The 72,089-nt window shown below is 38.0% G+C and overlaps 1 protein-coding gene across 1 annotated transcript; it reads right to left on the bottom strand.

Annotated features, from left to right (window-relative positions):
- Positions 1-44,633: 44,633 nt before the first annotated feature.
- LOC108958157 (disease resistance protein RUN1-like) lies at positions 44,634-50,474 on the bottom strand. Its single transcript, XM_018870123.2, has 4 exons — positions 50,380-50,474; positions 47,407-47,492; positions 46,170-46,812; positions 44,634-45,099 (listed from the first exon to the last, which is right to left on the bottom strand). Exons 1-4 carry the CDS (start codon positions 50,472-50,474, stop codon positions 44,634-44,636), a joined length of 1,290 nt encoding a protein of 429 aa, XP_018725668.2.
- Between the last annotated feature and the right edge of the window lie 21,615 nt (positions 50,475-72,089).

Below are 72,089 nucleotides of genomic sequence, written 5' to 3'. Positions count from 1 at the left end.
ACACTTAAACTAGACTCAAATTTAAAGTGTTCGCAAAAATACTCACAACACAAATCCACGGTGTGTATAGCCCTGTTCACGGCCAAGCAACAAGCGCCCCACTCTCTGATTCTTCCTTTCGTTCTTCGTGCGGCGGTCCCCAGGAAATCACGGTGCGGCCATTGTACTCTCTTTCTTCTTGTGCGGCTACACTTTGCTGAAGGAATCCACTCCACGCTTTTCAAAGAAAGAAGCCACTGGCAGCCATTCACACAACGAGGAACCCCTTTTGTCTTGTAGTGGTGGGGGACTTCTTTCCTGTCATTCGTCCAACCTTCGGCAAAGGTGAGTCCAACTCTTCAATTTTGTTGTGCTATCAAACTTGGATATTTATTCAATCTGATTGGATTCCATAAATGACTGAGACTCGAGACATAATTTAACGATACCACTTGAATGTCTGCAGGAAAAAAAAAAGTAAGACATGAGGTCCATGTAATCATATTGTCTCCTGTTGCAGGATATGACACCTAACACTTATGACAATCTGTATAATGCAAATAAGAAATTCCCTTTCTAGCATGATTGCCCATTGTTCAGCATTTTTATGCTTTTTGTTTACATTGATATTATCCAGGGCATATGAGAACAGTATGTCAGGTTATGAAAGGCACATCCGTGGGTAAAAGATTGAAGAATCACATTCATCATATTAACCGAACTGTGGAATACTTATCCAAACTCAATCCACATGGTGACTTTCATTTATGATACAAAGGAAGTCTGATGCAATTAACTAGAGAATTAACTTCTAGAGAATATCAATGGCAACATTCTGCACATATTCATCACATAAAAATGGAAAACTGCATGTCGCAATATAAGCGCACACATTTCAAAGTTATCATAAGGTCAGAATGCAATCTCATATGAAGATAACTCATGACGCTAGTGCCCAAAATCTGCAGGCAGCTGAAGCAATGTCTCCATTCGGTTGATGATTTTTCTCTAATGTATGGCGAGTAAAACTTTAATTGCAATCTATCAACTAAGCTTGCTCTAAAGGATCTCCTAGATATATATCTAATGCCTTCTTCATGTCATGACAAAGGAAATTATTAAGCATTCTTAAGTCTACGAAAGGCAGAAGGGATCACCTTCACATCATTACCACAATGATGGCAATTAATGATCTTGCTGCAACAGGGGGCTGTAATGCAGCACCTTCAGCGGTAATGAGGACATCTGCAGCAGCAGCAACTTTGATATCAACTGAAAGTCAACAGGAATTAACCTGGAACCGATATTGCTCAAGAATGAGCCAAGACATCACCTGTACTGCAAGTACCCTCTATCTAGCACCCTGGTAGCATTAGCATCTTCTTCAGCTTTTTCAACAGGCATCTGTTCCACATCCATATGCTAAAGGACTGCCAGCTCATTGTCTGTCGGACTTCTTCATATAAGACATGCTGAAGGTTCCCACATCAAACTGATGAAACCTTGGATGTTCAATAGCTAGTTCATCCATTTTAGTTTGACTCTACTGAGACTACCAGCTACCTAGGCTAGCGATGAGAAGTACCTGCAGAGATGAGCAAACTTATCAACATTCCATAGCCTCCTAAGAATTTTACTTGGCCAGTCAAGCAAGGAGACTCTGCAACATTGATTTCTTCCACTAGGCTCAAGACCATTGACATTGGCAATAAGACCGTCCAATTAATGTGGAACAGCTCCAATCAGCAGAGCTCCAATCGAAGGAATCATCAAAACAAGTAGATCTAAAAGATTCCCATATAATAACATAAGTGAAGGATTGAGGAACACCAGGGCATCCCGCCATGGATAATAAGGAATTTTGATCACTTAATTCCTTGAAGTCTGGAACAAACTATACCTGACACGACCGTGAATGAGCCAATCTCCAGTGAAAGCCAACAAAATCACACAAATCAATTGCTCTAAAACAAGTAAGACAACAGAATATGGCGAAAGATTGCGAAAGCAAACCTTGTCCATCAAGGATATACTACCTCCTTCCGCAATTCTGCTTGAAGCTTCCTTCGAAAACTACTAATAACTCAAGCCTCAGACATTCCATTGTGTTGACTCACGAGACTTTTCCTATCAGAAGGCTCTTCCAACAAAACAAATACCTCCAAGTTGACTAATTGACTCCATAATGTACATCTGCTGAGGACAGACATACGTGTCCTTAAGTAAGAACCTTCATGAAGAAGGTATTTATCCAGGTTAATTGACCAACTTTTTCATTTATTCCACATGTTATGCAAGAGTCAACACAAATCAAATCGTCTTTATCACTCTAGTCCAACATTTCCTATTTCATGCTGTATGAGCATATGCTTCTTCCATGTGCAGGAATCAAGCTTGTGGGTTAGTTGGAGGGAGGCATGGAGAGAATGAGAGAAAGAATGTTTCTTTTTAAGCCTAGAATTATAGTCGAAGCCCCACTAAACAGAATCATAGCTCACATCCAAAAAAATTTGCCTACACTAGGAAGCAACCACTTTATTTGTGTCACAAAACAAGTGAATTCCGCCTTCCATTGCCATGGTGGACTGTTGCTTTAAAACAATGCAATGATCTATCTCCAATCATTGCAAATGCTACTTCAGTAATCATCTTCCGACAGCAATCATCGGCAATGGGAATTTTGTTCCATTTCATGTACACTAGCCTATATAAACCAGCCTTTTTTCTGTGCCATGGTCTACCATCTTGATTAAATCTCCTTTCATTGCACATTTAAAAAAAAAAAAAGAAGGCAAAAAAAGGCAGAGCACGAGCATAGAGATTCCAGAATTCTACTGTGAAACCCAAACTACAGTATCCACATTATGCATTTATCTTAAAAATGTCTAAAAGCCAACCATTCTAGTAGATATTTCTCTAAGTTCTCAATTTGCTACATTGCATGAGAACTAGGATCTAGGGTAAAGGTGAGAAAGCTTGTCACTCGAATGAGCAGAAAACTTCAAACCTATACATCTGTATGTTACATAGAGTATGCATTAGTGCACGTGTCAATCTGTAAACTACTCTCCAAATGAATTCAACATATCATTTGATACGTTTATTGTTTAGTCTCATGACACTTGGATTCTACATTGTCCTGCAAATTTCCAACAAGGAAAATGGGCAAAAACTGCTCCAATCATTAGGAGATCTCTGAAAAGAGGAAAACATGAAAAGCAATTGTACCCACTCCACCTTCCCCTGAAAACAAAATTTGCAAGACTCCTGAAGGGAGAAAATCTACATCCTATAAAAGATGGAAAGGCTGACTATCATCTAAACCATTAACATTCTTCACTTGAGAATCGAATCATCAGGCAAAGGTCAGAAAGCATGTCACTTGGATGACCACAAAGTTAGAACCTAAACCTCCTATGTCTTGCAGAGTATGCATTAGTGCATATGACAATCTGTAGACTACTCTCCAACTGAATACAGCAGATCATTTGATATAATTATCATTCAGCCTCATGATGCTTGGATTCTACATTGTTCAGCAACATTTCCAGCACAAGGAAAGTGGGGAAAAAACTGCTCCAACCAGTAGGACATACCCTTGAGCCAAGACCTCAGTCATACGTAGAAAAGAGGAAAACAAGAAAAGCAATTGTCTCCACTTTATCTTCTCCTAAATACTAAATTCCCAAGGACTCCTGAAGTGAGAAAATCTACACCCTATAAAAGATGGAAAGGCTAGCTTTCATCTTAGACATCATTAACATTCTTCATTTGAGAATTGACTCATCAGACAAGGCCAGCCATGTATAATATATAATATTAGGTGTAAAAGAGCAGCCAGTCAATTCTCTTCTTCATCTTCTTACAAGGAACTTAGGTGAATCTGCATCAGCATTCACCTTGTCTCCTGTTTCTCACTTAACAAAAGCCACCTAGCATAGTATGCTATCAAGCCGCTTGGGGTGAAATCCAAATACAGTACATAGCATTTGGTTACCAACAACCGAATTGCAAGCTAAAATTCTAACAACACTATAGCACGCTACGCTGTACACAAAAAGTTCCAGAAAATATTGACTTTCCAGAGTTATCAAATCCCAGCATATCTAACCATTAATGTGTGTGCCAAATAAATCACATGACTCATTATCCAATGATTCGGGAAATGATTGCAATGCCACATCCTTAATCACATGAGATAGCAGCAAAAGAAAAGAAAGCAGCAGGGAGTCCATCACTTCGACAAAGGAAAAACAAGACCATGCTAGTCCTCCAGTTATCGACAAGAATCAATTCATGATGTGATAAAAACTGCCAAATGAATGACAGTTCAAAAGGCCGTAGGATCATACTAACATCAACAACAATACCATCAAAATGATCACAAACTCTTTCTCCCCAAGAAAACCTCTTCCAATGCAAAGGACTCTATTCAAATGAAATCATCATCGAGCCAGCATTCCCATTCCATTAATGTCGGAATGTTCAAGAGATCCCATATCATTCAGCTACATCAAAACCAAAACAAGACAACAAAAATATCTCCGGACAATCTTCATTAGCTGTCTCAACACGACAATGACAAGCCCAAAACCGATTCCGATTCAGACTCATCCTTTCTCTTTCAGAACATCAAAATTTGAATTTTTGTAGCTTGTAGCAGAGCACCGATTAAATCAGATTGATGCATGTCGACTCTTAGAGGATTCGTGCTCATTTGTTTATTTATTTTTATCAAATTTTGTACTCGTGTGGAGTGTGTTATTGAAAGATATAATTTATCTTTCGTTAATTATGCTCTAAAAATTATGCACAAATTCTTGTCAATTCATGTTATTTTCGAATTCTCTCAATAATCACGTGAAAACATATCCATTCGTATCAAAGTTTGGGCTAAGACGTCATCCCAAATCTCTAAAGCAATCCGCTTTTTAAGTTGATATATAATTACGAGAAACTAAGCCATGAAAATTATGCAGGTGATGGGTGCAAGAAGTTAGAGAATATAGTCGTTTGGAAACAGAAAAATGTAAGAATGATATGTAAATATATTTTCTTAGTACTTTACGTAGATGACATTTTACTTGCTAGCAGTGATGTTGATCTCTTGAATGACACAAAAAATTTTCTATCTACAAAGTTTGATATGAAAGATCTTGGGGAAGCCTCTTTTGTTCTAGGCATTGAGATTCATTGTGACAGATCTAAGAAGGTTCTGGGGTTATCTCAGAAAAGTTATATAGATCGTGTTTTGAAAAGATTCAATATGCAGACCTGTAAGTCAGGTGAAGCTCTTGTTGTGAAAGGAGATAAATTGAGCATAGATCAATGCCCCAAGAATGATGTTGAAAAAGAAATCATGAAGAATATTCCTTATGCTAGTGCAATTGGCAGTCTTATGTATGCACAAGTATGTACCATACCTAATATTGCTTTTGCTGTGAATATTCTTGAAAGATATCTGTCGAATCCAGGTCAAGAACATTGGGTTGCAGCTAAAAATGTGATGAGATATCTACAACGAACAAAAGACTTTATGCTCGTGTATAGCAGAGTAGAGGACCTAAAGGTGATTGGATATTCAGATGCTGATTTTGCTAGTTGTTCAAATGATAGAAAATCAACTTTTGGATATATTTTTATGATGGCTGGAGGTGCTATTTCTTGGAAGAGCACAAAGCAAACCTTGATTATGAACTCTACAATGTATGCTGAGTTTGTAGCGTGCTACGGTACGTCGATTCAAGCAATTTGGCTTAGAAATTTGATCTCAGAATTGCGAGTCGTGGACTCTATTGCTAAACCTATGGTGATCTACTGTGACAACACTGCAGCTGTGTTTTATTCCAAGCATGACAAGATTAGTAATGCGTCCAAACACATGGAGATCAAATATTATACTGTTAAGGACTTGGTCAAAAATGGAGACATTGTAATTGAAAATATCAAAGCCGACTCCCAACCGTGTGTGGGACCATAGCAAGAATGTTGTTCTGACTCCCGATCTTGTGTTGAGCCACAACGAGGACGCTGTTCTGTTAAGAGGTGGAGAGTGTGACAGCCCGAGTGACGGTCCTCGGACGTGCGCAAGGAAGGAGTCCCTCTCTTCTCTTGTCTCACATCGCCTAGGGAGGGAGGTTTTGGTCAGCTTATAAGACTTGGGTCCCTCTAATCTATGTAACGCGTTTCACATACACTTCCGCTGCGTTGAAAACAAAACCGTGAGGGAGGACGGGCCGGTGGGCCGTGCCTCCAAAGCGGACAATATTATGGCTTGGGAGAGGGAATGCCCGAGGGGCCCTTTGCGCCTACATAACGCGTTTTAAAGCCGTGAGGGAACAGACCGTGGCTGGGATGGCGGTTCATCCGCGCCAAGGCAGGTGACCCAATGCAAACAATATTACACAATGGGATCTGGGATGTTACAAATGGTATCAGAGTCGATCATATATGATTGTAGAACCTAAAAAAATTTTTATGGACAAATTCGAAATCCTTCTCTTTGAGCCGAATATGGGCATTATTTTTTAGTGTAAACTTTTTGCTTGATTGATCCTGAAACCATAGGGCTTTTTTTCTACATGTCAAGATCTTTTCAACCATATATAATTTGCATAATTTCGTTGAGAATTGAGAGAGAATTTTAGATTTGAAATTCTAGGGTTTATACGTGAAAAAGTTCTAGATTTTGCAAATTAGTTGCAATTGATTGATGTTTGTTGTAAACCGTTGTATGGGTATTGTTATATATTTGTTTTAGTATCCTTTTGTTGTATTAAATTGAGTTTTTAGGGTTTAAATTTAAGAAAACCGAATTTTCGGCCATGGGAGTTTTAGATCCGAAACTTTGAAGCTTGGTTTTTCTTCGTTTAATTAAATGTAGTTAATTAAATTGATGTTATAAGCAAAAAGCATGAGGAAATTTCATCAAAAACCATGTTAATTTGTGCCTTCGGAGCTTCGGGTTGAAACCGGGTCATACGACCCGGTTTGTTGCAAATTCGTGACCCGGCTGGAGGTTGAAGAAGACCTCCAGCCAGCTCAGGCCTAAATATGGGCTTTTGCCCATATATTTTTTTTAATTTCGTAGGCTAATTTCGTAGCCCATTTCATGGGCCAATTTTAAATTAAAGGGGAGATGGGCTTCTCCATTACATGGGCCATTTACAATTTAAAAGGAGTGGGCAGCGTGAGGGTTTAGGACTCGCGGGTCTAGCCCACGATCTGATTAGGGCTGCTCGCGGGTCCTGGGCCCGTGGGAGTCCGAAATATTTAAATGATATTATAATAATATAATAATAATTTTTTAAAAAATTTAAAAAAAAATTGTGGCAAAAATTGTTGTTTGAAAAAGTGCAATATGATCATTGGAAGCACATGTTGTAAAGTGTTTCATATTGTTTGATGAATTTTGGGCATAAATTTTGGAGTTCCCTATTGATAAAAGATTAATATATACAATTGCTCGCCCAAAGGGAGTTATTGTGTATATTAATTTGGAAAATAGCATGAAGTTTAATTCCCATATTTAAAAGATGGGGATGTATAATTGAAAAATATTTATATGCCCAAAGGGGATAAGTGTTTTGAAAATTATATGTAATTCCCCTCTATGTTGATATTATGGAGATGTATGATTTAAAGGATTTGTCTGCCCAAAGGGGATGGATCCTTGACAATTATATACAATTCTCCTTATTGTTGCTTTATAAATTTCATGCTGGGAAAAATAATGGTGCATTATACACTCTACCCAAAGGGGAGTTTACGATGTACTTATTATTTTTGTTGAATTGCTTATTGCCCATAATTGATCTTATTGCATTATGTGTGTCAAACAGTTACATTTGCTGTAAATAACAACAATGCCACGGTTGAAATGTTAACTGGATCAAACTTCAAGAGATGGAAGCAAAATATAGAGTTTGCTCTGGGCATCATTGATATGGACTTAGTTCTACGTGAGGATGAACTTGCCAGGCCCAATGATCAAAGTACTGCAAATCAAAAGGCCCATTATGCTAGATGGGAAAAATCTAACCAACTGAGCCTCATTGCTATGAAAATGTCTATTGCTGAGCATCTGATTAGTGGTTTGCTGGAAGATACGAATGACAGACAGTTCCTTGAAGCAGTGGGAGAAAGATATAGTCTCAGATAAGGTTGAAGCTGGGAACTTGCTGAGTGAGTTAACGAACATGAGGTATGATGCTGCTATGGGTGTTAGAGAATTTATACTGAAAATGGTCCACATTCAGTCCAAACTTAAGGCTCATGAAATTGTCCTTTCTGAAAATTATATTGTGCATCACGCCTTAAATGTTTTGCCAGCTGAATTTAGCCAGATTAAGACTGCTTATAGTGCTCAAAATGAGACATGGAGCGTTAATGCCTTGATTACTAAGTGTGTGACTGAGAAAGAGAAGTTAAAGAAGGAAAAGTATGAGTCTGCCCACTTAACTACCAATGCCAAGTTGAGTTCGTCTAGAGGCAAATGGAAGCCTAAAGGGTCAAATGCTCATGGTTCAAAGAAAGGACAAGACTTTAAGAGAAATGGGAACTATGGGAGAAATGGAGATAAGGATTTTAAATGTTTTCACTGTAAGGAGCAGGGTCACAAGAGAGCCAATTGCTACAAATTCCAAGCTTGGTTAAAAACAAGAAAAGAAAGTCACCAAGGTGAGTTGTTGGTTTGCTTTGAATCAAATTTGGTTGATGTTCCTATGGATTCTTGGTGGCTTGATTCTGGTGCTACTGTTCATGTGACTACTGTCTTACAGGGTCTCACAAATCTAAGGAGTTCAAGTCTGAGGGAGTCAAAACTTAAAGTTGGAAATAATACTGGAGTTGATGTGGAGCACATAGGGACAATTGTTTTGAATTTAGATTTTGATTTTCAACTTATCTTGAATGATGTCTTTTATGTTCCTAATTTTAGGAGAAACTTAGTATCTCTTTCTTCGCTTGACAAAGCTGGATATTGTCTTCATTTTGCAAATAAAAGAGTGGATTTGAGTTATGATTCCAGAATTATTGGGAATTGTGTTTTGTCTGATGGATTATATCAATTATCCTTATCTCCCGATAGACCATATTGCTCTTTCAATGTCGAGAATGAGGTTGCTAAGAGATCTTTAATCAAAGATAGATCTTCATTGTTATGGCATAAGCAATTATGGCATATCTCCAAAGAAAGGGTAAAGTGACTTATCAAGACTGATATTCTTCCTCCTCTTGACTCAGATGATACTGAGACTTGTATTGATTGTGTAAGGGGAAAATTAACTAAAACCAAGAAGAAAGGCGCTACTCGCAGTCAAAATCTATTGGAGATAATTCATACTGACATTAATGGGTCATACTCTACCACCTTGTGTGGAAATAAGTACTTCATCACGTTCATTAATGATTTCTCCCGTTTTTGTTATGTTTATCTAATTAAGAAGAAGACTGATGCACTTGAAATGTTCAAAGTGTTTCGTACTGAAGTTGAGAAACAATTGGGAAAAATTATCAAGATTGTTAGGTCTGATCGCGGTGGTGAGTATTATGGGCGATATACTGAGGCTAGACAGCAAAATGGACCGTTTGCAAAATATTTGTAGGACTGTGGTATTGTCGCTCATTATACAATGCCTGAGAGTCCTGAACAAAATGGTGTAGCTGAATGGCGAAATCGTACACTCATGGAGATGAAACGAAGTATGATGGGCAGTTCTAATTTGCCTGAATACTTATGGGGATATGCGATTAAAACAACAACTTATATTTTGAATCGTGTACCTAGTAAATCGATGCCAAAAATACCTTTTGAATTGTGGACAGGGAGGAAACCAAGCTTGAATCATTTACGAGTTTGGGGTTGTCCTGCAGAGGTGAAAATTTATGATCCTTCTTAGAAGAAGACGGAATCCAGGACTACTAGATGTTACTTTATTGGATATCCTGATCATTCTAAAGGGTATAGATTCTATTGTCCTACTCGAGAAACTAGAATCGTTGAATCTTAAACTGCCAAATTCCTGAAATTAGATGTTGCTAAAAAGAGTTCCTCTCAATCTTTTGAAAGGGAAGAACCAAACAAAATAGTCTCTATTCCATTGCCCATCTTACATGATGATTCTATGCGAGATCCCAGCAGAGTGGAAATTCAACAAGAAGCAAATACCGAAAATATGACAGTAGATCCTCCCATTACAAATGAAATTCCCCAGATGAATGATGTAGGTCCAGAAATGCCTGTGCGAAGATCACAGCGACAAAGAAGACCAACACCTCTAAATGATTATCATGTCTATCTTGGAGAAGCTGATTTTGACATTGGAAGTATAGTTGATCCGACGACCTTCAAAGAAGCTCTTAATAGTGATTATGCAGATAAATGGTTAGGAGCGATGAATGATGAGATGATGTCCATGTCAACTAATCAAGTGTGGAAACTAGTTGATTTACCTGATGAGCATAAACCAATCGGTTGCAAATGTGTATTCAAAACCAAGAAAGACAATAAGGGCAACATCGAGAGATTCAAGGCAAGGTTAGTCGCAAAAGGGTACACACAGAAAGAAGGTATTGATTATACTAAAGCCTTTTCCCCCAGTGTCCACTAAAGACTCTTTTTCGGATAATCATGGCATTGGTGGCTCATTTCGACTTAAAGCTTCACCAAATGGATGTCAAGACAGCTTTTCTAAATGGAGATTTGGATGAAGAAGTATATATGCAGTAACCTGAAGGGTTTAAAGAAGCCATAAAGGAGCATATGGTGTGCAAACTTCAAAGGTCCATCTATGGTCTCAAACAAGCATCACATCAGTGGTACTTAAAATTTCACAAAGTTGTGAGATCGTTTGGCTTTGAAGAAAACAAGTTTGACCAATGCATCTACATGAAAGTAAGTGGGAGTAAATATATTTTCTTAGTACTTTACGTAGATGACATTTTACTTGCTAGTAGTGATGTTGATCTCTTGAATGACACGAAAATTTTTCTATCTACAAAGTTTGATATGAAAGATCTTGGGGAAGCCTCTTTTGTTCTAGGCATTGAGATTCATCGTGACAGATCTAAGAAGATTCTGGGGTTATCTCAGAAAATTTATATAGATCGTGTTTTGAAAAGATTCAATATGCAGACTTGTAAGTCAGGTGAAGCTCCTGTTGTGAAAGGAGATAAATTGAGCATAGATCAATGCCCCAAGAATGATGTTGAAAAAGAAATCATGAAGAATGTTTCTTATGCTAGTGCAGTTGGCAGTCTTATGTATGCACAAGTATGCACCAGACCTAATATTGCTTTTACTGTGAATACTCTTGGAAGATATATGTCGAATCCAGGTCAAGAACATTGGGTTGCAGCTAAAAAGGTGATGAGATATCCACAACGAACAAAAGACTTTATGCTCGTGTATAGCAGAGTAGAGGACCTAAAGGTGATTGGATATTCAAATGCTGAGTTTGTAGTGTGCTACGGTGCATCGATTCAAGCAGTTTGGCTCAGAAATTTGATCTCAGAATTGCAAGTCGTGGACTCTATTGCTAAACCTATGGTGATCTACTATGACAACACTGCAGCTGTGTTTTATTCCAAGCATGACAAGATTAGTAATGTGTCCAAACACATGGAGATCAAATATTATACTATTAAGGACTTGGTCAAAAATGGAGACATTGTAATTGAAAATATCAGAATTGAGTCCATATAGGCTGATCCTCTAACAAAAGGCTTACGACCCATTTTGTTTAAAGAACATGTAAAGAGTATGGATATTTTAGATTCTTTTGATTTCTTTTGTTAGTGGGAGTTATACAAATTGTATTTCTGGATATTATGGTTATATGCAGACTAATATTGCTTTTATGATGTTTATTAAAGCATTTATTTTGATAATTGTTGTTGTTGATTCTATTGTTATCCTTTCTCCTGTTGACTAAGAAATGGAAGTAGAAAACAATATCTTTAAACAAATTTTGTTTAAAGATGACTGGATGTCACTGATTATGAGATCTCATGTTGGATTGTGACATAGTCGTGCAATTTCATGTTGTTTAGAAATTGCGTTAATGCAGTTTCATGTCGTTGAGAAATTGCATTAAGGACTGATAAGAAGTAGTGCATATTTTGATTACAAGTTGGCACTATTTCTTACTACACTACTAGGCCCATGATCCATGAAAATATAATACTTATTATATGTGATTATGGAAGGTCTTGTGTTGTGGCATTTTCTTAAGACATTGATCTCCATAGTCCTATACTGAGGTTATATAGGATTGGATTGGTATTGAGATGCCATTATTGGAATATTATTTTTAAAAAGTTGTGGCCACATAAAACAAAATTTTCAGTTATTAACCCGATAGTGTCTTTTTCAAATATAAAATCCTTTTCAAAATAAAATAAGTTAATTAATGTAGCCCAAGTGGGAGAATGTTGAAATTTTCCTATAATATGGGCTTACATTAATTAATTAATTTTTTATTTTAAATAATCGGGTTAATGGATATTCCAATATTTGTTGAACCCTAAAGTGATCTGATTGAATTGTGTATTGACATCTATTGATAACGGGCCTAGTTGAGCAGCAAAGTGTAAGCAATTGTGTTTAACTGAAGCCCGTAATGGGAAGGGCCCAGTTGACACTCCGTTGATTAGGGTTTGCTAGGTCCCATCTTTAGCCTATAAAATGATAGGTTATACCTATCAGTTGCTTTAATCCCATTGAAAGCTGCTATATCGAAATAGGTCATAGAGATGAATATATGTCATTCCGATAGATCTCTAATTATTATAGTGATCTATTTTTCTGCAAGTGAAGCAATGGCTCAAACAGGTACGCTTTAATTCCGTTGTATTTATTGATCGGTGTTTTAGAATCATATATGGATCCGTTATTTCCTTGATTGATTAGTTGTATATGTGAATAAATATATTACATGGTACTGGAGAAAAAAAAAGGTTATATAGTAAAATCTCATGGCCTCTTCACAATAGCTCAGTTATTGAATTCCTCAAGTTCACCTTTACCGAAATGATTTTTTCAATTAATTTATGTATTCCAAGATTGCTCATTATTCAATCATTCCATTATTCTTTTAAATCTGAAGTATGCATTAAATATCACCAGAATTGGTATAAATTTGACCCCAAAGAATGTTTCTCTGAGACGGGAGCTAGTCCTTGAGGGCACAAATGATAATCATCTTGTTCCTAAGAACAATTTCTAATTAGAAATAGATTTTGGAAGGTATTTTATGAGGGAAAAACTGTAAAGGAAGAAGAGGTAGAGGCTGTTTCTGAAACTCCAGTGAATCAAGGTGCTTTAGTGCCCTATGAGCAAGCTCAAATTGATGCAACCCAGGCAGATACAAAGGGACGGGAGGAGGAGATAGTAGAAATGAATGCTGAATATAATTTGAATAGAAAATAGGGAGTGACAGGGATCTGGAAAACGAGTCCTTATGATCCAAGGTATTGAAGAAAACAAGAAGAAGAAAGGTGAAGAACAGAAAACTCATACCAGCAAGAAGCAACACAAGTTTTTTCCATTTAATTCAATGAACCCAACCTCTTCTTGGTTGGATGAAACCAAAATCCTAGACACTCCCATTCTTATGACAGAAGAAGTAGCTGAATGGGCTTGGGTGGCTAGCTGTAATAAGCCACCAGGTGACAAATGATGAGCATAAGTTGGAATGGTCAGGGGCTGGACACCACCCAACCCTCGCGTGTGCATGCGTGGATGATTTTTGAGCTACGAGCTATGGTTGCTTGTGAAAGGCCCAAGTTGCTATTTCTCATGGAGACAGAATAGAGAGAGTGGTGCAGCGACATATGAGACATCTCGATTTCTAGGAATGTTATATTGTGAATCCAGTTGGTACAACAGGGGGATAAGTGGTTATGTGGAAAGACTTGGTCTCGGTGGTCGTAGATTCATTATCGGAATACTCTATTAATCTGACTTCCATAGATCGAGGGTACCAGAGAATTATGTGTATTACTTTTGTTCATGCTTCAAACGCATTCTAGGATAGGTTAAGGCTGTGGGAGGAAATCAAAAGAATAAAAAACAGTATTCATCTCTCATGGGTTTGTATGGGCAACTTTAATTAAATTCGTTATCACTAGGAGAAGGAAGGGAGGAGAATGGCTGAGAACTATAGAATGACAGTATTTCGGGAATTCATAAATGACTGTTCTCCAATGGAAGGGGATTGCAAGGGGTGCACATTCACGTGGACTAATAACAAAGAGGGAGATGAGATCGAGATGGAAAAATTAGATAGTCCTATGCAGTGTCGATTGGAGAGTAATGTTCCTTAATGCAGAAGGTTATGCCTCACCGGCCCTTGGCTTGGATCATAGCCTTATCTTATTGATTCTATCACCAGAACCAGCAAAACAAGGCAAAGTTTTTAAATATGAGGCTTTTTGGAATGAGGATGATGAATGCAAAGAAGTTGTGAAAATGGCATGGCAATGAAGAAGAATGGACGGAGGAATGTCTGAATAAGCTGAAGAGAGTATAAGTGGTCCTAGCTGATTGGAGTAGGAACAAAATTTCAAATGCCAAATGCTCCTGTACTGAAAACAGTGGAGAAAGAGCCCAGCAGATTAAAGATTGAATGGAACTATTATGGTGGCAGCAAGAGGAAATGTATGGGGGAATGAGGTCCCCCATTAACCGGATGAAATTGGGGGGGGATAGAAACACCTGGTTAATCCATGCAACTAAAATCGAGCCAAGGCAAAGAAACAAGATTTCAGCCTGAAAAATGAAATGGGGGTCTGAAGCCGAGAAACATGAAAGTTAAAAGAGTTGATGCAAGTTCTTCCTGTCCCTGTACAGAACGGAGGAAGCCTAAAACTTCCAGCCTCTTCTTGAACAATGTTCTCGAATAGTATCAGAGGAAATGAATCAATCCCTAACTCAGGCTGTCACTATGAAAGAGGTTAGAGACGTGGGGTTCTAATCATGAGCCTCCAAGGCCCTAAACCCGATGACTGAACAAACTTTTTATCAACATCACTGGGAGGAGATTCATCAGGATGTACTTTATATGGTCTTAGACTTCTTTCCATCAGGTATATAAAACATATATAGCCCTTGTTCCCAACATATTAAACCCATAAAGTCTAGATCATTTTCATCCCATTAACTTGTGCAATTTCAGCTATAAAATAATCTCGAAGGTCTTGGCTAATCACCTCAAGCCTCCCACTTTAATATGACCTGATAGCAAAACAAAGTGCGTTTGTATATGGAAGATAGATCTGAGATAACATCATGATAGTATAGGAGGTGTTGCACCAGTTGAGAATTAGAAAGAGAATGAAGAAATTCCAAGCAATTTCGAAACTTGATATGAGGAAAGCATATGATAGGGTGAAATGTGATTTTTTTTTTCAAAAGATGTCTACTAAAAATGGGCTTTGACACTAAATGGATATCTTGGACAAATGCACTGTGTTGAATTGTGTCTTTGAGTATTAAGTTCAACGGGGGCCTCTACTGTTTTTCTATTTGTCTAGAGGGCTTCGACGGGGTGACCCTCCCTCACCATATCTTTTTATTATAGTGTCAAATGTGCTATCTACCTTGCTAAATAAGGCTGTAAAGGAAGGGAGAATCTCAGGAATTAAGCTCAATAGACATTGCCCTTCATTGTCTCACCTTTTATTTGCCGGCAATTCCATCTTTCTTCTAGATGGAAAGATATGAGAGTGCTAGAGTATTACTGAAATTTTGCACCAATATAGCTATGCTTCAAGGCAGGCTATTAATTAAATCAAGAATTTTCTTTAGTAGTAAATGTCCCCAAAATTTACATCGAAATATGGCAAAGGAGCTGTGAATTTCGGAAAGAGAAAAAACTGGAAAATATCTTGGAATTCCATTGGATTGGGGGAAAACCAAAAAACAAATGTTCACATGGATCTTGGCAAGATTTAACATGAAGTTTCAAGGTTGAAAAAGAAAAGCTTATCTCCAAAGCAGGGAAAGAGATTCCCATTAAAGCTGCGGTACAAGCTATCTCTCAATATGCTATGTTGATCTTCAAAGTTCCACTATCCATTTGTCGTGCGATAAAGTAGAATGCTGCCTCATTTTGGTGGAAAAATAGTGAATCAAAATCAGGACTTCATTGGAAGAGATGGGATGTAATGAAGAGAAGAAAATATAGTAGTGGAATGGGGTTCAGAGATCTAATTAATTTCAACATGGTGATGTTGGGCAAGAATGCATGATGAATTACTCAAGCTCCACAGAGTCTGTGGGTTAAGGTTATCAAAAGGCCTTTATTTCTCAAATAGCAACTTCTAGAGTGCTACAAAGGGCTCTTGTTCGTCTTGGGGATGGCAAAGTATCTTGACAGGAAAGGATCACATTTCAAATGCAATGAGCTGGTCGGTAGGAGATGGGACTGAAATCAGAATAAGGAAAGATAATCGGCTAAGATCTGGACTCATTGGTGGTGAGGCAACCTAGGGTAAACCCCAACTAGTGGCAGACTTATTCGACAAAAAGGAATTCAAGTGGAAAGAACATATAATTAAAGGGATATTTGACGAAAGAACTGCAAACAAAATCCTAGCTATTCCTATTAGCTCAACCATGGAGAAAGACAAGATGGTTTGGACATGCACAACCTCAGGCTCTAATTGAATGAAAAGTGCCTACCATCACATAATGTCAACAGAAACAAAGCAACAAGCAAAGCAGCAAGCAGAACAACCAACATCCTCATATCAAACACCCAGATAGCAATGAAAATTGATTTGGAAGATGAATATTAACACGAAAATGAGGCTCTATAATGGAACGTGTGCCAAAATGCTAGCCCATCTTTAGAGAACTCGTTCAAACGGAAAGTCTTACCTGATCCCATCTGCCCCCTTTGCCAAAAGACCCAAGAAACAGTTGAGCATATTTTTCTATGATGCAACTGGACTCGTGAGGTCTGGAATCACCCAAAATTAGATATCAGAATCACAGGCAAGGAGCTCAGTCGCATGGAGGAGAGGATTCTACAATGAGATAACTCAAATGCAAACTCACCTTCACTAGAATTGGTAGTAGGGGTTCTCTGGAACATTTGGAAGGCTTGGAACCATTTCATCTTGCGCCACCAAAAACCAGGTTAGAGTAGCATAGCGGAAGCGACCATGATTGCACAAAAGAGCTTTGAGAGATGGAACTATAGAAGGAAAAAACGAACACAACAGCAGGAACTCTTACCCAAGATGTGAAACCCATCAAGAAGGGGTATGCGGAGACAAAGCTGGGAGAGTGGTGGTTGGTTTCGGGAAGGAATTCCAAGCAAATTGAAAACCGTGCTAGTCTACAAGCCCTTCATTCTCTCTCTCACTTTGGAGTTAGACTATCGGAAAGTAACAAGCGTACTTACGTATCACAATATGAGTGGGAGGTGGCCCCACTTATCACCGAATGCAAGAGATTGATGACCGTTTTAAGTAATTTCAAATAGTCCAAGGTGGAAGAGAAGAAATCAAGTGGCGGAATAGATCGCCAAGGTTTTCCTTTTTGTTGGACTACCAATCCTCCTACAGTTCTTTGGGACTTTATTTGTTTGAGGATATCTTCTACCGGAGGTTTCACTTGAGTAATGAAAGAAGACTTTTTTTTTTTAACGAAAAAAGAAAAAATACAGCTACTTCCGATCAAATTTCCCTTGTCTTGCAGATCTTGTTGATTCAACACTAACAATGCCGTTCAAATGGTCCACTGTTTTTTCCCGCTTCTCTTGCTTCTTTGTCATGATGTCTTCCTTTGGCTGTTGGATGAAAGAATCACATAAAATCACATAAAATCAAATTACAAATCTTCACACGACAAGACATTTACAACCATAAAGCGGTACCTTTAATCTCACTGCGGTGACAAATTCGTGAGAAGTGCTATCTACCTTCTTAGCATTAACCACAACATTGTTGGCACTTCCACGTTATTAAAAACAAGAAAGTAGTCAAGCTAAATTGACACTTACAATCATTCAAGTACATAATCAGTTACTTGAAAGTAAAAGTGCCTTTTGATTGGTGGCATTGTTATGATGCATCTTTGTGACAAGTTTGTTGGCTTTTCTTTATTTGACTATCCTTTCATCCTGTTCACTTAAGAAAATAAAGTCAGAAAATAATGGCACAAATAGAGACTAGAAACACAGAATGAATGAACCTTACCTTTTTCTTTTGTTCTAAGGGACAATTTTTTGAGATGTGACCTTGCTTAAGCACAAATGGCATGTAGTTTATGTGCCTTGTCTTGATGGTTTGAATCCATTTTTAGATTCTCCTCCCTTTGATATCCTTCTCTCTTGAGGCCTACTAGGCATAATATGAGGCATTGGTGCCACCAAAGGTTCTTGATCATTGGAAGGCCAAATGAGTGAACGATGCACATCACTAGCCAATGCCAAATGAGTGAATTGATTTTTAGACCTCCTCCTTTTAGTACACTTAGTGTCCAATTTGACATAATGCAAGCTATATAGAATTTCAACAGATAACACTTCAAGGAGAAAAAAAGAAGAAAAGAAAACATGGGCAATTCGTCAAATCAAGATTGATCAAGAAAAGCCTAAGAACAGGAAGTGCAGCAAGCTAAACTAATTAGAGTCAACTAGGAAAGAACAGGAAGTGTAGCAAGCTAAACTAATTAGAGTCAACTAGGCTGATAGGCGATCTAAGCACATGGGGACTACCATAATTACCCTCTCAGGATGCGCATAATAACTATTCTGTCTGTTTTTCTATTATTTTGATCCTGGGAACATGTTTAGAATAAAAATCCATTTGAATAATATAATTTCATTTTTCTATTTCTGAAATAAATTTTTAGTCCAAAAATAGGTTTAGAATAGAAATGAGAAGTAAAAATTTACTTTTCTATTCTACAACAAAAATGAGAAATAAAAACTATTTTTATCGCTCACCCTCACTACTAGCTGTCCACTCACCCGCCGATGTTCTGTCTGCTCTCCTATCGTCATTAAATGTGTATTTTTACTTAGAAACTCGCCTAGAAAATAGAAATAGAAAAATCTATTTCTGACTAGAAATTGATTTTTGAAACAAAATGACTACCATTTACACCCTAAGTGTTTCACATCCACATTATTTGAGGTCCAAATAAGGACCTAGATAAAACCTTCAAAGGACTTGCTTAGATCCAATTTGAGTACATGAGGACTAATACAATTACTAACAAGAATCATGGCTAAATATTGTGCATGCGTTTTTGAGAAATAAATGGTCAATTGGATTCCGAAATTGCATGTTCATGATACCTGAACCTTTGTTACAATTGAGCTTCAAAATCCCAAATAAAGCACAATCTCAAATGCAGATCAGTGGACTCTGGCTACGTTGTTCTTCACACTGGGAACATTTTCAAGTTTAGTATCAACAGCAACCTCTATCATTTTGACAGCAAAATCAACTGTAATAAGATCTAAACCTCGCAAAATTTTGATTCCAAGACTTCCACCTATATTGGAAAAAACCATTCCAAGCCAACCATGACAGCAGCTTCACAAAGTAAGAATAGATTCCACTTTAGCATGAAGATCCAACCTTGAGTCACAAACAATTCTCTTAGCATAAAGACTCCAAAAGATCTCCATGCAGGTGCTAATTATAATACCAAACTGAAATACAATCACCCAAACGTATAGTGCAGTTGATTATTTCAAGTGACGTCCTCCTTCACGTCTGCCATCTTGATGATTGCTTGACTCAAAAGTTCAGGTAAATGACATAATGCATTATTAACTGTACAAACATTAAGTATCCTTTGGGCTAATATGTTATTTGTCTTGGACTTTTAGGTTTATCCCGAATTTAATACAATTGAACATGGATTCATAGTCAACAAAATTCAAGTTGCGATTTTCTCCATTTACTATTTCTCGACCCATACGATTACCTCGATCATCTAATGCAGACAATTCTCTGAGATAAAATGTGCAAAACACAATGTTCGGACAAATCTTGTCCCAACTTAGTATTGTATGCATACAGAGAGATGCCCTCTCAAAATGTTTGTACAGTAAATTTATTCTTAAGCTTAACTTATAACATGCAATCGTGAACTGCATAATCAACATAGAGCAAACTAAAACCTCAAATCAAAAGGACCTCTGCTTAGGGTCATTTATTTGGAATTTCTCAATCTATACAATTACCTTTGGCATGTTATCAGGTGCCCTTATACATTAGGTTTTATTAAGTAATTCCAGCATTACAGAATCAGTCAGACGTGGAGAATCTTTATTTTATTTTATTTTATTTTTTTTTTTGCATCGGATGAAGAATCTTACCCGAAGACTAATGACAATGATTCACTTAGAAGACTTTTTGATTTATTTCCAATACTAGCATGATGTGCAAAAATATTTTGCCAAAGCACACATTAACTTCTAGGAACATCTCCTCTGGATTCCTTGAAATCAAATAAGAAAATAAGAAGACTGTCAATCTCGATATACTAATGAAAAGGTAACAAATCTTAAAAGAAAATGCAAACAAGAAACACAAATGAAAATTGGGCGGTAAATCTCAAAAGGGAGAGAGGGAGCTTCCCTACTTTATGTACCTTTGTTTAGAAATGTGGATCATCTCAATTATTCCGACTCATCCCATCCTGGTTATCTTGTCCAAATATCTTCAGACCTTTGGATATTTGGATGGTTGAGCCTTTCAAATTTACTGTAGTCAAACATTCCAACCTGTCGAGACCTAGAATTTTGAGTAAGTTGTTGCAATTTTGAGCAATTAACATCTTTAGACCCTTGGATTTTGAAAGATCCAGCTTTTTAATTGAAGTGCACAAGATATTCAGCTTTTCCAATGACTTCACCCATTGGAGACCTCGAATTTCAACTAGGTTTTTGCAGTTTTTAGCATCTAGTACCTTCAAATCCTCAGATTTTGGAAGGTCTAGCCTTTTAATTGAAGAACACTCAAAGAAAAGTAACTCTTTCACGGACCCTAAAATATTGAGATGTTCAATTTCTATTAAGTTTTTGCAATATGGAACATGTAATATCTTCAAACTCCCAGATTTTGAAAGGTCCAACCTTTCAATTGAAGTGCACCCGACAATAGATAACTTCTCTAACAACTCTAGCTCATCAAGGCCTTGAATTTCAACTAAGTTTTGGCAAAATTGAGCACTTAATTTCTTCATGCACTTAGATTTTGGAAGGTCCAACCTTTCAATTAAAGCACACTTGACGAAACAGAGCTCTTCTAGGAATTCCAGCCAATTGAGGCCTTGAATTTCAACTAAGTTTCGGCAATTTTGAACAATCAATATTTTCAGACCCTTGGGTTTTGAAAGGTCCAACCTTTCAAGTGAAGTGCACTCAATGATAGATATCTTTGCCAAGAAGTCCAACTTATCAAGGCCTTGAATTTCCACTGAGTGTTTGCAGTTTTCTACATTTAATGTCTTTAGACCCCCAAACTTCGGAAGGTCTAACCTTTCAATTGAAGCACACCCAACGACACATAATTCTTCCAAGAGCTGCAGCTTATCGAGGTCATGAATTTCAACTAAACTTTCACAATATTGAACACGTAATTTTTTCATGTCCTTGGATTTTGGAAGGTCCAACCTTTCAATTAAAGTGCACTTAGAGATGCACAGCTCTTCCAAGTACTCTAACCTATCGAGGCCTTGAATTTCAATTAAGCTGTTGCAATTCTCAATTTCTAGTTTTCTCATGCCTTTGGATTTTGGAAACCTTTCAATTGACCCTTTGATGGTCATGCTTTCCAAATATTTCAATTTGTCAAGACGGTGAAATTCACGTATATTACAACAACCTTGGGCAGATAATGTCTTTAGATGGTTTAATTCTTAAACATCCAGTGTGTCCATTGATTCGCAAAACAAGACTTCCGAAAAATCTAACTTGAAGGGAGTGTTTAGAGATCTTTGTAATTTTGATTATTCGACATTTCTAAGTTGGGAACATTTTGAAAGCTCTAGTATTGTTGATGGAAGCTCCACGATGCACTTGAGAATTTTGTAGTTAAGAAGGTGTAGTTGCTTGAGATCGGTTAGGTGGGCAAGTGAAATCATTTTGAAACTTTGACAGTGACACTCAAATATGTCAAGCTAGAAGGAAGCTTTGGCAGCCATTGAAGCTCCCAGCACCTTAAAACTTCTAATTTTTTTAGCTTTCTCAGCCTTCTAATATCATTGGGTAATTTCTTTATTCCAATCCCAGAAATATCCAAAGTTTCTAGATTTTGCATAGCCCCTATGTTGCGGTAGGGAAGAAATGTGACCACAATTTCTTAGGAGAAGTAGCTCCAGTGCTTCTAATTTAGTCACTTCTACCGGCAACTCCTCGAGACTAATACATCCCGACAAGTTCAAGGTGCCAGAGTCTTCATGTTTCCGTTCGAAGAATCAAGTTGCTTCAGACTTTGACAACCTTTAAGGATAAGAACCTCTAAGTTCTTAAAAGCTGAAAGGAAGAAAGTTCCTTCCAAAAATTGACAATGTGTTAGGTCGAGAAACTTGAGCTTTTCTCCCTTCTGATAAAAAATGTAATAATTGTGGAGGGGTTAGCCAAAAGTAATTTTGATTCAACAGAAATCAATACGAAAAAAGAATGAAATGACTTGTTTAACCATCTTACCTTCACAAAATTCCATCCTTGCCATCTGCTAGAAATCTTGCTTCTCGACAACTCAAGTACAACCAATTCCTTTACATTAAATTCTTTTGCTTCAAAAGTCAAGGGACAATTGTGCCATCGAAGCCATTTTAACTTCTTAGTGCAGTTCTCAAAATCTCCACTAAAATGTGTTGGAGAAAACTTCTTTGAGTATTTTGAAGCTGACAAAACGTTTCCATCAGTTTAGTCTTAAGACTTGCACACTCTTTCATCAAAGTCTGAAGACCTCCGGACTGCCAGACTCAAGACTCAAAGTCTATCCTCATTGACAGTTTCTAGACCGTCGAAGAAGGCTTATCCAGAACTGGATGTTTCGTTAAGGATTTGACTTTATCGACGGAGAAGATCTCTTAGCTGGATACAGCATGTTGGAATCCATTATTCAAATTAAGATTGATTCAGGGATTTTGGATTCGTTGATTGATGAAGTATACTTGGAAGGTTCTACTTATGAAAACCTAGATCCTAATTGTATGGGCGAGCAGAATTGATGGGCTATCGTCATGTTCCTTAAATAGCTCGAAGATCTTCCTAATTGATTCTGTCCAACGGGTAGATTGGAAGAATTCATTTGGTAAGTGCCAACGGGTATGATGGCATAAAAGAGTATATACGGAAGACATTCCAGTTGTTCAAGTGCGTGCACGATAGAAGAATTCCAAAGTCTGAAGCTCCTTGTTCTTAGTCAATTAAACTGTTGAGCGAAATCTTGTACGCAAAAGAGAGTCTATATCTTTGAGAGACCTTGAGGAAGTGTAGTAGAGTCTCTACACTGTGGAATCAAGGAAGAGCTTTACTGTAACAACTCTTTTGTTCATAGTGAAATCCAGCCAGTGGGCTGTCAGTGCGGAAGAATGGACGTAGGCTTGGATTAAGCCGAACCACTATAAACTCTGTGTTCAAATTCTCTTCTCTACACTCTTTTACTTTGGTCGTAGCTTGTTTTGTTGACAAGAAACAAATTTCCTTTTCACAATCTATTATTGAATAGTGATGCACACTTATCTCGAAAAATTGTTTTTACACCTATTCACCCCCCTTTAGGTGTTCATACTAGCATTCACAATTGGTATAAGAGCTTGTGTACTCACTTAAGTTGAAGTGTTTTACTTCAAAGTTAAAGATCCATGGCTAGTATGTTGGCTCCAGGACTGGTTGAAGGGCAAAGCAATATCAGACCGCCTTATTTTGATGGAAAGGAATACAACATATGGAAAAACAAGATGAAGGCATTTCTAAGATCAAATGATCCTCTGGAATGGGATGTGGTAGACAGAGGAATCATTCCTAAATCTACACCTGTCTCTGAAAGAGGAAAAGAAGCTGTTGAGTCTAGCGAAATGACTCAAGAAGAGATAACCAAGAGACAAGCTCTTGATGCAAAAGCAATTTATTCTTTATATTGTGCATTATCACCTATTGAATATAACATAATATCTTCTTGTGTTACAGCTAAAGAAGTCTGGGATAGAATACACATCACCTATGAAGGAACTGATCGAGTGAAAGAAACCAGAATCAACATTCTGCTCGGTCAATACAAAGCATTCAAAATGAAATCGGGAAAATCTATCACTGACATGTTTAGTCGTTTTACAAAATTGTGAATGGTCTTTAAAATCAAGGTCAACCAATTTCTGATCCCATGAAAGTAAACAAGCTACTGCGTGGACTCTCCAAGGATTGGAATCACATAAAAACCTCAATAAGGGAGACACAAAGAATCATGCCACTCTCTGTTGACGAATTGGTTGGAACTCTTCAATCTTATGAAGTGGAGCAAATCAACAAAGATGAAGATCCTAAAGGTAAGAAATCCATTGCATTAAAATCTAATGATGATTCGATGTCACGATTCTAAGACAATATGGATGATGAAGAGCTTGCTCTCATGATAAGAAGATTGAAAGCTAAACGAAAGGGAGAAGATTCAACCCAAAGAAACAAAGTTTTCAAAAGCAACTATGACTAAGTCTCGTTGAGGATGATGAATCCAATAGAGATGTAGTCTGCTTTGAATATAAGAAAAAGGGACACATCAGACCCAACTGTCACCTTTTGAGGTAAAAGAAAGGAAAAGCTGAGAAATATCGAAAGGCGCTCAAAGCAGAAACTTGGAGTGATACAGAATGTGAAGAAAGTGATGATGACTATGCCAATATTTGTCTCATGGCACAATCGACTTAGATTTAGACTCCGACACGTACTCAGATTCAGACAAAGAAATCGAGGTAAGTAATTTGAAAATCCCTACTAAAGTCTCTAGATACATTGATGAATTGTGTCTTAGTCTCAAAGCTTCTCTTAAAAGGATTTCCAAACTTAAAAGAGAAAATTCTGCACTAAAACAACAGGAAAATGTTTGGAAAGAAAAGGTTAAAAGTTTAGACAAAAGTATTACTATTTTGAAAGAAAATGAAGACAATCTTTCAAAAGAAAATGTATTCTTGAAAAATGACATCTCAAGTATTTCTAAAAGATTTTCTATAGGATCTGAGAAACTGGAAAAAATTCTTTCTGCACAAAGACCTTGTTTCAATAAATCCGGTTTGGGAATGACTGCGGAAACCATTCCTCTAATTGATTTTCCTAAAGTAAATGAAGGAATTAAGCAAAGACCTACAAGAGATGCTTACAAAAATCATTTTCAAAAAGTTTTTGTAAAACCAGTAGGTCGCAATGCTCTTAAATGTTATAAGTGCAATAATTCAAATCATTTTGAGAAAGAGTGTCCTATCGTTTGGAAACCTGTTAAGAAAGTATGGGCAAAGACCGTATATTATACTAACACCAATGGACCCAAGAAAATATGGGTACCAAAGAAAGCATGAGTTTCTTTTCTAAATGTAGGTCACTATCAAGAAAAATATTAAATGGTACCTGGATAGTGGATGCTCAAGGCATATGACAGGAGATTCAAATTGCTTCATAAAACTTGTTCAAGTTAATGGTGGAAAAGTTTCATTTGGAGGAAACAGCAAAGGAAGAATTGTGGGATACGGAACTGTAAAGATTGGAAGTCTCATGATCAGTAATGTTTCCTTAGTGGAAGGACTCAATTACAATTTGCTAAGTATCGACCGTGCGACACCGGTTTCAAAATCAACTTTCAAGAACGAATATGTTCAGGAACCAGTAAAGACTCCTCTCAGTCTTTCACCGGTCGAAGACATGGAAATATCTACCTCTTGGATGTCAAAACAGATGAAGCCCAATGTCTAATCTCAATTCAAGAAGAAGCAAACTTATGGCACAGAAAACTTGGGCACATCAACATGAAGCAAATAGCCAAAATTTCAGCAAAGAAGCTTGTTCGTGGTCTACCCAATCTGTCATACCAAAAGACTGATCTATGCACACCATGCGTGTTGGGAAAATAGGTAAGAAACTCATTCAAACCAATAAATCAAGTTTCAACTAATCGTGTACTGCAGCTCTTGCATATGGATCTCTTTGGACCAACCAACTCATAGCAACTCGGTAGCATTGGAGGTAAGAAATATTATTTCAAAACTAGTAATTGTGGACGATTATTCACGATTCACTTGGGTATATTTTCTGGCAAGTAAGTCTGAAACCTTTTCTTATTTCAAAAAGTTTGCTAAAAAGTCCAAAATGAGAAAGGATATGTTATTTCAAGTATACGGACAGACCATGGAGGTGAATTTGAAAATCAAGACTTTACAAAATTCTGTGATGAATCTGGTTTTCAGCATATGTTCTCCTCTCCATATACTCAAGAGCAAAATGGAGTCGTGGAAAGGAAGAATAGATCCTTGCAAGAAATGGCTAGAACTCTTTTAATTGAAAGTAACATCTCTTCACGTTTTTGGGCTGAAGCTGTTTCTACAGTATATTATATTATTAATAGAGTTTTTCTAAGGCCTATTATGGAGAAAACTCCCTACGAGTTATTCAAAGGAAAGAAGCCCATTGTTTCATATTTTCATGTGTTTGGATGTAAATGTTTTATATTGAAAAATGCAAATGATCGAGTTGGTAAGTTTGAAGAAAAATCAGATGAAGGAATTTTCCTTGGATATTCTATCACAAGCAAAGCTTACAGAGTCTACGACAAGAAGACTCAATCTGTGGAAGAATCAATGAATGTCAAATTTCAAGACTCTATGCAAAATGAATCGATTCAGACTCAATTTGAAGAATCTGAACCTGCTCCAGACTCTACAAAGTCTAAATCTCTAGAAGCAGCTCGGACTTCAAGACCAAAGAACAAATGATCGTCAAGATTCAAATGAGGAAAAAGATCAACAGTCTGACAAATCAACCAGCAACTAGAAGCATAAGTCCAATCATCCCAAAGATCTCATCATTGGTGATATTAATGAAGGAATTCGCACAAGATCCGAAAGGCGTGAAGAACCTAGTGCTGTGGCTCTTATTTTTGAAATAGAACCCAAAAGCATAGAAGAAGCTTTAACTGATGAAAGCTGGATTGCAGCTATGCAAGAAGAACTCAGGCAATTTAGTATCAATGATGTCTGGGAATTGACTCCTAAACCGAAAGGTAAATCTATCATTGGAGTTAAATGGGTTTTCAGGAAAAAGATGAACGAGAAAGGAAAGGTCGTAAGAAACAAAGCAAGACTCGTGGCCAAGGGATATACGCAAGAAGAAGGGATAGACTATGATGAGACTTACGCACCAAGAGCAAGGTTAGAAGCAATTAGATTATTACTTGTTTTTGCTTGTTATAAGAATTTCAAGTTATTCCAAATAGACGTCAAAAGTGCTTTCCTAAATGGATTTTTTTAAGAGGAAGTCTATGTGGAACAACCACCCGGTTTTGAAGACCCAAGGAAACTAGACTCTGTATTCAGACTGAAAAAGGCTTTATATGGTTTAAAGCAAGCACTCCGAGCTTGGTACGACAGACTAAGTAAGTTTTTAATTCAAAATGGCTTTGTCAAAGGTAAATTAGATACTACACTGTTTATCAAAAGAGAAAGCAAAAGTTTTCTACTTGTTCAAATTTATGTTGATGATATTATTTTTGGATCTTCTAATGAAAGTCTATGCAAGAAATTCTTTAACTCTATGCAGGATGAATTTGAAATGAGCATGATGGGTGAACTAACCTTCTTTCTCGGACTTCAAGTGAAACAACTGAAGGAATGAACTTTTATTCATCAAGAAAAATATGCCAACGATCTTGTCAAAAAGTTTGGGCTAAAGAATTGCAAAAAGACTTATATACCAATGTCAAGTTCTTTGAAGCTGGACAAAGATGAAAGAGGAAAGAAAGTTGACCAGAAGCTATATAGGAGTATCATTGATTCACTTCTTTATCTTACTGCTTCTAGACCTGACATTCTGTTTAGTGTTTGTATTTGTGTCAGATTTCAAGCAGACCCTAAAGAATCTCATTTAAGTGCTGCAAAACGTATTATCAAATACATTGCCTCAACTTCAAACTTGGGTATCTGGTATCCTAAAGAATGAGACTTTACTCTTCTTGGATACTCAGATGCAGACCTAGCCGGATGCAGAGTTGATAGAAAGAGCACCTCGGGCACCTGTCAACTACTTGGAAGCAGGACAATGTCTTGGTTCTCAAAGAAGCAAAGTACAGTAGCTCTTTCTATAGCAGAAGCAGAGTATGTAGCTCTTAGAAGTTGTTGTTCATAAATTCTATGGATAAAACAACAGCTAAGAGACTTTGGAATTGAAGATTCATGCACTGAAATCAAATGTGACAACACCAGCGCAATCAATCTCACTAAGAATCCGATTCTTCACTCAAGAGCAAAACATATAAAGATTCGACATCACTTCATTAGAGATCATGTTCAAAATGGAGAAGTTTCGATTCAGTTTATTGACTCAAAAAATCAACTGGTGGATATATTTACAAAGCCTTTGGAGAAAAATCAATTTGAAGCTATTCGTTCCAGACTAAATATCTTAAAGTCTGAGGAAGTTCAGACCCAGGACTGAAAGTCTAAAAACACTCAGACTCAGACGATCAAGATTCTCGACTGTAAGTTATTTTTATTTTAGAAAATTATCTCTCGAATCAAATCTCGAAAAGGTACGATCATCAACCCGTAATTAATTGTTGTTATTTTCAATTTTCGTGATTATTGCAGTCTTTCTTTTTCGAAAAAGAAGTTATTTTTAAAATGACAGTTATCTAATTTTTAAAAAGGCAGTTATTTTTTAAAAAGGCATCTTTATATTTCCGTTTACGGCGTTTCGTATGCCTCGCTTCGATTGTCTTATATACAGTCGGTTCCTCTTCATTTTACTCACAAAAACCCTAAGAGAGCACCGATCTTCCACTTCTGTCATTTTCTCTTGTTTAATCCTCGAAAATTTTTCATCTTTCTTGGGAAACAAGCTTGGAAACTCTCTAGGACTGAGAAAGATGTCGTCCCAAAGAAAGTCTTCAAGGATCGTGAACAGGGGACCACAGCAAATGCGTGAGGGGCCTACGCACTTTGATCTCACCGAGGAAGAAGAATCTCCTAATCAACAGCAGACCCCACAACATTCTCAGCAGCGTCCATCTCCTCCATCTAGACCTCAGGATGCTACACATCAAGAAGAGGAAGAAATCATCGAAGATGCAGAACCCGTAAGAACTCTTAAGCCCGCTTTTACCTACAAGCTTTATCGTGCTTTGAAGAGGGGTGGTACTCCTTTGAACTACATTGATGAATTTCTTAAAGACAAAGGGTATAGAAATGAAACTTTCATTTTACGCACAATTGAACGATTAGGAATTGCCCCTGCTGGGTTGGCGGAAGAGGCATTGGCAAATATCCCAAGCGATCCACGTGTTGGAGGGCTGAGTTAGCCTGATGGGAATGATGATGATAGGATGTACAGTCAGTTTAAATCGAGAATGGGTGTTGCGGCAAAAATCCGAAGCAAAAGGACAGACTTGTTTCGATCGGAGGAACACAAGCAACTGTACTCTAAGTTGCTGAAGCGTGGGGTGATAAACCCTAGAAGTGTGGATTTTGATTTTCTTGACTCTGTGAATGTCAATCTGCGGGAAAAATTCAATCTTCTTCAACTCGAACAGTTTTGTTCTGAAAGTACATAAGCCTATGCTAAACTTACTGCTTATTTCTATTCGAATATTAGTTTCTTGGATGCGAATAGATTCTCTTTTAGTGTTCGAGATGAGGACTATGTGGTTGACATGAATACATTGGCTGATGTGATTGGGGTTGAAAGAGGGAGATATCAACCTATTAGTGTGTCTATTGCTCGTGCAACGTTGGAGCTTGTTAAGGATAGAAGGACAGAGGGAAAGATTTCCTATTTGAGGATGAATGCATCCAACATTCTGCTTCACAAGATTGTGATTAACTGCCTCAGACCAAAATCTACTTCAAAAACCGACGTTTCAAACTCGGAGGCAAAGCTGATGTATGCCATCAATGCTGGGAAAAAGTTCTCTCTTCTACACACTATTATGTTCCACATGTACAGGGCAGTGGTGAAGGACAAGGGTCAACTCCCGTACGCAGCTCTTGTAACCAAGTTATTCAGACATTTGAACGTTCAGCCTCCCCGAATTCTCTGTGTTCGAACGTGCAATCAAATGGTGGTGGGACTGAAAATGGTCTCTAAAATGCGTCTGAAGGAACTCAACAAGGCATTGGAGCAATTCAAGGAGAAAACCCCTGTCAAGACTCATCAAATCTCTTCGACTGAAAAGAGGAAAGGGAAGGAGCCCATGGTTGCTCCATCCAAGAAAAGAAGAGCTCTCATCATTGAGGATGAAGAGGATGAGGATGATATCACCATTTCTGCAATGGCATTGAAGAACTTGAGTCGTTCTACTCCAGAATCAACGGAGAGACAGGAAAAAGACATGGATGAGACAGAACAGAGGACTGAAGTGAGAGAAGATTTGGAGAAAGAAGCAGAGGAGAGAGATGCAGAGGAGGAAAGAATTGAGGAATAAGAAGAAGAAGAAGAAGAAGAAGAAGAAGAAGAAGAAGAAGAAGAGAGGAGATCAAGTGGAAGCAGAGCATGAGGAACACTCTTCTCCACCTAAAGGCATGGAAACAGGGGGAGATCCTGAGAAAAGAGGAACGTCCTCATTCCCTGCCACCAGTGAAAGAGTAAGCCACTCTCCAACAGATCCAGAGGACATCTATGCCTCCCAATTTCCTGAGGAGGGACATGATGTTTCATCGCCTAATCTGTGTGACCATGCTAATTTGCCATCATCTGCGTATATCGTGCTGAAGCCAGTATTCAGATTGATAATTCAACAAACTTTCGCATAATACTTGATGTTCTCTTAGAGATGCGGGGTCAAATATATGCTCTGGGATGCGAAGTACAAAACTTGCAGACTGCAGGACAAGCTTCTTCAGTTTCTTTGAATGATCAAATCCAAGCCCTTGCTCTTCAAGTTCAAGCAAATGCAAAGGGTGAAGATGTGGCGCAACTGAAGGAGGATTTGAAAAAGCTGGAAGGGATTGTCCAGTCAATGGGAGATTTTCAGCTTGTTCGTGTTCCCAAGCAATCTTAATTCCATTCTCTTTTCATCTCTACCTTTTTAATGATGACAAAAAGGGGGAGAGATGTGGTGCAAATTTGATTTGAACTTTGAACTTTTTGAACTTTTGTGTCGATTATGTTTGATTGACTTGACTTTTGTGTTTGGCTGTTTGGATTTGAATTGGATTTGGATTTGACTGTTTGAACATTTGTTTATCTTAAGTACTATTGATATCTCATGGCTTTGTTCATTTACAAGACTAACCTACTTTCTGTGGATGCAGACTCTAGTGTTATTTTTACTAAGCCATTTATCTTTGTGAGATATCCATATTTGCTTGAGTAATGTTTTGCGGAGTCAAAGTTATCCAAATCTGCATGAAAGTTTTGTCACCATCAAAAAATGGGAGATTGTTGAAGATAACTTCCTTGAGTATTTTGAAGCTGACAAAACGTTTCCATTAGTCTAGTCTCGAAGACTTGCGGACTCTTTCATCAAAGTCCGAAGACCTCCGAACCGCCGACTCAAGACTCAAAGTCTATCCTCATTAATAGTTTCTAGACCGTCGAAGAAGGCTTATCCAGACTTGACTTTTGTGTTTGGCTGTTTGGATTTGAATTGGATTTGGATTTGACTGTTTGAACATTTGTTTATCTTAAGTACTATTGATATCTCATGGCTTTGTTCATTTACAAGACTAACCTACTTTCTGTGGATGCAGACTCTAGTGTTATTTTTACTAAGCCATTTATCTTTGTGAGATATCCATATTTGCTTGAGTAATGTTTTGCAGGTCAAAGTTATCCAAATCTGCATGAAAGTTTTGTCACCATCAAAAAATGGGAGATTGTTGAAGATAACTTCCTTGAGTGTTTTGAAGCTGACAAAACGTTTCCATTAGTCTAGTCTAAAGACTTGCGGACTCTTTCATCAAAGTCTGAAGACCTCCGAACTGCCAAACTCAAGACTCAAAGTCTATCCTCATTAATAGTTTCTAGACCGTCAAGAAGGCTTATCCAGAACTGGATGTTTCGTTAAGGATTTGACTTTATCGACTGGAGAAGATCTCTTGGCTGGATACAGCATGTTGGAATCCATTATTCAAATTAAGATTGATTCAGGGATTTTGGATTCGTTGATTGATGAAGTATACTTGGAAGGTTCTACTTATGAAAACCTAGATCTTAATTGTATGGGCGAGCAGAATTGATGGGCTATTGTCATGTTCCTTAAATAGCTCAAAAATCTTCCTAATTGATTCTGTCCAACGGGTAGATTGGAAGAGTTCCTTTGGTAAGTACCAACGGGTATGATGGCATAAAAGAGTATATAAGGAAGACGTTACAGTTGTTCGAGTGCGTGCGCGATAGAAGAATTCCAAAGTCTGAAGCTCCTTGTTCTTAGTCAATTAAACTGTTGAGCGAAATCTTGTACGCAAAAGAGAGTCTATATCTTTGAGAGACCTTGAGGAAGTGTAGTAGAGTCTCTACACTGTGGAATCAATGAAGAGCTTTACTATAACAACTCTTTTGTTCATAGTGAAATCCAGCCAATGGGCTATCAGTGCGGAAGAGTGGACGTAGGCTTGCATTAAGCCGAACCACTATAAACTCTGTGTTCAAATTCTCTTCCCTACACTCTTTTACTTTGATCGTAACTTGTTTTGTTGACAAGAAACAAATTTCTTTTTTACAATCTATTATTGAATAGTGCTGCACACTTATCTCGAAAAATTGTTTTTACACCTATTCACCCCCCTCTAGGTGTTCATACTAGCATTCACAAAATGTGCTTCACTTGCATCGAGGAACCTTAAATTCCTTAACTTCTTGAATTGTTTTGCCTTAAGGATATTGTCACCTTGGTCAATGGTTTCACCACAGCTAAGACAAATGGCCTCAATCTTTTTTGTTCCCTATTAGTAGGAATCAACATCCATTAATACTATTTATATCCAAGTCATCTAATACCATTTGTTCATATTGCTATTATTATGTATCTATCTCTTCAAGAGACTAGCAAATCCTTTTTTGGCACATAAACGGTATTTATAAAGGCTAACAAAGTGAAAGATGTCAATTCTGACTTTGAAATTTGGCCATAAGTACTTAGATCTTAAAATAATTATGATGTTCTCTAGTTTTATTTTATCATGTATAATAGTTTACAGTTTCTTATACCCATTATAAACGTACTATTACCCTTTGATCTACCTATAGGGTAAAACTTCACAACTGATAAATCCTCTTCTCTTGTATTGTAGTTTTGTTGCTATCCTAGTTAGGACGCACATGCAATGCATGGAATTTAATTAAATTACAATGCACAAAATTGAAAGTTCTTGTGATTATTGTGACAATTGGGAAAAAAAAAAAAAACTTCTCTTAATATAAAAAATTTATCCTTATGAAGTCCATCTTTTCTTTTCCGTATTTTCTTGTGTTTAAATTTCGTGTATATTACTCAGCTGTGTTACTTACAATTAATAAAAATATAACTTATACTCATTTTTGCTTTTTCCAATGGAGTAATGACTAATTGTACGTAACTAAGCTTGTGATGGTAGTTACTTTAATATCATATGTAATTTTTTTATTAATAGTAACTTGAATTATTATCAATAATTAATCTCTAATTATAAGCAACTGAGATACTGACATTAATTATATCTATGCTCTCTATAACTTATCATACTAGCATAAATTATTATTTAGTTGCAGATCACAATTGGCTATATTATAAATCGATCAGAAATTGAATTATTCAAGTATAATAAGTATAATTGTTCTAAAACAATTATAATAAATATAATAAACAGTCCTAATTTATTAAATTTGATTAATTTGAATATAACTAATTATTAAAAATGTATAGTATTTTCGGAATTTTAAAAATTGAACTTATTCTTGGCTACATGAAATAGCGAGTAACTCCTTGGCCCCCAGGAATAGCTAGTCCTGATTTTGAGAGAATAGCTATTTCAAATCTACTTTTTGAATCAAAGGAATGAAAATTTGCTTCAATTTGAATGAATTAAAAACATGATAGTTATTCCTGCGAACCAAATGTGCAACAAGCTTTCACCAAGAAAAATCACTTATGCATAAGAAGTTAAGGAGCACCAACAATTCATGGATTTCCAGATCCATGTCAGTTTATTCAAACCAGAAAATTTCTTATTGTATTTGACAATGTTTCTTAAGATTTCATGGAAACTCAGGAGAATGACATAATTAGTGGAGAAGGAATTATATCTTATACCTAAAAGAAAACCATGAGAAGAGTAATTATAAAAAAAAAAAGTAAGCAACCTACAAGAGAAGTAAACATACTCAGATTAGTCATTTCCATGAGAAAATTCCCTCTCAAAATATGAAGAAATCTATCTGTCGTCAAAATCGAGTAACACTCATGGTCAAATCCCAAAAAAAAAAAGCCCAACCATTTGTACTTGAGACAAAAGTAACACAATCTTTCAAATGTCCCAAAAAAAAAAAAAAAAAAAAAAGCCTAATGTATCTGGGACATGTTGACATGGAACAAAGCCCAACCTTTTAGCCGGGAAAAAAACCGACATCTATTGTAAATTACATTCATTAAATTGCCACTAATATCCTACATGGCTCACTGTGTTGACGTACACAGCGAGCCACATCAACCAGCACAGAAGAACGACGTTGCTTTTTCATTTATAATCTTTGCCAACAAAATTAGTGTATAATCTTTGTTATCAAATTTTTAGCATTTTGTAAAAACAACAAAAAGCCGTATAATTAAAATTGTTTTTGTGCATGTCAGCCCAATGAACCATGTAGGTGTCGTGTGTCTATTTAAGGTGAGAGGAGAATAGGTAGAATTTGTAATAGATGTCATTTTTGTATCGCGAGTGAAGAAGGGCTGAGCTTTTCCCTGGGAAGTTCGAAAGGTGGTGTTATTATCAGCCCACATGCTTGCTTGGGCTTCCTTTTAGGATATTTTAGGTTGTGTTATTATTGTCAAGGGTGCAAAAGGCTGCTCTATTTTCACTTGGCAGTTCACTCACTAATAATGTCCGAGGAATGAGTTATAAATGTGTTCTAATTATGCTTTGAATGTCTTTTGTTTTTGTTTATTTTGTAAGTCGTGCCAATGCTCTTGTCCATGCTTTGCACTTCACATGACGAATATCAAGATTGACTGTTTTCGATGACATACATGACAATAACTTCTAATATTGATCGGATGTAGGAATCAACTTACAATAATATTTGTATCAGTTTTCTCAGCCGCTTTAACTTGGAGTAATGACAGTGCCATGAATGAAGAAGAAAAATGAACCCAGCAAGAATTCTGAAATAATTACGACCAATGACGTACCTTTTTAGTTTGTAAAGCCATCAATACCAAAGTTATCTAGACTTAAATATACAGCATATTCATTTTTCTTTTAGTTAGTTCAGTTTATTTTATGATGTAATACGAAGACATAACAAATGAACATTGGCTTTAATATGATAACATAGAAATCAGCTCTTGAGATTATATATAGGTTGCACGTTGAAAATGCAAATATGTGCTAGTTTTTTAGCAACAACTCCGAGTCAAACAAATGATGGATCAAGAATATTAAGAGTCAAAACTATGATTAATTTCACACATACAATACAATCACATAATTATATACAAAATAGAATTTTAGAGTAATTACCTTTGGGACTTTTTATATGAAATAAATAAGACATTTCTCTTTTCAATAGCCATTGCATCAAATACGATTAATGTCATATAAATCTGCATACATTATGTTCATATTCTATTAATTATATGTTCGGTAAGTTTTGAATCAGTCCTTATTATGTGAATTTTGGTAAAAGGAATTACTAACTTAATATTACATAAAATAAATATCCCTTCCATTCTCAAATACGTTATAATGATTGAAATTTCATGAGAAATGTGGGCATGATTGCTCCTACTATATCAATTCCAACACCTAGAGAGTAGAATTTTATGATTTATATATCCTAAGGAAGTTATGGTTTACAGTAGCATAGTCAAAGTTATTATTGCATGTGTCAAGGATGTAACTGAATAAATTTTAGAAGTTAAGGATTTTGTCAATATAGAATACATCTATCAAGTATCTAATAAATTTGAAAATACCTCGTACTTGGAAGCAACTTCTGAATGTACGCTTGTTCAAGAAAAATCTCAAATAAGGTGCAATGCTTATTAAGACAGAGCAACCTCATACTTTCTAATCATGTCAATGAAACGACATAAGAGCAATAATAGTAGACTGTTCTCTGCTCACTAGAGCAAGCACTAAGTACAAGACCAATATCAATCTGACACTAGAACATGGACTGAGAGGGCAAAAGAGAGAAACGCATACCTCATTTGCGTTAAGCACTTCCCAAACTTCCCTCGAGTCCCATAACCTACTACGGTATTGAGGTCCCTGCTCGTTTTCCTCGCGGACAATTTCCTTGCCAAGATCTCTTAATTGATCATGCATTCTGAGCTCATGATTATCTCCAACTTTTATTAATGACATTGTTGAGAATGTCGGATTCCCAAAAACCGGATTCGACACTAAATCGAACCCCTAAAATGAATGCGGAAGACAAGCCTGGGAAATTCACATGTATTACCGATTCTAAAGCACACCACGGAATCGAGCGTACCTTGTTAGCCACAGATTAAACATCAATGCCAATAAGATTGAGGAAGAGAAAACGATCCCGTTCGATCTGATGACATCGATTAGCCTTGAAGGGAAGATGATGTCGCTTGGGTGCCACTTTTTTCTTTTTGGAGGGAGAGAGGGAGAGGAACGTACGTTATGCCAACGATTGTGTTCCTCCCTCTCTCTTTCTCCTTTTATACGTCCCTCCAATAGAAAGGAACGTACCCCTTCATCCATGGGCCCTAATCTTGTGGGCCGGACTTTTAGGCCCATCATGGACGGACGGGCCAACTTAGGCCCATCACATAAAACTATCATCTCCCACTCGCACATGGTGGGCCGAATAGGATTCTCTTTACCTCTCTTCAACATTCATACCAGTGAATAATCCGTGCGACCAGCATACTTTGAGAGCTCGTTGACATACATCTATTAGAAATATATAGCAGCTCATAATGGGCATCACACTCTGAGTAGATTTAGTATGCAGTACCCTAGATCGATCGATCACATTTATATCTCTCTTGATCTCTTTTAAACAATGTAATATATATATATATATATATATATATATATATATATATTGTATTCACAATTATGATTATCCCAAAGACAGTAATAAATTGTTAACTAGTGAATACGAAACTACAATGTGATTCTCCAAATTCGATCTTCCTCTTTCCTTCAAACTCTCAATTTCAATTCAGCTTGTTTTTCTAGAAATGTCCCATTAGATCGAATCAACTCATGACCATTGGCAATATCCTAAGATAGCAAACACTAAATAGAAATCTTGAAATAAGTAAGAGTCATGAGGGGACTAAAAAATTGATGAACTATTTTCCTCAAGAGTCTCACACGACACAAAAGTTGAGATCAAACTTTTGCCACTCTTATTGGTCGACTCATGCATACGTAGTATGAAATACGTATTACGGTATTAACTCATTTCCTATGGAACATATGTCTACACCTTTCAATACCGTACAGATGATAGTTTAGACATACCCAATGTCTAACTTAAGTTCACGTATCTACTCATTCACAAAATTCATCAGAACTCACATCTGGCATCATAGACAGATAAAGTAAAATATGTTGGTTATTTTACTTTCGAACACAGTAAATATTATGTCATCATCTTAACACTCAGTTAAGGCGACATATGTATTTTAAGCTTGAGCTCTCGATTATCACCTAGATAATAAGCTTAAAAACAGTCTCATCTCTATTTATCACACAGTAAATAGAGGCGATTACCCATGTGAATGGGCTAATCTTATATCTGTCCGACATACTTTCTCAACTTAAAATGATGCACTGAGCATTAAGATGCATAAAGATCAAACAAAGATTCATAAGCATTAATGATGAAAAACACAAATTCATCAAATGTGAACACTTCATGGAAATTACAATCCAGTACATCAGACTCTACGCAATCCTAGAGGTTTCACATGACCATAAAACACATCTCTAGGTATTGACTTTGTCATAGGATCTGCTACCATTCTATGCGTAGATATGTACTGTAAGTTTACATCCTTTCGTGCAACCATATCTTTGACAAAGTTATACTTGGTATCTATATGTTTGGTCTTGCCATGATAGTTTGGATCTTTGGTGTACGCTGTAGCTGCTTGGCTATCACAGTTAACCAACAATGAATCTGCAGCACTTCCAATAACACCTAAATGATCCAATAATCTCTTAAGCCAAACATCTTCTTATATTGTTGCTGATAATGCCACGAACTCAATTTCCATCGTGGACAAGGCTATACACTTTTGTTTCTTACTACTCCAACATATGGTGCCATTATTCGGTAAGAAAACAAACCCAGAGGTAGATTTTCTTTCATCTAAATCTCCTCCCCAATCAGCATCAGAATAGCCTTAGAGTTGCAATCCTTTCCTTGATAACTCAACGTATAATCAGCAGTTCCCTTTAGATACCTCAGTATTCTCTTAACGGCCTTCCAATGTGCTGGACCTGGGTTGGATTGGTATCTACTCACCATTCCAACTGCAAAACATATGTCAGGTCTTGTACACATCATAGCGTACATTAAGCTCCCAACATCACTAGCATAAGGAACATGTTTCATTTGTTCCTTCTCTTGTGGAGTCCTTGAACACAGTCTATGGCTCAATCCTTCACCTTTTGCAATAGGAGTGTCTATGGGTTTACAATCTTGCATACGAAATCGTTCAAGAACCTTATTTATATATGTTTCTTGCGAAAGAGATAACGATCTCTTCGAACGATCTCTTGAAATCTTAACTCCAAGAATATATGCAGCCTCACCCATATCCTTCATCTCAAAGTTGGAAGACAACCAACTCTTAACAGTATTAACAAACTCCATATTACTTCCAGCAATTAGTATATCATCAACATATAATGATATGATCACAAATTGATCCTTGGATCTTTCGATATATACACAATGATCCTCATCAATCATTGTAAAATCATATGCCATTATGGCATTATGAAAACGTATATATACCATTGTCTTTGACGACTGCTTAAGGCCATATATCGACCTCAAAAGTCGACATACCTTTTCTTCTTGGCCTTTCACTATGAAACCAGCAGGTTGTTCCATATAAATTTCTTCCTCTAATTCTCCATTGAGGAAAGCAGTCTTTACATCCATTTAATGTAATTCAATATCCATACTAGTCACTATTACCAGAATAATGCGAATAGAGGTAAATCTTACTATAGGAGAAAATGTATCTTTATAATCAATTCATTCCTGTTGATTATACCCCTTCGCCACAAGGCGAGTCTTATGCCTTTCTATCGAGCCATCAGCTTTTCGCTTTATTTTGAGAACCCACTTGTTCTCAATAGCTTTGCGTCCTTTTGGAAGATCAACCAGTTCCCAGACTTGGTTTGATTTCATTGACTCAATTTCCTCTTCCATTGCATGAATCTATTTCTCCTTACTATGGCAATTCATAGCCTCATTAATATTTCTTGGCTCATCCTCATCTTGCGGAGCAATCATAAAAGTTTCCCCTTCAATGTCAAAACGTCGACGGGGAATACTTTGGCGACTTATTCGCCGTATGGGAGATTGTACACTTAGCACATCATTCCCCATTATGCTCACACTAGGATTAGATAATGATGACGTCGTCTCATCATGTGGTTGCAATTGAGAATGAGTTGAATTCAATTCATCACTTCTCATATTACTCCCACTTGAACGAACTCCACTAATATCATTATCTTGATCCAAGATTACAAATAGGGAGTAATCCGCCCCTATTTCACCCTTTTTAGGAAATTCATCCTCTAAGAATGTGACATCCCGTGATTCAAATTCAGTTATACTCCCACTTTCCTGCTCACCTATGAACACATACCCTTTCAAGTGTTCCGAGTATCTTATGAAAATACTCTTCTTTCCTCTAGGACCCAATTTTCCAAACTTGTGAGAGGACTCATGAGTATAGGCAGCACAACCCCATGGCTTAAGAAAACTTAAGTCCGATTTTCTACCTGTCATAACTCATATGGAGTGGAGGTAACTCATATGGAAAGCACCCGGTTAAGTATATAGGCAGCAGTTAATAACGCATCACTCCGAAAAGTGATAGGTAAGTTAGCATGCGCCATCATGGACCTAACCATTTCCAGTAGGGTTCTGTTTCTTCTCTCTGCAACACCATTTTGTTGAGGAGTATATGGAATAGACAACTGTCTTTCTATTCCTTTTTCATCACATAATTTTCTAAACTCATCGATAAATATTCTCGACCTCGATCGGATCTCAACGCTTTTATTTTCTTGTCTAATTGATTTTCTACCAAGTTCATAAATCTTTGAAACAACTTAATGCTTTAGATTTATGAGAAATCAAATAGACATATCCGAATCGAGTATAATCATCTACAAAAGTGATGAAATAAACAGCCCCATGCCTTCCTCTCACATTCATTGAACCACAGACGTAAGAATGGATTAAATGCAGAGGAAATTCAGCTCTTTTACCTTTTCCAAATGGTTTCCTTGTCGTTTTCCCTACTAGACAATGCTCACATATGGGCAAATCGCCTTTTCAATATTGCCCAACCAGCCCCTTTGGCTAATCTATTCATACGTTGTTGGTCAATATGACCATGTCTTGCATGCCACACATTCACATCATTATCACATGAATTAAGAGATGTGAGAAGGAATAACTAACATTTGCATTAACATAGTCAATACCTAATACAATGAAACCATCCAGAAAATAACCACAAGCATAGTAGTTTGTATCCAAATACAAATCCACACCTCTATTATGGAAGTTCATATAAAATCAAGCTTAACCAACACTAAAACAGACACTAAATTTCGACAAGTCTCCGGAGCATATGGAACATCATGTAGGGACAAGGTGCGTCCACCACGCATGTTCAATTAGCAGGTGCCAATCCCTTTAACTTCAGCTCTGGAGTTATTTCCCACATAGATCCACTTAATTCCAGTTTGTATCGTCGGAATTCCACGAAGAATTCTCTATCCTTCGTTACATGGTCTGTCGCTCTTGAATCTACAGTCTACAAAGGATTGGATTCAGCCAATAATACAGAACTTGACACATAAGCAAAGTTCTCAAATGTACAAGAGGTGTTTACCTTTTTGGCTCACAACAGTTGCGAGCATAGTGACCTTTCTTGTCACAATTGTAACACCTCACCCTTGACATTTTCCTCACTTTAGGACGTTTTCCTCTCTTGTGTTGGTTAACTCTTGATTTCTTGCAATAAGGACTTGATCATTTGCATTCCCACATATTGAACGAATCAATAGGCTTGCACTTAGAGCTCAAAGCCCTTTCTAAGCTAAAACCCGCATTGCAAATATCTATTTTCAACTCAAATGCCGTTATGCGGTCCTCTACTAGCTCAAGGTGGCGCACGGCATCCTCAAGATCTTCCATAACATGGTCAAGAGCTTCCAAAGTGCTTCTTGCTTTTCCAGCATATATTGAATCTTCATATTCAATATTTCACAATTGTTGCCGTTCATATCAGCAATTACATTCTTATTTGCTGAAACCATCGATCTGAACACATCAGACATATATGCACGAATAATTAATGCCTATCATTTATGCATCCACTTTGCACAGACCCATCATATCAATGAACAATTTCAAATAAGGTTTCAGAATCAAAAGGTCACTACGTTTCCAATCATCCTCCAAAAATCCTAACTTAAAATTATTATTAATATAATTGTCTTATGCAAAATAAATTCTATGAAGTTACAAAAACTTCTATGAACTACCCACAACAATCAACAATAACAGAAAGCAAATAATATTTAACATCCAATAATAATGCTTTCACATAATACAACTATCCATTACACTAAGTAATATATACAAAGAAGAAATATCAAACTAGAAAGAGATATTCACACTCAAAAACATCTCAAACTAATCTAAGAAATAAATAGGGAATGTTCCTTCTAATCTATCAGTCAAAATATCTAAGAAATTTGAAGGCACATTTGCCAACCATGGAAAAACTTTTGGAGAGCTCTCATGTCGCTCCAAGGCGCATTCACTCGCACCATGTGGCGCTCAATCTAAAGGTTGAAGTTTTGGTTAACTCAATCCTATAATACTCTCTAACAAAAGCTACCACTAGCCTCCTATAACCCGGGACCACGTTGACCTCCCATAGCCGATCTAACACTGCTTGCCATTCAGGTGGAAGAGTGTTCATCAAAGCCGGCACCTTCTCAAAATCCGGCATAAGATACCCATTCCAAATGATTTCCTGTATCATCTAATTAATCTTGACCACATGTGATACTAAATCACCGCAATGCCAACAATAATTAGCTAACTCTGTCATTAGCCTTTTAAGTCTTGCACTTCCCTCGTCCGTTCTCGGGATTGCAGGTATCCGTGCATAACGCATCATAGTTCCTGCAACAAATGCAGAACTAAAAATGGATTACTTATAATCCATAACGTACATAAGAGAAAATACATAATTTTCCATAATTCATGCAACAAATGCAGAACTAAAAATGGATTACTTATAATCCATAACGTACAAGGAAAATACATAATTTTCCATAATTCATGCAACAAATGCAGAATAAACAATGGATTACTTATAACCCATATAGGTATAAATGAAAAAGAAACAGATTCCTTTTTTTTTTTTCTTTTTCGGGTCAACGGTCAACGGTCAACGGTGGTCAACGGGTCAACGGTCGGGTCGTCGGGTCGTCGGACCGGTCGGACTGGTCGGGCCGGGTCGGACGAACCGACCCGACACGTGCCTCGCACACGCGAGTGACCGGTCGTCTCGGGTCGGGTCGCGTCTCGGGTCGGCTCGGTTCGCCGGTCGGGTCGGGTCGCCAGCCGGTGACCGGCCGGCCAACTTTCGCCGGCGATGATGTCATCCCAGCGGTTACTGACCGTTGGGTGACGTCATCACGCGTCGGTTCGCCGACTAGCGCGTGCTGGTTCGCCAGCCAGCGGCGTCGCGCATGTGCCAGTTCGCCGACCGACGCGTGTGGTGCACGCGGTGGCCGAGCCGGGCTTCGGGCGTGTGGCGCCCATGCGCAGCGGTTTCGGCCTCGCGTGTGGTCACGTGAGGCGTCGCCCGCGGCGGTCAACCCGTTGACGGACTCGTCTCAACGAGCTCTTTCACCCTATGCTATTAGAAATTGATTTCGACTTACGGAAACTCGAAAAAATGGATGAACAGTGTTCGGGTGTCCGGATTTTTCGCCCCGATCGGTTTCGGCCGAATAATTCCGCGAAAAATCAATCAAAAATCATTCATAAACATGAAAGGGGTCGGGAAAACATGAACTAGGGTTATGATACCAATGTTGGGAATGTCGGATTCCCAAAAACCGGATTCGACACTAAATCGAACCCCTAAAACGAATGCGGAAGACAAGCCCGGGAAATTCACATGTATCACCGATTCTAAAGCACACCACGGAATCGAGCGTACCTTGTTAGCCACAGATTAAACATCAATGCCAATAAGATTGAGGAAGAGAAAACGATCCCGTTCGATCCGATGACATCGATTAGCCTTGAAGGGAAGATGACGTCGCCTGAGTGCCACTTTTTTCTTTTTGGAGGGAGAGAGGGAGAGGAACGTACGTTATGCCAACGGTTGTGTTCCTCCCTCTCTCTTTCTCCTTTTATACGTCCCTCCAACAGAAAGGAACGTACCCTTTCATCCATGGGCCTTAATCTTGTGGGCCGGGCTTTTAGGCCCATCATGGGCGGACGGGCCAACTTAGGCCCATCACATAAAACCATCAGACATAAACTTCAATACTTCAATTCCTTCCTCGGGAAAAAGTCACAAGCGTCCCATATGTAGGATGCAATTCTTTTGCTGGTCCTAATGAAAAAGCAAGCAATATCCAAAAATATATGTTTTTGTCTATAATCCAATGCTTCATAACTTATCCTTAACTTTTCTTGCACTTTCTTATGAGGGACTTTTCTTAACTTTTTTATCGTATCCCTCCATAGCATTGGCTTTTGTCCGCACAAATATGAACCTAGAACCTCAAGAGATAAGGGAAGCCCTCCAGTGGTGGACACAACATCATAAGCGAGGTCTTCAAATTCACTTGGAGGAGAGTCCTTTCGAAATGCATGTCTACTAAATAGAATCAAAGATTTATCCTTATCCAATTCATCGTGTTCATAGTTGTAGTTCACCCAAGCATTGTCAAGAATACTCTTGTTTCTAGTGGTAATAATGATCCTACTTCCTGAAGAAAACTAATGATGATTTCCAGCCAAAGCTTTCAGCTGATCATAATCATCTACATCATCAAGAAGAATGAGGACTTTCTTACCTTTAAGCATTAATGAGAGGATCTTAATCCCTTCATCCTTATTACGAGCTTGATTGTCTTGCTCCAATATATCAACGATTAACTGATTTTGTAAGCAATGAATGCCAAAGCGCTCCCATGACTCCCTAATATCAACAATGAAGCTATGATACTCAAATTTATTTAAGAGCTTGTTGTAGATGGTTTTAGCAAGAGTTGTCTTGCCAATGCCTCCCATTCCATGGATGCCAACAAATAGGGTGTCACAAGGACTTTTATCTACAAATTTTATAATCTTCTCCACATGACTGTTAATTCCAACCAAATTCTCAGGAATATCCAACTCAAACTTTTTTTTCAACTCGCTTAACACTTTCCGGACAATCGATTTTACCAATTCTCCTTCATACCTATCAAGTGTAACAAGAGTTCAAATACATGGTAAATATAATTTTATATTGTTTATCTAATGAGAGCATAGTAGTAAATAAGTTTTGGAATAAATCCTAATACTTTAACAATCATTTTTGTCCACCTTCATATATTAGCATACTATGGATTGAAATCATATTTCAAACTTCTTGTTGTTGAAGATATTATGGATGACATGGACATGGCTTTGAAAACTTTTTAGAGCGTTTGGATAAGAAAAATTCAATTAGGCAACATGGTATGAGAGTTTAGCCACCAATTAACAAACAGGCTGCAACTTTTGATGCAAGAGGAATTTAAGTCTTATATACCAATCCCGAAAGTCATTCAAAGTGCTTTATTGTGAACTACTTGAATACAATTAGGGGATTTCTCCTTATTTGCCCAATTTTACATGCTTGCAAGTTTCTACTCGTGTTGTGAATTTTGATTCTAAATTCATGTTCTTATCAATTTCCATTGCATCAAGAGTTGATAACATGTACTTTACTTTCCTTTTGGTGTCTATATTATATGTATTGATTTTATTGGGAAGTAGAAGGATAAATTTTCGAAAAAAAAAAAAAAAGAACATCGCTTTGATATAGGAAAATGCATTGAAAATTATATGAACAAATGTATTACAAAGATAATACTTTTTCCTCAACCATCTCTTTTTTGACTTGCTTAGTTGAATTACAATCTCACATAAATTTGTAAATAGAAAGTTTGTAATGAAGATTGATGTAGCTTACACTATAAACATGGGGAAAAAAAGGCACAATCTAACAAAATCTTTGGATATAAGAGCAAAAATTCATTTGAAAAATCTTATATTATTCAAGCGATTGTAATCATAACAATGAAATCTATATTAGATTGGTCAATATCATCTCATTAAGAAACTGAAAAAAGATAATTTACGGAACTTATGCATCGCCATGTGTTACTACTATAAAAATCTTGCTGCTAACCAATAAAAACGAAAAAGAAGCGAGTAGGAATCAGATTCAGTAAACACCCTTACAAATTAAAAGAAAGTACATAATGCTTTCGTGAAAGATTTTACCCATTAGCGTCCCATCCTTTCAAGGAACTAACTTCAACGAGTGCTTGCTTCCATTTATCGAAAAAATTTGGGTCGAAACGCCTCTCGCACTTATGAAATGCATCCCCAAAACTCCCGATTTGATGTCGCACGTAAGCTGGTTCCACTTTGTAGAATATCGGCAACACTATATGCCCCCTGTCACTTTTCTTGCACTCCATTATTTGAACAAGCTCGTCCAAGCACCAATTGCTTGAACCATAATTTACAGAGAGAATCGGGATTAGGATCTTACTATTCTTGATGGCTGTCAAAAGATCTGGGCCGATCATCTCTCCTTGCCGAATCTCATTATTGTCTCTAAAAGTATGAATTCCAGCATCGACAAGCCCGTTGTAGAGGTGATTAGTGAAACCCTTTCGAGTATCTACACCTCTAAAGTTCAAGAACACATCATAGTAGTTTCCAATTGATGCGGTCAACGAACTAGATCCACCAGAATTAGTTTTTGTGGGCGCAGTCAACAGATCAGACGCACCAGTATTTGCATCTTCTGCATTTCTATGCACACCGACGTTGCATTTCTCAACGGGAGGATGCATTTCTTCTTTGCCTTCAAGTGGTGGAATTTTAATGCCCAAGAAAATCCGAGATGATACCTGCCCTGGAAGAAGAGAATATGTGAGATGCAGAAGCAATCAAATTAAGTAGTACCAAAAAGAAAAGACAAGTGCCATCATAGAATTAGTCTGGCAATCCATTGTGCTAGATACATTATGTTACTACCGCATTTACGTAAAGGGCAACTGCAATTACATCGATGACAAACGAGGAATTTTCATGTTATGATTCCTTCAATCTACCGTCGAGTGAGCACATGCTAATTCAAAGAACAAGGCAAGGACATCAAGGAGGATTAGCCGGCCAAAACTTTCCAGTATTAAAGCTGCAGATCACTTTTAAAGTGGCAAGTAATTCTCGGCCAGAAGAAAAGTAGGGAAGAAAGAATGGCTAGAGCCCATTTCACACGTGGAATAAAAAAAAATTGCATAGAAATCAAGAGTGGGATATTCTCTAGGCTGATCGGTTCTGGTCCGATCCGGTTCCCCATTTCTGGAACCGAGAATTGGATTGGAGCGACAGGTCTGGTCCGATTCCCGGACTGTCCAACAAAAACGATGGACAGTGCTTGTTGGCCAAGTCGAGGGTGAGAAGTCAAGAGAGGATGGTCACGGGAGGGTTGGGGTGGGAGGCAAACCACCGGAGGGAGAGGTGGAGGGTGGAGATGATGGGGACGTTGCCGAAGAGACCGATGTCACGGACGTTCTCGACTCAGCACATCTCCTGCATCAAGCATATCAAGAAAGGAGAATCAAGACACTAAATTGCTTGAACAAATGAGGTCCAATTTTGATGAAACACCCATGAATTTGCAGCTTATTAAGTCTACTTTAGTTTCTCAGATAACCATTTTCATGATCAGAGCCACAAAACCCGAAATTGTAAGTCACCTCAGAAAATTATGAAACCAGTCCTGTTTGAAAGCTTAAGACGTCTTCTAAAACTTTGTAGTTTATCATTTACTGAGATTCGGTCCATATTTTAACGAAATTGCAGAAACAGCCTTGAAGGTCAGACTGGCCTTTGACATTCTGACTGGTACTTTGAGAAGACATTTGACTGAGCAATTCAATTTGGAATTTCATGAAACTTGAATGAATGGAAAGATCTGGAAGTCTTTTAAAAGTTTGTAATTCATGATATTTCGAGATTTTTTCATGAATATCTCCTAAATCCCAAAATACCCAGCACGCCTGATCAGACTTCTAATTCCAGATTCAACTTCAATTTTCTATTATCTTTGTCCTAGATTTTGAGGTGGATTTGACCTAGCAAATGATCTTCAACTTGGGCTTATAATCTATCAAAACGAAGCTTAAAATGTCAAGATCATTTCATTAGTTAATTCCTTTTGATGATTTGGTCATTTACTAGGTCGAATAACCTGATTAATCTCAATGAGTATCCAAACCTGTGATACTTCTCATCAACAAATCGTCAGGCACACGCATTTTGGTCCTTTAAACCAATCCCATTGACCTTCCATGACTCATCACGCACAAAATACGAGCAAGCCCACAAAGAGTTCTTCAACAGCACTTATTTGCTACGTTTACGGGGCCTATATAAAAGAACCTTCTAACAGTGATCATGCAATACGTCTCATATAGCAAGCATATGAAGAACAAACCGGCCACATTTGCTTTACACGATTGCATGGAACAAACGAAAATTTTAGCATGAAACAGACCTAAAAGAACCGTCTATCGGTTATCAATGGCATGACGATCCCAGAACATGCCCACGGTGAACTCGCCAGCATCTCGCCACATACATATATACATTCAACTTTTACTTCATTGACGCTGTCACATATAAGCAGCATATACAAAGGATAATGAGCAAGAAATCTCAGTGTATAACCACTAGACTCATCCTCAATGAAGGAAAACAAAACTCAAGCAAAGCTTCATTGACAGGAGACAGTAAACGAGGATCAAAACCTAACCTGAAATGCTCGCTGTTCTATTCGAGAATATAATCAAACCTGTGGTAAGCACTTCAGTCAAAGGATCTGGCTGCAGCTGTGAAACAACGATTCACATCCGAATTATCATCAGGACAAGCTCAAGTGACCAACAGATCCTCAATTGGAGGCTATTTTCAAATAAATCACAACAAAATTTCTCAGCCTCAGCTTTATACATAGAACATCAGAACATAGAACATGAGTCTATGCTCATCATACCTTGAGTTTCAGTTTTGGAAGATGAGCAAATCGAAGAACAGAGTTCCTAGATATGTCAATGATCGAGATCAAAGAATAGAGTTCCAAACAGATTAATCTACTAAGAGTAAACTCTATCAAAGGTGTTCACTAAAATCCCTAAACTAAATGCATACTAACCAAATGAAACTAAGCTAAATCTAGCACTAGATTCTTTTTTCTTTTTTTCTTTTTATCTGGTCTTGTCTTATATCTATTTTATAAGTCACCGTGTGTACTTTGTGTAGGTTATGAAACCATATTCTCTCACTCACGTGTCCCTACCTCAACCCCTGAGAAAGGAGGGAATCGAACTCAACACCTCCCCTTTTCAAGTGGGAAATGTGTCTACCGGACTAACCCCTAGTAGTTAAATCTAGCACTAAACATAACAACCTAATCAAGATCTCTATATCTAGCTATTATACAATTTTTTAATTTATCGAATTTTTCTGTTAGAAATTATTATTTTTATAGTAGAGGGGCTCGGGCTGGTCCTCTGGCCCGGTCTGAAGTTGGAATGGACGCTTCCGCCTGGCGAGGGCCACATCTCTAGTATCATGGGTTCTGGATCTTAAGATTGGGATATTATTGGGCTCTTAAATCAAGCCCACTCAACTGAACTGAACCAATTTCATAAAAAGTCAAACCCAGGCCAAACATTAAAAAGCTGAGTCAAGCCCGTCCCAAATCAAACCCAACGTGCAAAGATTTTTAACCTCACCTTGTCGAGGAAATAACCAACGCATGAACAGAAACAATGGAAACGTACGGAAGGAAAATGATGTTGTTGAAAGCTTATCTCTGGGCACCGTTGAATGCTTCACAAACTCCTGGCCATTCCTCACAGATTATCACCACAGAGTCATCATCATAACAAGCTCTGCTGCAACCGCGAAACATATATAAAAGAAAACGTTCATATTCGATCTTTTTAACAAAGAAATCTAACTGAAAACGTACTCAGCAATTAATAGAAAATTCCTTTCACATGAAACATGTTCACAAGTGTTGCAACCCTCTCAAAGCACATCCGATAGCAAGGTCTGAACCTTTTGAGGGGTTTAGAGGCATTACTCATAAGACGGTCCAAATGATCTCGATTATGAGTGCAGGCTCTCCCCAACTATTCTCTCTCGTAACATTTGGAGATTTCATTTTTTAAGTACTTTTTAGCGTAATTAAATCTTGGAGTTCCCACTAGCAATTTGGAATTGGCTAAAAACCATATGAGATGCAGGAGGCTTGACTCATTTCCTACCCAACGAGAGATTCTAACTACAAGAACTTGATTACGCTAATATTTATATTAATGCCCTTTCGGTGCCTCTAACTAGAAGGTCGTTACTTAAGTGGTTATGCATTGTTTTTACCATTTTACTCTTTTTGCATTTTTCCTCTTACCTTCTGCCTTTTATTCTATTATTTCCTTTGTTCCCATCATCTTCCTCCTTCCTCAGATGGACGAGCCTCTGCCCTCGACTTCTCAGAACTTCCATCGATAAAACCCCAAAGGTGCATTAAACCAAACCTACTCCCGCAAATCTTGTCACTGGCAACAATCGCTAACCTCCGATCATCAAACGAAATGCCGTTACCTGACCACCACAGTCAACCACTCCCGGCCACCGAAATTTATCATCGCCGGCCACCCCATGAAGTAGGGCAAAGCACAGAACAGATGGAAGGGAAGTGAACGCAGCAACACTCCCAGAAACGACGCAATATGGCAGAAAATGTGATGTTCAACAACCATTAAGAAGGCGTCTTATCACGCAAAACATATAGATATGCACTCAAGGTAATTTACGATCGGGAATAAACTGACACGGTTTCGGTTCCTGCATTTCGTCGGACATGCAGCGTAAGTGGGCTGAGGAGAAGGTATTGACCATTTTTAGACCTCGAACTCGGATCTAGACTCAAAGAAATCATCAAGAAACACTCGAAATCAGCCATATCAACTCACTTGAACCCAGCGAATGGATCAGAAAAAAATACCAGTCCGGCCTCCGATTGGACCAAAAGGGGGCGACGGTTCATGGGAACCGGGTTTAACCGCTAAGACTCCTACCCGGCTCGAAGCCGACGGCCATAGTATGAGTTCAGGACGAGTCAGTCTACAGCCGACTGCCTCCCTTCGTCTCCAAGCTGCAATCCTCGGATTAAGGAACTCGAACCGAGCAACTAAAGAAACTCACCGGAAATGCTGAGAATCAGGAGAGAGGAGTAGTGAGAAACGATGCTGGCTGGAGGTTGTTGGACGGCAACAGTAGAAGTGGCCAGTCGGCTGAGGTCCAGAGAGAAAGAGACCCAAAGAGACAAGCAAAGGGAGATGCGGGACTCAGAGGAGGGGAAGGCAAATGGCTCGGTGAGGGGCGCCGGTAATGGCTGCGACTGGTGGTGGCGACTGAGGCTATGGACGGAGGAGGGTGGTCGACGGTGAGGTAGAGGTAAGGGGGAATGGAGAAGAAAAGAGCGGGTGAGATTTAGAACCAAAAAAAGAGAGTGCGCCTGAGGATGGAGATGAGCAAAAAGAAGACCCCGTTTTCTCTTTTCCCCGACCTTGTCTGCAATAAATCTCCATTTTTCATTTTTAACACTTTAACTTGCTCTATTTCCACTCCATTATTGATTCCTCAACCCCATTGTTCATATTGAATTGATTATATTATCCACCGTAAGTCTTACTTTTAACTTAGGTTTATTTCTTTGATGAAACTATCCAAGCTCCTCCTAAACAAAAATTATTAATTTTAAACATGAAGTCTACTCTTGATTTTAATATTATCTTTGCCTTTCTTTTCTTCTTTTTTTTGATTTTTTCCGTTTCTTTCTCCATTTGAAACAAAGTTGGTGTACCTCTTTTTCAAAAAAAAAAAAATCCATAAATATTAATTATTTAACAAAAAAGCTAATAATTGTATTAATGAGTTGTATATTTCTTTTTTTACTAAGAAACTATTATTCAAAAAATAACCTAAGCACAAGTAAAAGGGAAAATAACTATCTACCAATTTTAGCATGCATTTTGTTTATATGAAAAAAAGGTAAAAAAAAAAATCTTAAATCAAGATTAAGAATCGTAATGAATAATATAGTCAATTCAATGTGACAAAAGTGTTAGGAGGCAATAAGAAGTGGAAATAGTGTGCGCTTTTTCTTTTTGTACCCTATGTGCTTTTGTTGCTGTTGTCCCCTCCGTTGTGTGCAAAGTAATCCCAGATACCCTATGTGCTTTTGTTGCTGTTGACTAAATTATTTTCTTCTTTTTTGACTTTTTTTCCGTTTCTTTCTCCATTTGAAACAAAGTTGGTGTACCTCTTTTCAAAAAAAAAAATTCTGTAAATACTAATTATTTAACAAAAAAGCTAATCATTGTATTAATGAGTTGTATATTTCTTTTTTTACTAAGAAACTATTATTCAAAAAATAATCTAAGCACAAGAAAAAGGGAAAAGAACTATCTACCAATTTTAGTATGCATTTTGTTTATGTGTCATTATGTTGTAGTTCGCGTAATTTAATTCTTCAACTTTCATTTTATTTGGCGAATTTGATAGCCAAATTTGTAATCATCTTATTGTGTGATGTATTCAATATTTTAAGTGACCTTGATCGGTTCCTTTTCAAAAGGATAGTCAATCAAACATGATTCAATCTTTCGTCTCTATTGTGTAATAAAAATATTACGCAAATTATGATAATTACCTCTTCTATCGCAACCAAGAAGAACATATTTGTCTCTTTTTGACTATTTTATAAAGACAACATAACCTTAAGTAAGAAGATGCGTCCGCAAACTACTTAAGAAAAACTCTCACATTAGAAAATTACCTCATAATGTTTCAAATGAACTTGTTGACTTGATTAATTATTGTTTTCCATTTGCAGTTTCCCCATCGATGGATACATTTAGGCAATTAAACAATATTGTCTTACATAGTGACCACATTGCTGGAAAAAAAAAAAAAAAAAGACAATGCAATTAAACATAAGCAAACTGTGTATAATGCATATATCAACCACAATATCGAAGTTGAAAAATTCACCAACATGAGGACAATCTAAGGAAATAAATAAACAATTTACAAATAAAACTAACATTTTTACTCTAATGCATGATTAGTGCGTCCAGATTACAATATTGAAATGTAATTGGTGTAAAAGAAGCAGTTAGGTAAAAACAAAGATGAAAGAAATATTGAAATGTAATTGGTGTAAAAGAAGCAGTTAGGTAAAAACAAGGCTTGCGCTATTTCCACTCCTTACCAGCTCTTGACATGCCTATCACATCTAATTGACTATAGTATCATTTGCTTTCTTAACTTTTACTATAGACGAAACTAGTCATACTCCTTTCAAACGACTTTTTTTAAGGTTAAATATAGGGTTCAACTCTCTTGGAAAAAAATATTTTACCCTAATCATAAATAATTTTTATTATATTAATAAGAGACTCATTATTCACTTAAAGCAATATATATCAAGGTATATCTTTCAATTTATAGTGCGAGGAGCTCCAAGTGAATTTGTTGACATGATTAATTGATGTTTTTCAGTTGTAGTTTCATCATCAATAAATACATTTAAGTAATTTGGGTTCTCTTCAATATTGTCCACACATAATGACTACACTACAAAGAACAATACAATGAAATATGACTAAATTGTGTATAATGCATCAAGTAACCACAATACTCAATCTTTGAGTAAATTCTTGTAAATTTGCAACAAAAATTGAAATAATTTTTTTCAATCATTAGGATTATTTGAGGAAATGAAGTTAATAACGGGTGGAATAAATTTAAAAGAAGACAAACATGAAGAAAAGTTAGAATAAAATGGGTTTGGAAGAAACGGCTAAAGTGAAAAAAAAAAAAAGTTGTTCGAAAGAGACATTGGTAGTTTTGTTTTTTAATAAAATTGAAACAAAAGAAAAAAAATTGGTAAGAAACTATTTTAAATCAAGGGTAGGACCTATAAAGGTACCATAGTCAAATCGATATGATGAAGGGGCGTGGGAGCTAATAATGGGGTGAAAATAGCACGAGCTTAAAAATATTATTTAAAATGAATATAGATAATTGTATTTTAATAAAATTAGACAAAAAATAAGAAAAAAAGGTAAAAAAAAAATCTTAAATCAAGATTAAGAATCGTAATAAATAATATAGTCAAATCAATGTGACAAAAGTGTTATGAGGTAATAAGAAGTGGAAATAGTGTGCGCTTTTCCTTTTTGTACCTTATGTGCTTTTGTTGCTGTTGACTCCACCCTTGTGTGCAAAGTAATCCCAGATACCCCCTTTTGTCCTATTCATCCACAGCAACCCCCCCCAAACAAAATAGAATAACCTAGTTTGGTGACAAGTGGGAAGCTTGCAAGGCGCCATGTGGCACAAGAAGTAGAAAGGCACGATCTAGGATCGAATTGAGCCGAGCTTTGTCGGGCCTTGGCTTGAGATCAATGAAGTATGTAATAATGCATACATGTGGTGGCTCGAGCTAGATCTTGAGCAACAAAGATAGACATACATATCGTTATGGTAATAGAGCTATGTTACTAGTATGTCCATGGAGCAAATTATTAGCACACTAATGAAATTACTATCATGGGTTGAATTGGTTGACATATGCGAATAACCATTTTTACTTGGTTTTAAGATTATCGTTGCCTATCTTTTCTTCTTTTTTGATTTTTCCTTTTCTTTCTCCATTTGAAACTCACCGGAAATGCTGAGAATCAGGAGAGAGTAGTAGTGAGAAACAACGCCGGCTGGAGGTTGTTGGACGGCGGCAGTGGAAGTGCCCGGTCGGCCACAATGTGCCTATGAAGACCGCAAACCATTTCATCCGACGGCCATGGATGAAGGGAAACCAAAATGGGTGAAATCTTCCACGTAATCTTCGGCGGATTAGTGAATGGAGAGAGAAAATTCCCTTGGGTGCTTTTCTCTTTCAGTGACATGAAAAGATTCAACTTTGAGCGCCAAAAACGACCACTATCATGACACATTTTGACTCGCCATTTTGGGGAGAAGTCGGTCGGTTTCGTTGCAAAATAAAATAATTTTTATATATTAACTTGACTTTGAGCGAATCATGAGAGGCCTGGCCTGTCGTTACAATAAAAGGGAATTGAGACACAAGTCCACAGGGTGCCGATTACGGATTGATGTATTGGAATTGAACATGCATATGTCGTCTATGTGAGCCATCAATTAAGAACTTAATCCTAAACAGCATGTGAACCCACTGAATGACGTGCTGTATGAATAATACAAAAAATTATTAATGTGGTCTAATTTTTTGTTTTCTCTTTTTAATTAACAAAAATACAAATGACCCTAAATTTCTACAAATTAAATGGATTTCTATTAATCTTTAATCATGCTCGAGTAAAATTGATACGTATGACCTAATGTTGGCACTTGATTTTTGCTGGCCATTCAACTTTCCATTCTCGCAAAAAAGAATAATTATGAAAAATAGCAATGATCTTCGATCTCCATTCTTATCATAGAGAATTATACGGTTAGCTATGAAAAGCTCCTCTCTGCAATGGAGATTTCTCTCTACCGACTGAGTAGTCCCCTCCTACCTCACGGGTCGGTTTTCCCAGTTCTAAATCAACTCCCTGCTACCCATCACTACTGCATTTCACCATCATATTTCCCAGTCCCACAGAATCGCGTTTTAAAGAGGATGGGTCGAAAAACCCTAAGTTCATTCCTCTTCCGGCTACACCAAAACCTATCCTCATCTCATCTTAGTTTCTCCTCTACGCGCTTCATCTCGATCTTTAGGCAAATCTCTTCCAGCTGGTGCTGATTTCTAGTTCTCCCAGTCGATCGAACCAGACCTCCCTTCAATCGCAAAGGATTCATCGTCTCGCTCTCGGTGGTTTTGCTACTCCATCGGATCAGTTCAAACCCTATTGTGACCCCGTTCTCGTAATCGAGAAATGGCCAATCCATATGAGGAAGAAAGGCAAGTGGCTGCCCTCTGTAAGAGTCTGGGCAATCTTTGGTCAGATGAAGATGCAGTAGAAATCACGGGTGATGTTCCTAAAGAAAACTTGCAGACTTGTCGAAAAACTCTGTTTGGAAAGTTTTTCAATAAGACCAACATCAACTTCAATGGTTTTATGGGCACAATGCAAAAGCCTGGCGAAATGAAACTTTCACTTGTGCTGCTATTGAACCGGGTTATTTCCAATTTTCGTTCCAATTAGAGGATGAAAAACAGCGAGTGCTTGATTCAGGGCCGTGGTCTTTTGGGCACAACCTTCTAGTCTTAAAGCAATGTGATCCCGACACCCCTGATATCTGTTATGATTTCAACAAGTGTGATTTCTAGGTAAATTTATTTGGTCTACCCATCGGGAGAGTAACAGATGCAGTCGTCAGAGAAATAGCATCAAAAATTGGAGATGTAGTAGATGTCAAATTAGTAGCTAAAGGGAATAGTAACTACAAAGTGGGCAGGGCTAGAGTAAAGTTGAATCTGGAAACCCCTCTCAAAACAGGTGTATTGGTGAATTTTGACAGAAAAAGACTGTGGGTTGAATTTAAGTACGAAAGACTCCCGAGTTATTGTTATTCATGTGGGAAGATCGGGCATTATGCAACTAACTGTTCAGAAATTCCATATGAGGAAACAAGGTTAGCAAAGAACTTACCAGGTAGGTTTGGGCATTGGCTTCGCGCAAAGGCACGCGAGCTGAGTCCATATGGCAAAATTTTCTATGGCAAGCAAGAAATACAGCTAGAGGAGGAGGAAAGTGTGCCTGAGACTCCCATTCAGCCAACCCCGAACTGAACAACATCGGAATGTAATGCAGCAAACCCAACCACTTGGCAATTTGAGCAATAATGAAACCTTCAACTTACAGAATACCACCACACTATCTCTTCACAAGAATTAGTACTCTTTGCAGAGAAGGGCCCCGTAAGCGAGGTAGTAGCTGCCTTGATGATGAATCTATCATGGTAATATATCAGGAACAGTTAAAAGAGGCTAAAGTAGAAATGGCGGAGAAGATAGCTGAGGAAAAAAGCCAAACAAGGGAGAAAGCAAGAAGTACTAAGCTGTCCTCCTCAAAAAAAAAGGGAAAAGATTATGTCCCTATGGTGCTCAATCATCAAAATCAGTAATGGTCGACACTACCAAGCTGGTTGAAACTCCTATTCGCGTGGCAAAAAGTCTGCTCGGTGGGCTCGGTGGCTAGCCCTAATAAGCCACCAACTCATCCATAAAGATTCTGGCTGGAACTGTCAAGGGCTGGGCACCCCTTGACAGTTCAAGCGTTAAGGGTCTTAACGACTCAAGAAAGACATAATATTATCTTTATGATGGAAACTAAAAATCAGGAGCAAAAGGTGTTAAATTTGAGGTAGAGACTCCGTTTTCAGCATTGTTTTATAGTAAATCCAGAGGGAACAGCGGGGGTTTAGCAATATTTTGGGACGAAGAGGTAATCCTAACCATAGATTCCTTCACGAACATGTTATTTTCACCCAATGCCATCTGCCCACTAGCAACCAGCGCATGCATATCTCTTTTATACATGCACCGAATGACTTTAAGGAGCGAATACTTTTGCTATGGGAGCATATTAATAGAGAGAGTAATCTTTATCATCTGCTATGGTTGTGTATCGGGGACTTCAACAAACTTCTTTATCAATGGGAAAAAGTGGGCAAGAAAAGAGTTGAAAATTACTGGATTGCAGCTTTCAGGGATTTCGTCAATCACTGTTCTTTGCTGGATATGGAATGCAAGGGGTGCGCATACACCTGGACAAACAAGAGACAGGGAGAAAATCTGATCAAGGAACGTCTCGACAGAGTATTATGCAACTCAGATTGGCGAATTAAATATCCCAATGTAGAATGTATAGCCATACCAGCAATTAGCTCTGATCACACTCGAATTATTCTATCCACTTGTCCAGCAAACAAACGGAAGAGGAAGATTTTCAAGTATGAAGCTTTTTAGGCAGAGGAGGAGGAATGTAAGAGCATTGTCGAAACACACAGGCTGATCCTACTTCCCATCAGCTCAATGTGGCTGAGAAACTGCAGAATGTGGCAAAAAGTTGGTTAAATGGAGCCAAGGAAAATTTACTAATGCAAAGAAGAGGCTAACTTGGCTGAATAGTGAACTACAAAAACTAATGAATGGTGCAGGGGTTCCTCAAGAAAGCAAGGCAGCTAAGGAACTAACAAAAGAAATCGAACAGTTGTGGCGACAAGAAGAAATGTACTGGGGAATGTGTTCTAGAATTAAGTGGTTAGCTTGGAGAGATAAAAACACTAAATTCTTCCATGCTACAACCATTCAAAGAAGAACCAGAAACCAGATTGCACTGCTGAAAAATTCAGAAGATGAATGGGTGCGAAATGAACAGCAACTAAAAGAGATGACAAACACATATTTCAAAAAGTTGTATGAATCAGCAGGACCACACAACTTCCAGCCCCTTCTACAACAAATACCAACCTCGGTGAATGCGGGAATGAACCAACGACTAGTAGAACCTGTTTCTTTGGAAGAGATCACGCAAGCTATGCAACAATTAGGAGCCTATAAAGCTCCAGGACCGGATGGTATGCACGGTCTCTTCTTCAAAACTCACTGGTCAGACATCTCTCAGGATATTTATACAGAGATACAGGGTTTTTTTAACACGGGCTATCTCAATCCAGCTATGAACAGCACGCTTATCACCCTTATTCCCAAAGTTCCAAATCCATAAAAGTTGGAACACTTTCGCCCATTAGTCTGTGTAATTTCATTTACAAAATTATCTCAAAAGTGCTGACAAATAGATTAAAACCCCTGCTACCAACTCTAATTGCTGAGGAGCAGAGTGCATTTGTGGAAGGAATGCTAATACAAGATAATATATTGCTGGTACAAGAAGTTCTCCACAGATTACGAACCCGGGAGAGAAAAAAGAAGTTTCAAGCACTCCTAAAGCTAGATATGCAGAAGGCGTACGACAGGATCGAATGGGATTTTCTTAGTGCATGCCTAACCAAAATGGGCTTCTGCGCACAGTGGGTACAATGAGTGATGCAATGTGTCTCAACTGTTACTTTTAGTGTGAATTTTAATGGGGAGTCGCTACCATCTTTCAAGCCTACACGTGGAATTCGACAAGGTGATCCTCTCTCCCCATATCTATTCATATTAGTAGCCAATGTTCTATTCTATATGATGGGTAAAGCTGTTGAAGATGGCACTATTAGAGGAATCCAGTTGAATAGTAGATGTCCCACCCTCTCACATTTACTATTTGCGAACGACTCAATTTTTTTCCTCCATGGTTCAATCCTAGAGTGTCAAAACCTGCCTACGATTCTACATGAATATTGTTATGCTTCTGGCCAGGCCATCAATTTAAACAAATCTGGTATATACTTCAGTAAATGCTGTCCACCAACCTTGAGGCGCAATATGGCCAATGAACTAAGAGTTTCAGAAATTGAAAAAACAGGGAAATATCTAGGGATCCCGACGGATTGGGGCTGCTCAAAAAAAGACATGTTTGCGTGGATACTTGCAAGGATAAATAGAAAGCTAGAAAGCTGGAAGGAACATTTGTTATCAAAAGCAGGGAAGGAAATTTTGATAAAATCAGTTGTTCAGGCCATCCCTCAATATGCCATGGCCATATTCAAGATCCCTGTTTCTATATGTAAAGCTATTGAGAGGAGGATTGCAAGCTTTTGGTGGAAAAAACAGTAAAAACGCTGGAATTCACTAGAAGAGTTGGGAAGCTTTGAAAATTAGAAAGAAGGAGGGAGGCCTAGGTTTCAAAGACCTAATTGCTTTCAACACAGCTATGTTGGGCAAACAAGCGTGGCGCATCTCACAAACTCCTCGGTCCTTATTGAGCAGAGTGATGAAAGGCCTCTATTACCCTCATGGAGACTTCTGGAAAGCTGGCCACGGATCCCGACCTTCATGGGGTTGGCAAAGTATAACTCGGGGTATGGATTCTATCAAGCCACACATTATGTACTCAGTTGGGAACGGAAAAAATCTATCAATCAAAACGGATAAATGGATAATAAGTGGTCCAATTGGAGGCCCGGCAACAAAAAACGAACCAGAACATGTGGCGGCTCTAATTGAACCAGGAAACAGCAAATGGAATACCTAGCTAGTGGAGTCGATGTTCGATGACGGAATCGCTAAGGAAATACTTGCTACACCTATTGGAGGGCCGGACTCAACAAAAAAACTAGTCTGGATACATAACAACTCTGGTATCTACTCAGTGAAGAGCGGTTATCACACAGTCAGAAAACATCCAGCAAGTATAGGCCAAACAGCAACCTCATCGCATCACGTTAATCCAGATTTATGGAAACTGATTTGGCAAGTAAAAACCCTCCCAAAAATCAGGTTTTTTCTCTGGCAAGCTTCCCATAATGCTCTATTAACACGGGAAAATTTATATAGAAGAAAGATCGTACCGGATCCCATCTGCCCCATCTGTAGCAAAGAGGCTGAAACCATTGAACATCTCCTCCTACTCTGTCCATGGACAACCCTGATTTGGAGTTCCGCACCTCTGCAGATCAAGATATCAAGATATGGGTTAACTTGCCTTGATGATTGGCTCGTTAAATGTAAAACCAACCCTCACCTTGCGAAATCTGTTCCTCTTCGAGCGGCATCCCCTACACCCGCAGCAGGTTGTGTTTCAGGCGCAAATCCTCCACGAGACTCTCAGTTCCGCGACCCAACAATAGGAGAAAGAAAGGAGGCTTACCGCTAGACCGATTGATGGCTACCACCGCCCCTCATATGCTGAAAGTTAACATAAACGCCTCCTTCGCCGAGCCCAACGCTGCGGAAACGAGATGGAGGAAAATCACAAAACAGGCTGTTGCGTGCATCTGCAGGGATTACCGAGGATGTTTGGTGGATGGGTTCGTGAAAGTGGTGGAGGCGACATCGGCGGAATAGGCAGAAGCTTTGGCTCTGCTTGAAACCCTAGATCTACTTGCAACCCGTGTGGAACTCTCTCTGGAAGTACAAACTGACTGCTCTTCACTCGTGCAAGGACTTACTACTTCGACGGAAGTGAACTGGCGAATTCAACCTCTCCTGGATCGGGCCCGAGCGAAACTGCAAACATTCAGGGACATTTCTTTGGCCCACTATGGTCGAACAACAAACCGGCCCGCTGATTGGCTTGCAAAGGCCTGCCCGGTGTAATTTTCTTCCCCCAATTGGTTGTTCCACCCCCGCCTGCTTTTCTAGACTTATTATGCACCGATGCTCTTGATGTAATTGTCCAAAACAGTGACTAAGTAATCAATCGTATAACGTATTTCTCGATAAAAAAAAAAAGAATTATACAGGTTATGAAAAATAGCGATGAAAAATAGGAATGATCTTGGTTCCGCATAACTACAGAGTCCAATTGATTCTCCATATTAGTCATTCGTGTGCTCTCATTTTCATTCTCCATTCTTGTTGTTGAATGCGTTCAAATAGAAGATTTTCCTTTGGCCGTTTTGCATTACCTTGATTTTGCAAAATAAAGTCAAAAGAGATGAAGGTAGTATATGGAAGAGAAGTGGAAACAATACAGCTCTTCAAAATTCATCCTTTCTTAGAGTGACTCTTGTAAAAGTCCAATCTCTTATCAAAATTTCTTTATAAGTTCGAAGAGGTAACGCATGGTGATTAATCAAAATGCCCATTCCATATTCCATTAGAACTTGGTAAAAACACACGAAAGGGAGGCTTTCACTAGTTACATCAAAATTTGCGAAAGACAATCCCTATACATTCTCTGAGAATTGGAAAGAAATTCCTATAAATCGTTACGAAAATGCGTAAATCGTTACGAAAATGCGTAAAAGGAAATCCTATACATTCTGTTTAAAGAAGTACCCACTTAACAGTAATTCTGACAATTTCAGCATAATAGGCAAGAGTCTTTTGGAATTTTCACTGAACATAGTGAGACCAAAGCGATGAAATTTTTTCTAAACTCAGAAGCATGAAGAGATGATATATCATAAAATAAAGTAATTATTAACACAACACGTAACTCTCACCCTTCTTTGTCATGTCTATCACTTAGTCTATCTTTTCGCACGATTCTCACAAGTATAATCATCAAATCGTTAAACTCTCACCCTTTTTGTCGTAATAAAAAAGAATAAGTTGATTCATAGTGGAGGTCATCGTGCTTTCTAGCTATGATTATATAATGTTGTTGATTTTCCACTGACTAGCTAACTCCAAGGTCAGAATGCACTACGTATCCGTTCGAGAGAAATTTTTTGAGCGGAAGGAATGCTTACCAAAAAAATTTCTTACTACTTACAAAAAGCTCAATATCGGACGTGATTCTAACAAAGACGAGTTACCCTAGAATCGGTTTAAGTGGGCCATGTGTTTGGATTTGGTAGAGGGAGTTAGCATCATGGGAGTTCTCGGGTGAGCGTGCCTACGGTCGGGGCAACGATGCCGTGTTTTCGGAGTGCAACGTCAACATTGGGAAGCCAAAATATTATCCTTGATTCAAAGACAAACCACGAAGAAGATACATGCGAGTATGGATACATCAATGAAGGGCAATTTGATAAATTAACTATAAAGGGGTGTTTTTAATCAAAGAATTATAGCATCACCCTTTTTGCAAACTAATCTTAATAAACATAACATTTTTCCTTTTTCCCATTAATTTTTCAACATATAACTTACAAGCAGGCCCAACACCTTGGTACTAATACATACTATTTATTTACCTCCAAAATTCAGGGGACTTTTTGCGTAATTTTTCAACAAATTTATCGCGCAACATCAATTTTGTAAAATATTTGTAAGAAGATTGTGGCATAATTAGGTATGTTGAGTATTGAAATACGGGAAGCCAAGTTTATATTCCAACTCAAAATCTCAAATTTCCCATCGATGTCACTCAGGAACCACATAATGTATGGTCCATAATCATAGTGAGACCTTGACAATTGGGTGGACCTAACCCTAATGTTGCCAATTTAGAAGGAACACAAGAAGGCTCATCAATCTGTCGTAGTGATTTTTTTTTCTCTCTCAATAACCAGCAACTCCGGTGGATCTTTAAACACCCTTCAAGCCCTATAATTCAGTTAAGTTGAAGCCTTTGATCCGCATGGATGGCTTGACAGTGAGTAACTCGCACGCAAATGAAATCATTTAAACAAACGACTTCCAATTTTTGAACTACAACCATTATTGCCCTAATAAACCACGCCAACTTTGAGGTCTAGGCAGGTTTTTTTCTTATAATCTTTTTCGTAGAAATGTAACTGTTGTTTGGCCCTCACTTTTTGACATGAGTATGAACTTAAAAGAGCCAGTTATATTAGAGTAATTATGTTAAAGTTGAGTTGTATATCTTCTCATCTACTATGATCTGGCCCCATTACGCTAGATATTGGTACACGGACTCATTTAATTTCTATTTGAAGTTACACCAGTATGAGAATGATGTATAATTATTTTCATACTAGAGGTGTAACAGTCAATCTACCTTATGGTTGAAAAAATAAATGTTTGTCTGTGATTATTTTTAAATAGTAGTTTCTGCATATAAAAATTTTATGATCTGAAATCCTATTTTTTCATAACGAGCTGAGGGGTAGGTATTGTTTGCCTAGAAGAAGCAATAAATTGGGTTTTATTGAGATCAATCATGCGCCTATTATAAAGTATTTGAAGTGAGCCACTAAGTACTATACATCATTTGTGATCCGAAGGTCCTCTCTTCTTCTAACAATCTAGGGCACGAGCGTGGTCACTTGACTACCTTAAAGCTCATGAAATATTTTGCAAGCTTTATGCATAAATTTAGTCCATGTATTTGGCCAATGCATATAGCTTAATCTAGCATTTGGGCATAGTTGGTGGAGTTCAGATGGCTGACCTGTGGTTTCTTAATCGGAAATTCCCCAATTCCTAATCAATTGCACAAACTTTGGGGTTGCAAATGTTCAAGAATAACAAGCTTGTTATTGTCTCCTTATAGGCATGATGTTAATCAGAAAGTTTCTCCGCAAAAACAGATGCCGTGCCTAAACAACATAGCACGAGCTGTTTGGAGATTTATTCATAACGTGAATCGCGCTCATGACCCCATGGAAGATAGTTGGCCCATTTAACTCAGGCCAACATATTGAAGGTCGGTCCTTCTTTTTTCTTTTTCTTTTTTCGGTAAACTTATTAAAGATTGGTCACAGTTAACATGAAGCTTCTTCATGCAATCTTAGTAGGGATAAAGATGGACGGTATCAACTGAGCTCACATTTGATGAGATTTAAGCATCTTCAGTGTGAATCTACTTTTGGAAAATGCTGCTGCATTTCCACACCCCTCATATAAATTAGTTTTTTCTATAAGGTCAATAAAATAGCGAGCGATAGTTTAACCACGACCATCATGGGAAACCTTTATGGTAACTTAGAATTCTGAATATGTGGGTTCGTTTGGTTCCCAAAAAAAAAAAAAAAAAGTTTCAAGATAAAAAGGAAAATATTTTTCAAAACATCAGTTTTCTTGAAAATGTTCTTTTTTTCTTCTTTCAAATTAGGAATTTATTTTCCTAAATTTAAACATACAGATTTTCTTTATTTATAAATAAATTTTCTGTTGACTAATCATTTTCAGCAAAACAAATCCGTGAAAGTCTGAAAGACTAATTCATGGAAAAAAAATTCACTCGAACAAGGCTAACGAACTCTTGTCTTCTTGAATTGTTTGAGCTTTGACGCCCTTGCCCCAAGTAAGCAAGTTCTTCAGGACGTTGCTATGTAATGTCTTACATTACAAAGAAAACGTATATATTAATTATTATAATATTTATATTTCTATATTAGGACTACTACTAAAAGTGAATCGTGAAATCAATGACTTACTGGGCACCAGAATCACTAACAAATACTAATTTAATATTAATAAAATAGAAAATACTTCTAGAATAGAAGAGAATTGTGTATACTTCCCTAGTAACACACCCTATATTAAGTTAAACTTCCAAATCTAAAGCAATCGGTAGTAGGGTAGTGCAACTAGTCTGGTTCTACTCGCAAATCAGACCAAACCAGCCATAGAAACAGGTCCAATTCGTAATTCAGTGGAAACAAGTTCGGTTCTAAGTTCTAAATTTTTTGAACCAATAGCATGTGGTTAGGTTTTAGGTTTTGGGTGCTAAACCCATCCATCTGAGAATCGGTTAGAACATGCTCTATGAAGTTGGAAGAAGATGATTCATCTTTCTTAAATGAGCTTAACTTCCCTATTACTTTATATTTTTCTTGTTTATTTACTTTGATCTGTTTTGTTGCTCATACCATTTTCTTGTGACTATTATTTGTCTTGCTTTTTTAAAAATAACGAAGGGAAAAAAAAAAATCGGTTCCTAGGCGAGCCTTAGAATCATAATGAACAAATAAGGTAGGTTCTAGGGTCAATTCCAAAGTAAATATGATAGGTCTCAGGTTTCAAAAACTGAGAACGATTCTAATAAGATAGGTTTAAAGTTCCAAAACCTAGAACCCACCTACTCTCAAATCGATTACACCTGATCAGTAGGAAATTTTCCTTATAACTCTTGAAAGAAGGGAAAGAGAGATTTGGAGACTGCAAATTCACACTCCATCAGCCAATCGCTCTCCCAAGACTTGAATTAGTTAAAAAGAAACAGAGCGTTAGGTAGGAGGGGCTACAATTTTGCATTGAAAATTCAAATTAAAAATGCATTTAAGATATGAGTTCTTACATTAATTTTACAAGAACGTAAAATTTAGTTTGAATTTATATGTCCGATTGGTCGAGTGTAAATTATGGACTAAAATGCTTACTTGACGTTCTACATGGTTTTTAAAAAAAAATGAAAAATAAGGAATATTGAAAAACATAATAAATATTAAAAACATTAACAAAGAGGAAATTTGAAAATAAAAAAAGGGACAGACAAGGGAGGGAAGTGGCACACTGTTGCCTGACTCTAGCAGATACAGGGGAGAATTACCAAAAAAGTCCTAAACCTATTGCAATTATGCTAATTCAGTCCTAAACTTTTTTTTTGTCCAATTTAGTCCTAAACCTTTTATAATTGTGCCAATTTAGTCCATCCGGCCAAAATTGGCTGCCCGGCGAGGTAATTTTTTAATATTTTTAATATTTTTATTTTTTTCGAATTTTTAAATATTTTTTAATTCTTTTTTTTTTTTTTTTGCCTTCTTCTCCTTCCTGCGCGGACACCGGCCAAAGGTGAAGGCCGACGAGGTCAACCTCGCCAGCCACTGGCAAGGCTTGCCCCGCCGGCCACTGGCTGAGGCGAGCCTTGCCCAGCGACGGTGAGGCGGCCATCGCCAGATCTAGCGACGCTCGACCTCACCATGGCTGGGCGAGGCCGAGCCTCGCCAGATCTAGCGATGGCCGCCTCGCCGACCACTGGCGAGGGCGAGGGTTGACCTCGCCCAGTGGCCGGCAAGGCTGCCGTCGCCATCGCCACCTCCGCCGCCTCCCCGTCCCCGATCGTCGGCACGATCTCCCCCTCCGAGCTCAAGCGGCCCTCCACAGTCGTGACCGTCGCCAAAACGCTGTTCCGGCGCCTTTGGACCGACGAGGACGAGATCGAGCTCCTCCGCGGGTTCCTCGACTACACCACGCAGCCGCGCGGGGCCTCGCCCTTGCCGGTGGCCGACGAGGGCCGAGCTCGCCCGGATCGGCGAGGCCGCCATCGCCGGATCTGGTGAGGCTCGGTCTCGCCCGGCCATGGCGAGGTCGAGCCTCGCCCGATCTAGCGACGGCCGCCTCGCCGTCGGGCGAGGCTCGCCTCCGCCCGGTGGCCGACGGGGCAAGCCTCGCCCGTGGCCGGCGAGGTTAGCCTCGCCGCCCTCACCTCTAGCCGGCGTCCAGCTAGAGGAAGGAGAAGAAGGCCAAAATATATATATATATATATATATATATATATATATATATATATATATATATATATATATTTTAAAAATATTTAAAAATTTGAAAAAAAATAAAATTTATTAAAAAATTACCTCGTCGGGCCATTTGTCCCCGCCGGCGTCCATGTCAACGGCCCGGCCGCCAATTTTGGCCGGATGGACTGAATTGGCACGATTATAAAAAGTTTATGACTAAATTGGACAAAAAAAGTTTAGAACTGAATTAGCACAATTGCAATAGGTTTAGGACTTTTTGGTAATTCTCCCAGTCTGAGACCCGGTGTTGAGCGACCTCGGTGATCTATGATTAGGGTTACATAACCCCAAGCCAAATTAGACCTTGGCTAGGGTATCGCGACCCAACTAGGACAATGGCCTCTCTCTCCCCCCTCCGTCTTCTCTCTGGCTTTGATTTTTTTTTTTTCAAAGAATAAGATTTTGCTGATATTTTATCCAGCATAAGAAACTCGCATGTAAGCACTAGATTGCCCAGTCAGTGCTAACATAGTGCCGATGCGTCAACTCACATTAGTTTTTTCGTTTTTTGTCATAACAAAATGACCAATTCAAATATTAAGAAAAAGAACATGTACTTTACAGACCCAGTTGCACAAAAAACATTTATCCCTAATCTGCTTAATGGTACGTTTCTAAAAATGCATGTCTTGATTGAAAGAATCAATTTATATTGCAACGCAAGGGCTGTTTATTTAGTCGATCAGTTCATGATACGGCACCGTTCAATCCGACGCGATGCAAGGAGGTCGCCTTCCAACTCGCCACCTCCTGCTTTATATCTTTACATCAACTCTCTCTCTCTCTCTCTCTCGCTCTCTCGCTCTGCTTTCATTTTCAACGAGCGTATCAGGAAAGCCAAATCCGAACTCTCTCGAACGGACCCTTCGTACCGTTAGTTAACCCAGCTTTTGTTTTTTGTTCTCTGCTGCTTTGCGTGCGTGCGTGCGAGTGAAGTGTTTGTTAACTAGTTTAGCTCTCTTAAGGTGGAGGTAATGTGGTGCTTAGCGTTATATTTCTCTCCTTTTCGGGTTTTTTTTTTTTTTTTTTGGTGGGTAGGGGATGCTTTTGATTCGAGTGTGTCTGAAAGAGGAAGGATTCTAAGTCCGAACAGAAACCTATTTTTGGGTTTGTCCGCGCCGTGTTGAGGCAGGGAATTAGGATCGTTCGGAGGCATTGAGGCGTTTGTTGTCTTCTTCTTCTTTTTTTTAATTAAATTCTGATGCATTTGAATGATATAGGATCTTGAACGGACTCCTTGCATGGTTATAGCATTTTGATCACCGGTCCAATATGCACATTTTGGTGCTGGAAGAGGTTTCTCTTAAGGGGGGAGAGAGAGAGTTTGCATCTAATGGTATCGTTGTAGATGTTAGTCTGATCTTACGATTTTTGAACTGTCACTCATTTGGCAGTTTTATCGGCCGACCTTTCGGTTGATTAACATGAGCGACATCGTGGTTCGATTCTTGTCGATAACCAGAGGACTAGAATGGTGTTGTTTTTTCCTTTGTCGAAATGACGGAGTCCCCCCGCTGCTTTACTTTCTTTTGCCGCCATCTCGTGCGATTGAGGATTTGTCATTCCAGTCATTTCCCAGGAACAAGTCACTCTCATCCAGTATATGTTATGGACGGTGTGAGTTGATAGGTATACAAGTGTGTAATCTGTGAGTGTGAATTGATAGTGAGAGCTATCTAAGTTTCGAGGGAGGAATTACTAAAAGCTTCATCATAACCTATTTTGGAGATTACTAGAATCTAGTCTTACTAGTGGCTATTAGTATGGAAGAGTGAACATAGACTTGATATAAGCCGAACCACGATAAATCTAATTTGCAATATCTTCCACCTCTTCGCTCGTTTTTTAATATTATTCCGATAGAAGCAAACTGCATTGGATATAAGCATGTTGCACTGGATATATGCATATTTATGTCTGGTAACATCAAGCTTTCGCCGCTTATATCCAAGTCAAGCTTCAAATAACTTGTGAAAATCTAAAATATTACTATTATACAACCTATTCATCCCCATTTATGTTGTATCATTAGTCTCAACAAATACGACGGCCTTTTGGATGTTGCACTCTCTAAAGTTTTTGGAAATTATGCTGAGTAGACCCGATATTCTCATATATAGGAAAATTGGTTTTTGAGTTCTTGGCCATATTTCAATTCTTTGCAAATGTCTGCTCCAAGAATTCACAAATGTGTGTAAACCTTCACTTTTTCTTTTGCACTTGCGTTTGAGTGGTTTTCAATTTTGGAAGATGTACTTTTTCTGATCCATTTTTGTCCAAAGAGGTTTGTTATATGGATGTAGAATGGTCATATGTCCGTGTATGTGTGACGCGAGATAACAAATCGACATTTATATCTTCAAATTTACTAAGCTCCTTGCAAATTGACACTGACTGATAGACTCTATTTGCCATTTCTGTATTGTGAGATTATACATGCATGTTTTGTAGGGTACAGTTATCTGGTGAGGCTAATGTCTTTTTTACATTAGAACATATTAGAATGCCCTGAAGAATAGTTCACTTTATTTGACTACCTTGGAGCAACGAAGAACTGCTAAAAATGTCTTGAAACTAGCCGAGTAACAGAAGATGTTCTCATCATATATTTTTCTCCTGTGAAGACGATACATATCTTTTATATTCTTCCCTTTTGAAACTTATGGTGTTTCAGAGGCAAAAGGAATAACTCTCCAATCGGATAATTCAATTGGAAAAGCAACTTGATGCAAAAACAAGCCTTGAAAGTGGAAATCGAACAATTGAGAGGATCATTAAATGTCACGAAGCAAATGGAAGATGGGGATGATACTAAAATTTTGCAAATAGTTGTTTTGCTGGCGGATATGGGGAAAAAGAAGGGAATCTTGAGGCTGTAGAAGCGCTGAATCGAGCTATCCTATTAAAGGAGCGTAATGGTAATAATGAGAAGCTCGCAAAAAATTCATCAATGTAAGTGCGCTTTTCTTCTTCTTTTCTTTTTTTTTTAAGCGAGATTTTTAAATGTTCTTATATCATTTTTCATCTTTTTATTTTTTGGCATGCTCTTTGGTTGCTTCACTAAGACAAGTTTCTATTGCAGTTGTACATCATTGATTGAGTTACATAAGTTGCCAATAAACTTACTTTGTAAATATTAAAAGACATATAGTGATTTTAAAATCGATGGCAATGTCCAATCGAAGTCAATCAAGGACTATGATCCTCCAATGAGGCTGGCAACAAATATGTTTTTGTTTGCGCCGTCGTGGCCTCCATGACCTTCCTTTTGCTTGGTGGACTGACCATAACCGAGCAAAAGGGAGGTCATGGAGGATACGATGGAGCAAAAACATATTTGTTCCGCAGCTTCGTTGGAGGATGGAAGTCCTCAATCAACTTGGGTTCGATGTAGCCTTGGACTTTAAAAATCACTAGATTTGTCTTCCAAAACTTGCAAAGCAAGTATATTGACCCCTTAAACAAGTTAATCAGTGTACAGCAGCTACAAGAGAAACTCATGTTGGGTGAAATAACAGAAGACAACATCATTTTCAATTTAAGCCTAGTATTGAAGCTCATTATTCCTCACCAATTAATTGGGAACTCTACTTCTTCATTGTTATTTCATATCTTTACGTGCACGGAACTTCTGACCTTTTTTTTTGTGTTTTTTATTTAGTCTCTTCATCCCTAAACAAATGAATCTTCTCTTCATTCTTCTTTTACCCAGAACACTTTTCACTCTCAAGTTCAGGAAGCTCCCATCTCTTCAAACCTTCCTTAATTTTTTCTCTCATTCTTGCTCGACTCACTCGCCATTCTTCAAGCAATTCACTCATATCTGCACCCTTAAACCCATGAATTTGGAAGCAAGTGCCGTGTGCATACAAAGAAAAGAGATACGCCCAAAACACATGGAGACAGCGAATGCATGTATCTGCATATACTGAAAATGCTTTCACTCAAACGACACTAGTACAGAAGACACATTCAGCAAAGACAATCTGTGATCTAATATGTCATCACAAACACATATGCAGGAGATATCTAATTGACTCTCGCACATGATAATATGATTCTTCTATTTCATTATATGCCTAATGAATTCTCCAGCAATAACCACCAAATTTCTCAAATTACTGCATTGACATTACCAAATTATTCTAGAGAATCGAGCTTAACACGTGCAAACATGGGAGGCTTATTAGAATCAAGATTCTTGGAGTTAACTGACAAACGAATTCATCTAGGCTATGCGACTAGCGAAACGAGGTGATCTTGGTCAGACCTGAGGTTACATTTACTGGTAACGCAGTTCAGACATTTCAACGAATAATTAGTAAGCATCTAGTCAGAGAACAACACGATGACAAGTTGGTGGAAATCAAGACAGGTTCAACATGACGTATCACGGTAGAGTTGAGATCACGGATATAAGCTTTGACGTGTATGATTTTAAAGCTAGGAAGAACTAGATTCTCATCCTCTGTTTTTATTTTCATACATCTAAACCAGAAGATACTCAGTTAGATCTAGCGAAAGTTAATTACCTGCAGCGACGGCTGATGGCTTTGAACAAAACAATCACCGAGGCGCTCTAGAAGGCTTGAATTTGCGAAGGAGTCAATGGCAGCAACTGGTCGAACTCTTCAATCAACAATGGCACTCCAAAAAAAGCAGGAAAATTCCAGAGCAGCTCGGCGAAGACGAACAACCGCTGTAGGCAGGGTTACGACATCCTGAAATGGTGGACCATGAATGCTGATGTCAATTAACCGTGAAGAAACTCCTGGAAAGCGATGGGATCAAAGTGTGTTTAAACTACCGTTAGACCCTCAATCAGTATGGTTTTTTCCCCTCAAACCTCGGTCACATAACTGGGACTCGACCCACCAGAGCAAAGCAGAGATGCAATAATTACCTTGGAGATGCAGTAGATGGTCACGAACAACGATCGAATGGAGAACTCAAAAGTCCCGGGAGCATCTCCACCGATGGTGAGGGCCGTGGGGGGAAGAAATCTCGACCAAGATCTGAGCTTTCCGGACTACCCTCTGGCGGAACAGGGGCGAGCAGAGAGGTGGTGGAGGTCTGCAAAATCTAAAACAAACC

This window comes from Eucalyptus grandis, chromosome 3 (genome assembly GCF_016545825.1).
Source record: "Eucalyptus grandis isolate ANBG69807.140 chromosome 3, ASM1654582v1, whole genome shotgun sequence".
NCBI classification, from domain to species: Eukaryota; Viridiplantae; Streptophyta; class Magnoliopsida; order Myrtales; family Myrtaceae; genus Eucalyptus; species Eucalyptus grandis.
Note: the sequence above shows the minus strand (reverse complement) of the source record. Positions and strands in the feature narration are given on the sequence as shown.

Excerpts from the sequence above, each read along its gene's own strand:
- LOC108958157 (XM_018870123.2), bottom strand. The coding sequence starts at position 50,474 with ATGGAAGTTCTGAGAAGTCGAGGGCAGAGGCTCGTCCATCTGAGGAAG. Across the intron at positions 47,493-50,379 it reads AATAGAATAAAAGGCAGAAG|GAGATGTGCTGAGTCGAGAA; the intron begins GTAAGAGGAAAA and ends TGCTTGATGCAG. Across the intron at positions 46,813-47,406 it reads CTCCACCTCTCCCTCCGGTG|GGCAGGTATCATCTCGGATT; the intron begins GTTTGCCTCCCA and ends CTCTTCTTCCAG.